This window comes from Apium graveolens, chromosome 11 (genome assembly GCF_009905375.1).
Source record: "Apium graveolens cultivar Ventura chromosome 11, ASM990537v1, whole genome shotgun sequence".
Classification (NCBI taxonomy): domain Eukaryota; kingdom Viridiplantae; phylum Streptophyta; class Magnoliopsida; order Apiales; family Apiaceae; genus Apium; species Apium graveolens.
The window spans coordinates 15,191,747-15,263,835 of NC_133657.1; the positions used below are offsets into that span (position 1 = coordinate 15,191,747).

Sequence of the window (72,089 nt, forward strand, 5' to 3'; positions counted from 1 at the left end):
TGAATGGGCTGTTCCACAAAAGGTTGTTCAGTCAGAACAGGTGTTTCCACTCGATCTGTAGTAGTTTGTGCTTCTTGAACTTCATCAAGTTCAATTTTGCTCCCACTGTTTCCTTCAAGGATAAACTCCTTTTCCAAGAAGGTAGCATGTCTGGAGACAAACACCCGATGATCGGTGTAAAAGTAATACCCTAAAGTCTCTTTAGGATATCCCACAAAACTACAATTTACGGATCGATATTCCAGCTTATCTGGGTCAACTTTCTTGACATAAGCTGGACATCCCCAAATCTTAACGTGTTTAAGACTCGGTTTCCTTTCTTTCCATATCTCATACGAAGTTTGAGGAACAGATTTTGGAAGGCACCTTATTCAATAAATATGCTGAGGTTTCCAATGCATAACCCCATAGGAATACTGGAAGATTTGCATAGCTCATCATGGACCGAACTATGTCTAACAAAGTTCGATTTCTCCTTTCAGATACTAATCTGGAGAAGTCCACTGGGAGACTATACCATTTACTTTGAGATAATCTAGAAACACTCCATTAAAGTATTCACCACCTCGATCTGATCGAAGAGTTATAATACTATGTTTGGTTGTTTCTCCACTTCATACTTATATTCTTTGAACTTTTCAAAGGCCTCAGACTTGTGTTTCATCAAACACATATCCGAATCCAGATCTATCGTAATGAAGTATGAAAATCCACCCATGGCTTGCGTAGACATTGGTCCACATACAACTGTGTGTACCATTCCTAGCAAATCTGCAGCCCTCTCTCCATGTCCACTAAATGGAGACTGCAGTGCCACTATAAAGTGAGATTTTCATCATCCCTTTTCTTTTATTAGTTTGTTCAATCTGAAGTAAATTATGTCACATATATACAGACCATTATTTAAAGTACCACGTCCATAAAGAATATTATCTCTAAGAATAGAACATTCATTATTCTCAATAATAAATGAAAAATCCACCCAAGTCTAACATGGGAATAATATTCCTCACAATCGAGGGAACAAAATAACAATTATTTCAAACAATAGTCTTGCCCGTAGGCCTATGTAAATGAAACGATTCTACATCTACAGCAACAACTCTTGCTCCATTTCCATCAGTAGAATCACCTCCTCTTCCTCAAGAGTCCTACTTCTCCTTGGTCCCTGCAATAAATTGCAGATATGAGAACCACAGGCGGTATCTAATACCCAAGTAGAAATGACATATTCACTTCTATCATGAACATACCTGAATTAGAAGCGGTAGTCTCACTACCCTTCTTCTTCTTCAATTCTGCAAGGTAAACCTTGCAGTTCCTCTTCCAGTGCCCCACCTTGTTACAGTGAAAGCAAACAACTTTGCTCTTGGGGTCTTCAGCTTTTGGTGGAACCGGCATTTTCTCACCTACTTTCTTCTTCTTGGAAGAGTTCCTCTTCCTTTTCTTAGGATTGGAACCTTCACCAATTAAAAGAACAGAACTCTTCTTAGGGGGGAAATTCGATTCCGCAGTCTTCAACATGTTGTGGAGTTCAGGTAGGCTGACATCCAACTTATTCATGTGAAAGTTCACAACAAACTGCGAGAACGAACTCGGAAGCGATTACAAGACCAGGTCTTGGCTCAGCTCCCCATCCATGACAAAACCAAGTTGTCCAAGACGTTCAATCAAATTGATCATCTTAAGTACATGGTCATTCACAGATGATCCCTCATACATCCTACAACCGAACAGCTCCTTCGATATCTCATATTGAGCTGTCCTCCCCGCCACATCATACAACTCTTGTAGATGCATGAGGATAGTGTGAGCATCCATATGCTCATGTTGCTTCTGTAGCTCAATGTTCATGGAAGCTAGCATGATGCATTGAGCAACATTTGCATCATCTATCCACTTACGATACACAACATGTTCATCATTATGTGCTTCACTAGCAGGTTCAGTAGGCTTAGGTGAGTCAATCACGTATTCCAGCTTCTCAATCCTGAGAACAATTCTCAAGTTTCGAAGCCAGTCAGTATAATTAGGACCAGTCAATTTGTGAGCATCTAGCATGCTCCTGAGTGATAGTGCAGACGACATAACGTACAAAGTAAATCTGTAAATGATAAACACATAACAACACTTAGCAAATATTCGATTTCATTTCAAAACACTATATGAATCGGGTCTTTATTCATAAGTGGCTCCCACTAGTTTTCCTAATTTATTCAACCCCCTACATGAAAAATTAAGCATTCATAATGCTAGTGGGAATAGGGATCCTACATTCCATTACACGACCCCGGCTGTAGCACGAACCTCCATGTAATGTTCAATAGGCAGACAACTCTTGTCAATTACATCTCATGTTATTCCCTAATCAAACTTTAGCCTCTTGAATAATTGAGTCTCGGCTGTAGCACGACAAACTCAATATTCTAAGTCAAGTCTAACCCAACATTCCGTACAGTTGAATCAGTCCCCAAAGGCCCACGGCTGTAGCACGTACCGACCTTTAGATTCTTATTCAATGTACACATCTCTATGTAATAGACAAGTATTTCTTATTTCGAAATCAAAGCCCTCGGCTGTAGCACGAACCAATAATGATTCAAAAATAAGAACTACTTTCTACCATGTTGGAAGGCAATGACCGACACAAGCCCGTTGTATCATTGGCCAATTACTACGTGATATTATTTAATTTTAGAGGGATTATATTACGTTACAATCATAATCATATTATAAATAAATTATTCCTTTTAAATTAAATATTTCAAATCAATAATCAATAATCAGATGATTCCCAGATCGGGTGGAGCATTGTCAAGAGGCGTCACTTAATAACCCTTTCTTACAGATAGAAATCTGTTGTTGACAGAATCATCCTTTCTCTCAATATTGAAAATTCATATTCAATTACGTGTTTCATAAACACAAGAATCTCATGATCGTATTCATAATATTTATATTAAGGTCATGAAACAATTTCACAATACTAAATTGTCTAACAAACGCCTTATGTTAATTAAGTTCACCTAAATCTATCATCGCATGATAAACTAAGCATATATCACATATATAAGCATGAATAAACGTAAAGGTAGGCATGTTAAATCATGTAGCATATTGGTCTAAGCATTATACATCTTTATATATCACATGAGGCATTTAAAAGCAATTAAAACAGTCAAAAATAGCTTTAAAACACTTCTGTTAGCTATAAACAGTTCGAAATAATTTCAGAAAATATCATATAATATACCATTAGATGCGTCTCGAAAAGACGAATCCAACGGCACCAAGCACGCCTCATTCTGAGCAGCCACGCGCCCTCACGCGCCCCGAGAAGTAAATCCACACGCCAACACGCGCACACGCGCTGTCAGGCGCGTGTCTGACATCCGCCCACGCACCCCACGTGCCCCACGCGCTTCACGCGCCCTAAACCCTAAGCTGACATCAGCATTAAGCTGACCATTGACCCGCACGTGTCTGACACGCGCCGCGCGTGACACACGAGCGCGTGTGCCCCACACGCGCACGTCAGACGCGCGCTCCTCCCCTCTGTTTCGGCTGTTGCCGCTGCCGTACATGTTTTTGCACAGAATAACGTGCTGCCATACTCTGACTTTAACGAACAGCGAGCCTCCCACCATCTTTAATTAACAGCAAACAGAAATATATATATATATACTATATATACATATATTTAATTACGAAATTTAATTGAAACAACTTCAAAAATTCATAACAATTAATCCATACATCATAAAATTATGAAAAATATACCCAGACGATCTACAACACTTGTAGAACCCAGATCTACAGTCAAAATAATTCTGAGAAATGATTTCTAATCAGTCATAATTAATCTATGATATAACTTGTAAAAATCATAATTAATTCATACAAGCACATAAAATTCTGAAATTTTTATCACAGATCTATACATACAACCTATGCTCTGATACCATTGTAGGATTTTATCTATCACGGAAGCATGGTAAAACAATTTTACACATATAAAATCCATATAATATGCATACAGATCGTAAATAAAATCGAGGGATCGATTTCTAACCTTTAAAAGCGATACAAAACAACGAGCGGAGATCCTTAGCAGCTGTTCCTCAAGTGTGAAGCACTCCACCGGTATCCACCAAGAAAACGATGTAATGAAGGAGGAGGAGTTGGAGAGAATTAGGGTTTTGTAAATCTTTTGGGTTGAGGCAAAAATAGGGTTTATAATGGTATATTTATAGGCAAAATTTTCAGCTGAAAATTTCCCATAAAATATTATTATTATTAACCCTTTATTATTCTCACTAATAATTAAAACACATTTTAATTATTAATTCTTTTTCTAAATACTTTAGAAATAATTCTCTCTCTTGATTTAATTTCCAAAAATTAAATTCTTAATTCATAATATTAAGAACTTTTCTTAATTAATTTATAATCAATTAAATCTCATTTAATCAATTACTAAATTTGCCAATTAATTATTTATTTCATAAATAAATAATTATCAGCCATTATTAATTAATTCCTCCACCATTAAATCATTTTCTTTTATGGTGTGACCCTGTAGGTTCAATATTAAGCCGGTAGTAGAAATAAATAATAATAAAACTATTTTATCATTATTTATATAAATTCTCTAATTCATTAAATATGATTAATTGATCATATTTATTCTACATCGTGAGGGATACTTCTCAGCATATCGCGACTATCCGGATAATACGAATTCACTGCTTAGAATACCAAGAACCTATTCAGTGAATAGTTACCGTACAATTAATTCCTTCTACCCAGCAATGTCACGATTAAATACAAGGCATGGAACTTGTATCAAGCCTATCTTATTTGATCACTTGCTTTCCCATTCACTATGCTTAGTTCTATTTAATATAAATTAGAAACTCCTTTCTAATTTCATTCACTTTGGCCAGAGATTCCCGAACTAGCATAAGTGGATCAGGATTGAACATTCTCTTCCTTCACTAGAAGGGGTAGAGCCTTTATTGATCATACACTATCTTCGTGTACAAATTCCTATACCCAGTAGAGCCCTTATAATTGTCCCTGAAGACTAAGAACTAAACCAAAGCATAGTTCAGTGTACACAAGATGACTATGATGACCTCAAGTCTAAGGATACTTGTACAACTATCACTATGTGAACAACTGCTGACACGTGAGTGAACTCCATCAGTTGTTCAGCTGTGTGAGTCATGTTCAGTGAACTTATTCTATAATAAGCACCTACATACTAGCTATAGTGTCACCACACAAATGTCTATGAGAACAGACATCCTTCATAATGAAGCAAGCATAGTATGTACCGATCTTTGCGGATTATTGATTACCAGTTAGTAATCCTACGACCAGGAACTATTTAAGTTTAGAGTTATCATCTTTTAGGTCTCATTATTATGATCTCATCACAATCCATAAAAAGCTTTACTCTAAACTGTGGTACATCTTATTTAAACACTTAAAATAGATAGAGCCCGCAATAAAAACAAAATAAGTCTTTTATTAATATCAATGAAATCAAAACATATTGCATAAAAGTTATTCCTAAATCCTCATACATGATTGGACATAGGACATATCTCTTTCAGAAGTTATAATAATTACGACTGATATCTTATACCTATCTGATACTCTGGCACATCTGAGACAAAGCTGCCAGGGATTCTCCCCGTGACTACAAGTGACTAAGTCCCACACCGGCTTACTGGTTATCTGTTGTGACATTTAAAAGAAAGTAAGAGTGGGCAATAATGCTCAGCCATAATAATGTACAATATGAAAAGACTGTATGAGAAATTCAAGTATAATTCCATATACGATAAATATGTTTATTTAAAACAGTTTTCCTTGGTGATTCACACCTTCTTTCGAAAAAAATTCTTTTATTATCCTTCAAATACCTTAATGGTAAACCCAGCACCTAGGCTTGGGTTACGGTATTGCATCTTAATTCCAATTAGAAGAATAGGATATTCACGGAGCCACCGCATACGATGATCAGTCGTAATACGTAAAATAGTAACCTTTTCTACTAGTAGAAGGACGACACCTTCGTATCCAGGTTATCACCCTTATCGCATTCGGGCTACGTGTCTCATTTTGGGTATACACATACTTCACAAGTTCCTGAGTACACAGAGTATCTTCGCCTGCAGTACCTTTGGTTGTCTCGCTAGTACACATAGTACTAGAGTCTACCCCTCTATTGTCCTTTAAAAGAATCCTATCATATCTCGGGAACTCGAACCATATCGAAGTTCCCCAAGCGTTTTGCTTGTTGATAGAAATAACTTATCTTATTAGTATATATATATATGTACTTCCGAAATTTTCGGAGGAAGTACTAAGGTGGTGAGTTGACCGTTGTCAACAGATAATTAAATAAGGTGGAGTTTCTTTTGAAACTATATTCAAAATATTTAAAATAAGTCGTGATAATATTCTCCGATGATCTGAAATTATTCGAATGATTTTCTTAAAATCAGAAAGTATTTTAAATCAGGTTTTATGATTTTTAAATCATATTAAATTATTTAATCAATAATTAATAATTAAATAATAATTATTAAATAATTAAACTTCGAATGATTATATTTTAAAAGTATATTTGAAATAATGCTCCTCAACTAATTTATGTTTAGATAATTAAAGTAATCTTTATTAATTAATCGAGTTTGAAATAAATAATTATTGGAGAATAATTCTCCTATTTTAAATAAATAAATGAATTAATAACCATCATCCGGGTAATTAAATATAGTTGAGGGAATACGATTTTTGGAAATCGTTTTAATAAAAGTTCGAGGTATTTAATGTTTTGCAAATGGACGTCGAGTCCCTTGGAATACAACTACTACAGACTTTAATCGTCCTAAGACATCACCAGAATGATTCCCGCATTTTCATTATAAACTCCGACCAACTCTCGGTCTTAATATTATACATCACGCTCGTGGCGGCGTTAAACATTCTACGACATATACATATCGTATTACTATCGCTATTATATGCGAAAACTCAAATATTTGGTATCATGGCAAGCATGGCATTTATGCAAATGATAATAAAATAATCTTTTCACAACACAACAGTATATGGAGTTGGGTTCGTAAACTTTCCTGGGTATTTCGAGGTGGAGGATGCTCTAGGGTCTGCTCGAAAATCTATAATCATAAACACAAACCGTTTCTTTAGGTCTCGTTCTAATTTACGACGACTCGTACTCATATGCTACTTATTATTCATTTTCTCACTTTTTTACCCTTATTAATTCTGTAATTACTTATTCATGTCACGGTCGCTTCCTTTTCTAAGTACCTTATGTCCGTTTATATTTTTATCGTCGACTCCGCTTACGAATTCTAACGGCCTTCTAATCGCGCGGTCTTCGTTCCGATATTTTTATAAATTTAAAAAATCATTATTTTCACTTGAAATTTTTGTAGCAATTAAGGAACTATATTTAATACTCTCTGTAAAAAATTCATGATTTATGAACATTTTTAAGTCAATCATTTTTATTTCCAAAGTTTGGAATTTGTAGGAGTTTTTGTCGCATAAATCACTTTTAGTAAAATGGTCATAACTTTTGATACGTAAATCGGAATCAAGCGATTCAAGCGCCTAAACGATCCTTATGATCCGAGTTTCGTTTATGCCTTAAATCTCTTATACTACCACCACCAATCATCAAATCATCATCACCTCACTAACTCCTCTCAAGAACATCATGTTCTTGAGGCAACAATCATCAACCTTAAATCTACTTAACTAAACATCAAGATTACAACAAATCATTCACCAAAACTATATTTACAACTATGTTCCAAACGATTCTTGAACTTAAACCTTAAATAAATATGGGTCAAAGATTTATACCTTTCTTGAAAGCTTGAGATGTGTTCTAGATGATGGTAAAGTCTTGGGAGTGCTTGGTAGGGTTTTTGGAACCTAAATAAACCATTAAAATCAAGAAACCAAAGAAAAGTTACTATTCATACTATTTATTCTTATCTTTCTTGAATTTATTTCACCCATCAAATATTGATAAAATGAGCTTAAAAATTTATCTTACCTTAGTTTAGGATGTATGAAGCTTAGGAATTAATGAGGGATTTTTTCCATGACTAGAAGAGAGGTTTTTGAATTTGATTTCTTCCCCTTTTTGTGTTTGGCCGAATGGAATGGTTTGGGAGGAAAAGAGAGATTTTGTGTTGTGTTCCTTGAATGCTTCTTGCATAAGATTGTATTTGATTTGTATATCTCCTAGTATATTTCCTAGAACTAGAGTATGTTGGCATATCCTTGAACAAATATTGCTAGCTTCCTAGATTACAAGTTAATCTACTTTGTTTTAGGATTTAGCTCATTATTTCTTAGCTTTAGGTTATCATTCCTATATAGCTTAGGTTACTATTTAATAAAGTAACCATGGTTAATTTTCTACCATAGTTGGTTAGCGTGATACATTTATTTATTCATTTACGTGTTTGTTCGGTTGCTTAATCGTTTTCGTAATAACTTCTCGTAGACGGTTCGTGGCGTAAATCCTTTCGTATTTATTCTTTATGTTTTGAAGTATCGTTCTCGGATATAAATTCATAGGGTTTTTAAATTCGTACTTATATTGTGATTCCCGTAATTCTCGATTGTTCGTAAATACGGTCTTTTTTCAAAGTTCGTTTTCTTCGAAAACTAATAGTGTTTACATACACTCATTTGGTACGTATAATCATATTATCAACTCCGAAACTCAATTTCTCATGCACAACATAGTGTGGGATAAAAAGTTTTCCCCTTCTGTCAGGGTTATTATTTATTAAGCGTTTTTATAAAGTCTCAAAAATTTGAGTTGTTACAATAGTCACTTGCATCGCACATCATCTCAAAAGGTTCATCCCAATTAGGTGCAGTTATGACCGGTGCCATGATCAAACTCTTCTTTAAGATCTCAAAAGCAGCTAGGCACCCGTCATCAAACTTAAAAGGGATATCTTTTTCTAGAAGATTGCACAAGGGTTTAGAGATTTTTGATAAGTCCTTGATGAATCGCTTGTAGAACCCGCATGACCAAGAAAGATGCGGACTCCCTTAATAGAAATTGGTGGAAAAAGGTTTTCAATGACCCCCACCTTGGCTTTGTCCACCTCAAGGCCTTTACAAGAGACCTTGTGCCCGAGAATAATGTCCTGTCGCACCATAAAATGACATTTCTCCCAGTTGAGAACCAGATTGGTCTCAACACACCTTTTAAGAACTGCGCCAAGATTTTACAAGCATTCGTCAAAAGAATCACCAAACACAAAGAAATCTTCCATGAACACCTCCACATTCTAACCAATCATGTCAGAGAAGATAGCCACCATGCATCTCTGAAATGTGGCAGGTGCACCACATAACCCAAAAAAAACTCTTCTGAAGGTAAAAGTTCCAAACAGACAAGTGAAAGTAGTCTTTTCCTGATCCTCTGAAGCAATGAAAATCTGATTATTACCCGAATAGCCATCCAAACGACAATAGTACTCATACCCAGCCAACCTGTCAAGCATCTGATCAATAAAAGAAAGAGGGAAGTGATCCTTCCTCGTGGCCTTGTTCAGCTTCCTCTAATTCATGCAAATTCTCCACCCCGTGACAGTTCGAGTAGGAATGAGCTCATTCTTATCATTAGCAACAACGATGATACCTCCTTTCTTCGGCACACACTGCACTGGACTCACCCAAGAACTGTCAGAAATGGGATAGATGATCCCTGCATCTAGCCATTTGAGGATTTCTTTTTTTACAGCTTTTTTCATGATCGGATTAAGCCTTCTATGTTGCTCAACAGTAGGCTTGCTACCTTTCTCTAGCAGAATTTTATGCATACAATAAGAAGGGTTGATTCCCTTGATATCTGCTATAGTCCATCCAATTGCCGACTTGAAATCTCTCAGAATTCTTAAGAGCTTTTCCTCATCACTACCTGAAAGGTCAGATGCAATAATAATAGGCAAATTAGATGCATCACCTAAAAAAACATACCTTAAATGTTGAGGCAATGGTCTAAGCTCAAATATGGGAGCTTCATCAATAGATGGCTTGAGGCACTTTGGAGATTTGTTCAACTCTTCTAATCCAATAGATTCAAAAAGCATATCTAGCCTTCGCTTCCAAGGAGAAACATTCAAATACTGCAACTGTTCATCACCATCATCATCTTCACTATCTGAATTCCCCAACAAGGCCTTCTCTAAGGCATCAGACCTTAGCATTTGATCAAGTTCTGAAGTAACCACAGAATCGACCAACTCCACTTTTAAGCACTCCTCATTTTCAGTCGGGAATTTCATGGCATTAAAAATATTGAACATCACATCCGGATCCAGCACTCGCATAGTAAGCTCACCCTTCTGCACATTAATCGAGATTCGGCCAGTAGCCAAGAATGGTCTTCCCAAGATTATGGGAATCTTCTTATCCTCCTCGAAATCAAGAATTATAAAATCAGAAGGAAAAATGAGCTTATCCACCTTGACCAAGACATCCTCCACAATGCCTCGTGGATATGTAATAGATTGATCGACCAACTACAAGGTCATATAAGTAGGCTTTGGATCAGGTAAGTCCAATTTCTTGAAGATTGACATGGGCATCAGATTGATGCTAGCTCCCAGGTCACATAAGCATTTGTCAAATGACACTTTGCCAATGGTACAAGGAATAGTGAAGCTTCCAGGCTCTTTAAGCTTTGAAGGCAACTTCTGTTGCAGCACAACACTGCATGCTTCCGTAAGAGCAACTATCTCTAAGTCATCAAGCTTTACTTTCCGAGAGAGAATACCTTTCATAAACTTCGCATAACTAGGCATTTGTTCAAGAGCTTCAGCGAAAGGTATATTGATATGAAGTTTCTTGAACACCTCCAAAAACTTCTCAAACTGCTTATCCAGCTTTTTCTTCTGCATCCTCTTAGGAAAAGGAGGTGGAGGATATATTTGTTTCTCCCCTGTATTACCCTTAGGAGGAGTGTGTTCCACAGTAGTCTTCCTTGGTTCCACTTCTGCTTCTTTTTGTACTTCTTCTTCAGCCACAGCTTCTTCTTCCCAAACTCGAGATTTTTCGGGATTTGCAACCTTTCCAGACCTGTAATTGCCTTAACCTGCTCCTTAGCTTCCCACTTTCCTGGAACTTTAGTGTCACTAGGGAGTGTACCAGGTTGACGATTTTGCAAGGCTTTGGCAATTTGCCCAATTTGATTTTCCAAGGTCTTGATAGAAACTGCTTGGCTCTTGCACATGAGCCTCAACTCCTCCAATTCAGATTTTTCATTAAATTATTGTATTTGGAGTTGTTGTCTTGGTGCATATTGCGGTTGCTGAAAACCATGAGGGTTGTATTGCTTTGCTGTATACTGCTGATACGGCTGTTGAACCGTATTCTGAGTATTATTCCAGCTGAAATTAGGATGATTGCGATTGTTGGGATGATAGGTGGATGGAACTGGTTGCTGCGACCTCTGAAAGTTGCTCACGAACTGAGCTGATTCACTAGAAATAGCACACTGCTCCGTTTCATGGGCACCAGCATAAAGCTCACAGAAACTAGTGATCTGATTAACTCTATAATTAGCCAAAGAATCTACCTTCATCGTCAAAGCCTTAAGCTGAGCAGCTATAGCAGTAGCTGCATCTACCTCTAGAATTCATGCTACCTTGCCCTGAGGTAGTCTCTGAGTTGGGTTCTGGTATTCATTGGCAGCCATCAACTCGATCAATTCATAAGCTTCATCATAGTTTTTAGACCATAAGGCTCCTCCTGATGCTGCATCAAGCATGGGTCTAGAAGTAGCACCCAATCAATTATAAAAGTAGTTCATGATCATCCAGTCAGGCATCCTATGGTGAGGACACTTTCTAAGCATCTCTTTGTAGAGATCTCAAGCCTCACATAAAGATTCTCCAGATTGCTGAGCAAATTGAGTAAGTGCATTTCTGATTGCAGCAGTCTTCGCCATAGGAAAGAATTTAGTTAGTAACTTTTGAGCAAGATCCTCCCATTTGGTGATAGACCCTGGTGGTAGAGAATGTAACCAGCACTTAGCTTTATCTCGCAGAGAGAATGGGAAAAGACTCAACTTAATAGCATCTTCATAAACTCCATTGAACTTGAAAGTGTCGCATATCTCAATGAAATCTCTGATGTGCATGTTGGGGTATTCTGTCAGAGAACCCCCAAATTGAACTGAGTTATGTATCATCTGAATCATGCTAGACTTGATCTCAAAGGTGTTAGCCGAGATGGCTGGTCGGACGATGCTAGACTGAATATCATTAATCTTCGGTTGAGAGTAATCCATCAAAGCCTTCGTATTCGCTTCTGGTTCTCCCATTGCAATAAGAGCTTCTTCTTCAACTTTCTCCTCGACAAGAACTTCTTCAAAAACTTCCTTAGCTACTACAACTTCTTCCACAACTTGATCAAGTATTCTCTTACGAGACTGAGAACGCGTATGCATACACGCACACTGGAGTACCTAAAACACGACAAGGAAATAAGTAAGTAACAATGTCCGAGTCAATGAACTTTAACGACCATTGATGACAAACACATTAACTAAAAATTAACACTGAGTCCCCGACAGCAGCGCCAAAAACTTGTTAGGATGAAAACACGCGCTAATATTCGTGCAAGTATACGCGATTACAAGTAATATAGAATTATTTCTAATCCTTTCCCATAGAGACTGGTTTAGGTTAATTTCAATCAATGCACTTATGCAACAATGGTATGGTTATTATTCAATTCTAAGATGATTAACAAATTGAGATTGTTTATAACTACGATTAACTAAGAGATTATACTAAGTACATTAACTAAGAGATCGAAAGGGGTTATTAACTATATGACACAAATATGAGATTCTAACTTCAATACTACTTCATGCAATAGCCTTTTTTCTCTCAACCTTAGCATGCAATGGTGATGACACTAATCAGATAACACGAAACTAGTTAACGCCAACTTTCGTTGTACGAATACCCTACTACCAGACATCCAAAAAAAGATAGAAGCGGAATAGACATCGATTATATTGAGACCTTATATGTCTATAGAATTTGAAAATAAAACGGTTTAATGCACAAGTTATCTATCATGATTACATAGGGCAAGTAAGATGGTTAAAATTACCTACGAATCATGCATAACAAATACATGAACCTATACTAGCATGACAAGTTCTAAACCCCTATATTCACTTTCACTTAAATAGAGATTAACACGCTATCTTATAAGTTCGTGATGCTCATAAGATGAATAATCACAACCAATACTAGGTTATCATACAATCACCACACACTAAGGTATCGAAACAAACTAATTGAAGAAATTTATAAGTAAATCCGCTAGAACCCCACGATAACGATTAGCCCATAATCGGACTCATCGTCAACGTGGGTTCTGATGAAAGCATGGTATAATAAATGTAGTCTTTATAATGAATAAATAATAAACCAAGTACGTAACAAGAGTATAGGTTCAATAAACAAGAAATGAGCATCCAAGATTACAACTTAGCAAAGAATCACAATAATAAACTAGGTCTTCTTTGCCTTCATTGAATTGTGTTATAGGTCTTCTCGTCGATCTCTCCTTAAGCTCTGTTATGTCTCCTTCTTCAAAAACAATCTTAAGCTGTCATTATATAGAATCCCATGCAGATTAGAAGCCCAGAAATCAGAATTATAAGAGAATCAGGATTCTTTCATCCCGACCTGGCACGACCGCGCGTTTCATCAGCGCGGGCGCGCTGACCTTCTGTACTTCTGGTGCGGCCGCGCGCTAGCCCAGCGCGGTCGCGCCGTCCTTCTGGAAAAACTTCTAATTTTGCTTCTCTTTAATTGCTGATTCTTGGCGGTCTTTGCACAAACGATCTTCATGACACCTTCCTAACACCATTTTAGCATCAAAGCAATGCTAAATCACCTGGATCCCTCAAATATGTCTGAAATGCAAAAACACTACAAAAACACATATAAAACACAAATAACTTGTGTACAAACATCAATTCAAGCCTTTATAGGACGTTCTAAGTGGACATAAATGTCACTTAACAACCGTAATTGAATGAACCGGGATTGTCTTTTGCAAAGAAAATATGACTATCCAGAGATATTCATTGGTTTTCAAGAATATGTGAAGAATTAGTTCAGTGGAAAAATCTAAGTTATATATTCTAATAATGCATTGAAATTCACTAATAGAGAGTGTGCCAAACACTTCACAAAAGGTAAAATACATCAAACCTCGTGCCCTTACACACCCCAGCAAAAAGCTAGGGTGGAAAGGAAGCACATGCAAGTATTGGAAGTGGCCAAAGCACCACCATTTCAGTCTGGGTTGTCTCTTTCATTTTTGGGTTACTGCATTTCAACAACAATGCACATCGTAAATCGCTTCCCAAATGCAATATTGGGGTTCAAAACTCCATATGAAAAATTCTTCAAAGAACAAGTGGATTATAACAAGTTGAAGATCTTTAATGTTTAGTGTTTACTTACAACTTCAACAATGGAAGTGACAAATTCACTTCAAGAGGCATACCAGGTGCATTCATTGGTTACCCAAGCAATACAAATGGATATAGAATACTGGATATGTCCAATATGCAAGTATTTGTGTCCCGTCATATCGTGTTTCATGAACACGTGTTTCCTCTCAATGCCAACACAAATAAACCATACATGAAGCCATTACCTACTTCACTGCCTTTGACTGACAATTAGAAATATGATAATGAGCTTGTGGGTGAAGAGGTGATTGCACTGGGTGAATTCCAAGATCCTCGTATGGAAAGTGATACGATCACAGAGTTGGAACATACTCATGAAAGTAAAACTAAAGATACAGTGGGCGAAAATGCAGTTGAGTCAAATGAAAATCCTGAAATGGAGCAATCAATTATCAGAAGGTCAAATAGAACTTGAAAGCCACTAGTTTGGATGATTTATTTTGTCACACCACACTCTAGTTCAACAATGACAATAGCTATAGTCACTTCTCAAGAAGTTCATCTTGGTCTTAGCTATTTCCTAGCTATCATAATGCCACAAATGAATCTTGTATCCTTCAGTCAAACAGTTAAACACTCACACTAGATTGAAACTATTAACTTATAGCTAGAGGCACTTGGGAAAAGTCATACTTGGGAGGTGACAACACTACCTCCAAATAGGAAGATAATTGGATGCAAGTAGATTTTTAAAACAAATTTCAAGGCAGATGGTTCGGTAAGTAAGTATAAAGCAAGGTTAGTAATTCTTGTCTACAAACCAAAATATGGAATCAACTATGTCGAAACCTTCACACCGGTAGCTAAGATGATAATTGTGAGGGCAATGTTGGTAGTGGACGCAATGAAGGACTGGAACGTGCATCAACTAGATGTATCCAATGTGTTCTTAAATGGAGATTTAAATGAGAATGTTTACATGGTGATGCCACAGGGATACAATAGGGTTGATGTCAAATTTTGACTACTGGCCGCATATCTAGGAAGGCCAAAGTGTATACATTGGCGTGCAAGTTAAATAAGTCTATTTATGGACTCTGTTAAACTTTGATACAATGGCACTATAAATTGTCAGTCACTCTAGTGGCCATTTTATTTCGACCCTCCAAATCAGATTCTAGCCTCGACTTAAAGGTTACACATGATTCCATCACCTTGTGCTAATTTACTGAGACGACATACTGATTTCTGGAAATAACTGCAACTCTATAAGTGGGACCTCAAGTAAGAACTAGATAAACACTTCAGTATGAAAGAGCTGGGTCTAGTAAACTATTTCTTAGGTCTAGAGATACACAAGAGCAGTGCAGGCTTCTTTGTGTCACAAAAGAAGTATGTCATGGACTTGATAAAAGAGTTTGGAATGTCAACAGCAGCCCCACTAAAGTTATCCATGGATTCACATCTATCATTGACTCCAGATAAAAGAGATCTACTTAAAGACCAATGACTACTTGGGAAGCTCATTTATTTGACTATCACTAAGCCAAATATGTCATTTTATGTGCATAATTTGGCTCAGTGTATGCAAAACCCAAGAACAACTCACATGCAAGCAGCTAAACGGGTCCTACATTATCTCTTCGACAATGCTGGACAAGGGATTTTGCTCGCATCGTAATCAGTTGCCCAACTCACATTATATTATGATAGTGAGTGGGCTAGCTGTCTACTACCAGAACATCTACCATAGTATATTGTGTTCTCTTGGGTTCATCTCCCATCTCCTGGAAGAAGAAAAAACAATCAGTGGTAGCACACTCAATAGCCGAAACTGAATATCGAGCAATAACTCTCGCACGATGTGAAGTTACATATTTGTCATCACTATTGAAGGACATGGGACTATTAGATCTTCCACCAATGATCCTCAAGAGTGAAAATCAAGTTGCACTTTATATGGTAACCAATCCGATGCTTCATGAGGGCAAGAAGCATATTGAGATCGACTGCCACTTCATAACGGACAAGATCCTTGAAGGAGCCATCATCACTGTTCAAGTTCCATCCTATTCGCAGCTTGCAGACGTTCTCACGAAACCTCTCTCGGTGAAGCAGCACAATGCCCTTATTCGCAAGATTGGAGCCTCGACAAATACCTCCACTCCACTCCACTTGAGGGAAGTAATGAAGTTATGAAATGCACCAACTATTTTCTCAACTTGAACAATGCTAGTCACAATACACTGCAATTGGCTGGCTCTTGTTATTTCTATTTTCTAGTTAGACTTATGCTGAATGGTCATGGTATGTGATTAAAAATAGTCATGCATAATAATTTTAGGCTTGAAAGCGAAGTTTAATATTTTCTTGTTAGTTTGTTGTATTGCTGAATTGTAACAGATATAAGGACAGCTGATACAAGGGTGGTCCTTAGAATTAAAAACCACCTTATTATCAGTATTGGGTTTTATTGTATTCTCTAATTTGAATCTCATCTACACATCTATCTTTGCATAAACCTTATCTTATTTTTAGTTTGTGATCGTGGTCGTTTTGTTATAATGGGCTTGCTTAGAAGAATACAGAAGAATGAAGAAGAATTGGAGAAGTTAATGGCGTTGCAAGAGAAAGAGAAGAAGATGAGTTGTTGAAGATCAAGAATTAGACCATGGTTTTGCTCTAATTTAGTTGTTGTATTTGTAATTGTTGTTATTTGCTTTGGTGTAAGTGGAACCGAGATGTAATGTAGCTCTGTTTGATTGTTGTTGTTCAATATTATGTACTAGATTTGATTATGATGTAATGAAAATATTGTTAATTTCATGGGTTTTGTCATTGCTTAGGAGATTAAACATAGTTAAAACCTAGTTAAGCATTACATTGATAAAACACATAGAAATGCATGATCTAAAATACAAGAAAAATAAGAACTAAAACACAAGAAAAAAAAAGAATAGAAGAACATTGATAAATTAGTAAAACTCTAGTTCAACTAGAGTGTTTAGATGAGACCTGCATCAATTATGTAGTTGATAAAAGAGGAGGCCTCGTCAAATTAGTTGAAGTCGTATCACCACCAACCTGAGAGTGTGCAAGAGCAGTGCCTGCTTGATTAGCATTGTTGGACACACGCACAACAACACATGAGTCCCAAGCCTCACTTTTTAAGTTGTTGATCATAACAACCAGATCATCCAATCAAAAATCAGGGTCAGGATCATTGACATGGTTCACAGCCTGCTCACAGTCACTTTTAATGAAAACAGACTTGACATTCCTTTTTTTCACATGCTATATTTTGTCCATAGAAGATAGACCATAACTCTGCAATCACAGGCACCAGCAACCCCATCATACCAGCATGCCGCCTGACCCAATGTCCTCTATTGTTCCTCAAAATGCATGACACAAACACCTTCTCTTTGACCCTGTTGGTGACACTGCGTAGCTGCATGAACAGTTACGTGAAAGTATAATTGTTTATTGACAGTCAGTGTTCGAAGTAATAAAGTTGAGGCAAGCTTAACAATTTAATCAAGGCTATAATACAAAGACCTGAATCGGGGTTAGTCGTCTGTGAACCAGACCAGTTGCACTAGGCGTCAACAGCCCGTGAAAGGAATCTGGGTATTATTTATAGAAGAATTGTTAAGTTGAAGAACGTACTTGGATTGAACGTTTATCTGTTAAAGTATGAGAAGAGGTGCGTAGGGTATACAGCTCAACAGCTCAGGGGACTGGCGAAGCTCAAAGTTTAATTGGTAAATTAAATAAATTTATTTAGTGAACTTTAATATAATTTATTTAATAAACTTAAAATGATTCATCTTATAAACTTTAAATAAGTTTATTTTATAAATCTAAATTAGTTTATTTATATAAGTTATATTTAAGTTTATTTTATAAATTAATTTAATTACAATTTAAACTTAAAAAGAAAAAGAAAAAAAGAGTAAAAGAAAATACAAAAAGAAAAAGAAAACAAAAAGAAAAACAAAAAAGAAAACAAAAAGAAAACAAAAGGAAAAAAAACAAAACAAAAAAAAGGAAAAAGAAAGAAAACTAATAAAAGGAATTCAGAGGGGACATAAGGTCGCCACAGGTGAATGTTGTGCTTTAGTTAAGTACTAAGTACATACATGTACTTATAGTGAGTCGCCACAGGAAACAACCCCATCCCCAAATCGCCACAGAACAAGGAGTGAACCTGTCGCCACAGTCACACATTTTATTGTATAAAGTCTACACAATTTGCAGCAGAAAAGAAGAGCCATTCATTTTTTCTGTTCATCTTGTCTCCCAAGAGAGTAGTGAAAATGGCAGCAAAGATTTACAGAGAAGCTCAAGTTTTGTGTATATCCGTTTAAGTTCTCACTGGAGTAACGTTATAATGCTCGATTTAATTCTTGTATAATCTTAGGAGCATTATAATCGTTACCTGGTAATTAAATTTTTAGACAAACAAAAGCTAGATTATTGTATAGGATTTGATTTGTAAATCTTTGTAGAAGTTAGGAACCTTGTTGTTCTTAGATTGTGGCTGGTTAATTTATTTACCGGAGTGTAGCAACACCCCTCGCGGATTTATATACGAATATATATTTCCCCAAATATCTTGTGTTCCTTATTTTTATCGTTCCAAATACTATTCCTCTCAAGAACACGAAACCACTAACCGAGCACTAAATATTTTATCCGCTAAAGATTCGAAATAATTTTTAATTTAGTGATTATCGTATTCAACCCCCTTCTACGATAATTCGGGACCTAACAATTGATATCAGAGCACACTGATTGATACATAAATCAGGATTTTTAAATAAATTTATTTTATTAATTTTATTTTACATAAATTTATTTTCTAAATTTGATTTAGTAAATTTATTTTATAAATTTAATTTAAATGGGTTTATTATTTAAACTTGTATAAGTTTATTTTATGAACTTAATTTAAATAAATTTATTTTATAAATTTGACTTAAATAAATTTATTATTAAATTTTAGTAAATAAAATTAGTAATATAAATTAAATTTTCGGATACAACTTCAGTTTAACTGCCTGCCAGTTTTCTGTTCACAGGTTGTTGTTAATCAGGCAATTGATAATTCAAAACAAAAGGAAGTTTTGGCAGCAACTGGAACACGCGTATGTGGACAGAGTGTATTCCACGCGTGAATTGTTTGAACGAGCAATTGGCACCTCAGGAGATGCACGCGCGGGATATAAAAATTCCAGCCTCTGTTTGAGGTACACGCGCGGGTCTTGAACACGCGTGGCAGTTGTTCGATGACTGGGAAAACACACGCGCCTGGCAATTTGGAAATCATGTGCCTTTGCTGCGACCTCACGAGTCACCTAGTGGAGTAGTCGCCATACAACTCTGCACCCTAAGTCGCCATAGCTTCTATGTGGCGATTTATATTCATATTCTAGTCGTCACAGATTATAATTCCAAGTAAAAGTCGGCGTACAGAAGTATCCCCTGTAGAAAACTGGGTCATTTAAATATTATTTTGTTGTCTCTAATTTGTTTTTTCTGATTTATTTATTTTTTCTATAAAATTTAAATTTCTTTAATTTAATTTTTTTCTTAGATAATAATTTACGTTTTATTTAATTTTTAAGAAAATTCGAAATTTTGAAAATTAGATTTTACGTAAATATTTATATTTGATTAATTTATTTTCTAAGAAAATTAAAAATACTGAAAATTTAAATTTTTTCTAAATATTAAATTAAGGGTACTCAAGGTATTGGTAGACTCAGGATTCCTCCGGGCTTTTAAAGTGGATTTTAATCTTTCGAAGAAAACGAAGACCATGTACTATTCAGACGGAAAATTCCCGTATACGGAAATTGAAGATAATGGTTTTCTTACTTTGATGGAAATAATTTCAAGACTTACAGACGAAAATTATGGAACTTCCTCAAAGGCTTACTCCATATGATACCACTGGGTTTTCAGAAGTAGGAATTGAATGAAATTTTTACGGGTACAATTTTTCTCGTAGATTTTAAGACAATTCTATGATTTCAAATTATACAGTCACACAGTGGTTTGTACCAATACTACATTTATCCGGGAATCACAGAGATCATACAGGCAGGAATTGTGGAGGTCAGAGAGAATAGCGGGGACATACAAATATCTCAGTTACATTCATTAAAGTTGGAACCTCGGGACAAAATGTAAGAGTTACTGATAGCTGAATCAGTGGAAGAAGCTCAGGTAGAAGTACTTGAGGGACTGGACGTCAGGACAGTGTTCCACATGTCAGGGAAGTTTGGTCACATTGGATTCAGATAGAATACAGAAGCTATATCCAAGGATCAAGCCTATCTATTCCAAAGAAAGACTTTTACAGATTCAGTTCAAGAGGTGATTACAAGACTGAGATTGGGACAGATACAAGATTTGATAGCTACAGTTATGACAAGACATATGTGTCAAGTAACTATCAGGGGTTTTGCTACAACAGGACAAGAACCTTGACAAACAAGGATGAGTAGGGATTCAGTTGAAGAGTTGAGACAAAGGTGGAATTTTTCTTAGGGAAGCAGCCAGTCAAAACTTATATGCACGGGAAAGAGTTGGAATGGATCAGATGACGAGAAGGAAGATCATGAATATCTTGCTTTCATAGCAATCTCTGAAGATGGTCCAACTCACATATCTCAGGTTTCAATTTCTTGAACCACTGCAATATCTTGTTCTCAATATTCAATGCATGATAAGATCTTAATGTTTAAATGTTTAACACTCGTACAAGCATGATAGCATCACATATAGATAATGCTGAACTAGTTCACTAGATTATTTTTCTGGTAACTAGGACTGATGTTTAACTTGTGCATGTTACATTAGATGATCTTAAATATGTGTTTTAATATTTGTTATACATGACTAATTGCTTTAGTGAGATATATATTTTCCAGCATATAAGACCTTTTTTTATGCTTATCATATGTACCCTATTACAATAAGATTTATTCATTTGATCTGAATTGTTTGTTAAGATGTATGACTTTATAATTGGATTAAGATAGCTAGATGAGATTCTTCAACATGATTGGACTAGATAGAATTAGTGATTTATTTGTTAATTCTATTTGTTCCATATCAAACCTGTCTTGCATAATTCTTATGTGTAAAGTTTCTGAATGAAAGTATTCTTAATACAATGCTTGCCTATTTCAATGTCATGAATGCATCTCTTAATACTTGCATTAATTGTAGAAAAAGCATGTTTAGAATTACAACAGGGCAAAGACTGCTAGACCTCCTTATGTAAGGTTGGAACCATTTTCCCTTAGCATAGAGACAAATCTTTCAAGGGTATTAAAATGGAGAAAATGGTCAGTCAAAGATAATAATTAGCATGATAAGGTTGCAGCTGTTGTTATCTCTGTTTATAATAAAATCTCTAATCCAACTGGATCCAAACTGATAAGTTGGGTACCAAGAACTATTAATCTATTTGTGAGTGCAGGACATAACAGGTCAATTGATTCTTATGTATACTTGGTAATTCACACTCAAGGCATATGATCAAAGAAAGAGCCTCACAATCAAATGTGGTTGACAAAAGCTATTCCGTCAATAATCTTTGGAGATGACAGCAAAGGTTTTCATTACAGGACAAGCTATGCAGAAAAGGGATGTCATCATGGACTCAACAATTGCTATCACTGATAACAACTAATCATTGGAGTCACTGATAACAATTGAAGCAACTTCCTTACTGAAAAATCAAGGCACAAATCCTCTTATCAGACAGTTCTGCATCAAAGGACAAAATGTCAATTCAAAGAAGGATTAGTGTCTCATCTGAAGCAGGAAGGTTGAGAAGCTTGCTCTTGTTAGAGTAAGGAAAGAATATACTCGTGGCTAGACTGAAATCTCAGGAAAGGTGAAGTCAATGATTTCTACTATAAAGCTTCATCTGACAGAAGTTTAGCTATGACATTAGAAGCTCTCACCCTTGAACATCAACTCAAGGAACTCTTTTGTGAAAAAGGGGTTAGTGAGAGGACTACCTCATCTGAAATTCAGAAGATGATAAATGTGAGGCATGTCAAGAAGAGAAGTCAAAGACAACATCACATCAAAGTAAAGATATACCTTAGTGATGGTGGTTGACTACTCTTATGAAACAAAGTTGTTGTTCGTGCGTTCTTAAGACAAGACATCACAGATGGTGATTGATCACATCAAAGAAGATCAAGCTGGAAGCAACTGTAAAAGAAATGATCTTGTGGTCAGATAATGGGACTGAATTCAAGAAGCAATTCTGATTAATATCTGTAACATCAAGAATATTTTAAGACATATTCAGCACTAGAAGCTCCGTGTCAGAATGTAGTGGTATAAAGGAAGAACCGAAACCTGATTAAAGCTACAAGGGAAATATCAAGCTAATCAAGAATTTCTAAATACCAAAGGGCTGAAGCAGTCAATACAGTTTACTTCAAGTAAGATCAAGCCTTGATCAGGATGTATACATGAAGACCACTAATGAGTTAATGGCCAACAGAAGCAAACACTGGATAACCTGAAAGTGTTTGGAGAGAATATTCTACAGAAGCAAACAATGAATTATTTTTAGTTGTTTGAAAATCTTGGCATTTGCAGCTAAGACTTGTAAGGATATTCTTCATGGCTACTCAGTGGAGTTTACAACCTACAAGGCATTTGTGGTCGATCAATAGAAGATGATTGAAAGTCTAAGTGCACAGTTCAACAACTCCATGCTCCAAGCTATTAAAAGAGAAATTTATGGTATTGATGATTTATATCCAAGCAGTGGAATGGCAGTGTATAACACAACTCATTATTTCAATGAAGCCAGTCAGCAAGGGTAAGGATTTTCAGAAAATCCCAGCAACAGCTTAGGGGGAGCAATAGAAGGATCAACTAGTCAGAAACTACACCACATTAAATATCAGATGATACTAAAGAACATATCTGCTGAGACAAAGGGTTTGATGTCAATATTATTCCCAGAGTCTAGTTCTCAAGTGATCCAGATGGTGGAGTAATGATTAGCAGGGATACTGAGTGCGAATGATTATTTCTCTAGTTTTCTATCTGAAGAAGAAATTAAGAAAGGTACAAAAGCTCTGATAGATCCGGATTGATTGGGTGATTGCAAAAATAAGATGAACTCAATCAGTCAGCAAGCAGATTGTAGGGAAGCTGGTATCCAAACCAAGTGACAATATTATAATTGGTACAAGGATAACCAGAAGTCAAGCTGGATGACAATGACATTGTTACGAGGGACAAGGCCAAACTGGATGCTAGGTTATTATCAGCAAGCAGTATCTGACAGAAAGCACCAGTGACGAGACTTGAGGATATTACGACATATCAGGCACCTGATGCACATTTCACTTAGAATTGGACTCTAGTAGATGTGTACAAGTGCACTCCTGGTTGGTGAGTCAAAAGAGGAAGTCAATGCAAAATAGTTCATGGACTTTGCAGTAGTAGATCAATTGAACTCTGTATATCTCTTCTTCACAAGCTCACTTCAGGTTGGTATGAACTAGTATACTACTCAAGCAATCGTCAAGGACATGGTATCACACTCTAACTGAAGTTACAGTTTAATATGAACTAGTAGAGTTGTCATATTAATAATTCTCTTATCACTAGGCACAAACTTATTGTTTTATATATGTAGTGATATAATGATAATGTTATATGTTGGTCTACTAACAAAAACTTGTGCAAGATTATTTGCTAAGTAATTGCAGAGTAGGTATAGAGGAGCATGTTGGAAATGTTACAATTCTTTTTGGAATTACTTCAAGCAAGCCATTAAGATAATTCTTTTAAGAGTTCAAGCAAGCTAAAAGAACAATTCTTTTAGGAGCACAAGTAAACCAAAAGAATGATGGCAATACAAGTAAGTTAAGGAACTTTTGAAGATGCAAAATTTGGAAGATTCTGAACATGCCAAGACTACTTACCAACAGAAACCACTAAAGCTTGATTAGTGCAACTCAGGTATAATGACAAGCTATAGAGGTATGACGAGCACACTCTTTTACTCAAATGCTAATAGACAACATGTAATATTCTCAAGTTGCCAAAGTGCAAGGTTCTATGTAGATCCTAGAGAATCCAATCTTATAGCTATTAACAAGATTATTAGATATCGTAAAGGACTACCAACTCTTGGAGTAAAGTACCCTAAAGATATTATGCTTAACATGTTTGGCTATATAGATATAGATTACGCAGGTTGAAAGAAAGACAAGAGAAGCATCTCTAAAGCTGTCAACTCAAGTGACAGGAGAAGCATCTCAGGAAGCTGTCAACTTCGTGGAAGAAGATTGATTTCTTGTTTTGATAAGAAACAACCTCAAGTCCAACAACTCTGTGGAACACTCTATGACGAGGCACTTTCACACCATGTATCATTTATTTAGAGAGCATGTCTTTTAGTCAAAGAGTTACTGACAAAAATATTTATGAAATCACTTGATAAAGTTAATTTTTCAAGACTGGTTTGTACGTGTGGGATATCATTCATTGCACATACTTGGAAATCCCATCTGTAAGGAATTCTTAATATAAGTTCACAAGTATTAAATCTTCAATATTTAAAGGACTTGTGAATTTATCAGTAATCCAGTACCTCGTACTTAATGCTACTATCTTGATTATCATGATTACAATGTCATATACATTTGTGGCAGTTAAGTATTATAGCATTAAGTTTGAATATTATTTTAATTGATTTAGATTATGATTGTAGACAATTCCATTCCATATTAGTTTCATAATTTAAATTATATTAAAATAATATGCAGCATAGTTATTTGTATCTTATACGAATAATTGTGATACTTTTAGTATTAGTGATATTATTTAGAATTTTTGTTCTAAGTAATCAATGCTTATTTCTAAAAATCACTTATATTGAAAGTTGAAGTATTTTCTAAGTCATGTGTATAAAACTCTCAAAATTTATATGCTTAGAAAGTATTTCTAAAATTACTAATTATCCAAAGAGTGATTGCCATGTATATAAGTCATATATCCTATTGGTGCTTACTCAAGGATAATTATAAATATTTAAGTGCTAGTATCTAACTCATAGATATTTAGTATTTATTTATTTAATATTTATTTTGGGTTGTTTGGATTATTGAATTTGAAGCAATTGAATGATTTTATTTGCTCCATAATTCAAACTAATTTAAAATAAATAAGCAGCATGATTGATTATAACTAAATCTGTCAACAATTGATATCTAGTATATTGATTGTAACTTATGTGTTATAAGTTAATTATGGGATTTTGGTTTTAGTGAATTTAACAATGCTTATATCTCAAGAATTCACTGAAATCAGAATATGATTGTAGCATGATTAGTTGTGTGCTAATTCTTAACTTATATTAGTTAATAATATTTAGTTAAGAGCTTAACTATGAACTAATTGTGAAGTATTAGTATTTGTGACATTACTTAGAACTCCTCTAAGTAATCAATGCTTAACTTCAGTCACGTATACTAATATAAAAAGTGTAAAAATATCTCTTGAAGTACAACTATGGTCAATGAGGATTTTGCTTTATTAGAAGTAACCATATGTTGTGCACCTAGAATAATTTTTATACTTATTTGCAAATTCCTAAACTATTTGATAATAGATGTCATACTGATCAAAGTATATGGAACTTAAAGTATTTTTCTAAGATTGCAAACAAATCAATGTTAGTTAATATTCCTTTATTTATCGAACCAATATTGTTTGAGATACTACAGTTGTTAGGAGTTAACAATTGTATGATATATGAAATTGAATACTAATGTCTTTTTTATAGATAATTGGTATTTAATTCATTGATATCTTATTTTAATATTTAAAATAGGATGCAACATAATTATTGGTATCCAAAGTACTTGACAAGTATCATACAATTCAAGGGTCTCTCACGATGTACATGCCGATAATTATGTTATACTTGTAAGTTATAACCAATTGAACTTTTGCACTGAAAATTACAGTATATATACAAATTGCTCAGCTTTATTATAGGACACCGACAATCCTGGTAGAACAAGGACGATATGTACGAGACGTCAATAGGTAGATTAAAAAGTCAGAAGAACAAAAAAAGCTGTTTATAAATTATAGAAAGATGCTGACATCTAAATGCATGAAAGGTCGTCGAATTGAGGGGCTTCTTTTCTGGGTTGAAAAATCTCAGAAACAAGCGCAGGAGGACAATTTCTCAACTATATGTATATAGTAAAGGGTTGTAAACAAGTTCAACCACAAGAAGCATTGGGCGGAATTTTTTCAATGCCTTGACGGTGGAGCTCCACTACTACACTATCAGTAGACGGTGGTTTCAGTCCCAGAGGAAGTGGCAGCCATGGCTTCGTTAATACATCTTCCAGAGCTGCATCTATGCTCTCTTTTGACTGCAAATTAACATATACTAGTAATTAATAATCGGTGATTAATCAATTATACAGAAGTACGTAGGCAGCAACAAATTAACTTGATCGGTACTCCCTCCCCCCACGTTAATAGTCTTTTGTGACAGAAATTTTATTCCCATAACATATGTCTATTTCCAACTTCCTCTATACATGTGACATGAAATAAAATGAATTCTAACAGCGAAATTTGATAGAGACTACACAGTGAAATTAGTTGAGCAAAGTACTGGCCCAGCACTATACTGGTTTTGATACATGAATGCGTGTCCCTAGAAATGATTGTGTATTTACTAATGTTACTTATCGTAAATCATTGTTCTTGTCGATCAATCATGCAAACCAAGTACATTTACGAAAAGTCACTTGAGATTTTTGTTAATACTTCTGACAAATTATTATCAACGAGAGCTAGATTGATGAAATAATGATAATATAAATAGTTACATACCGGATGAAAGTCAATGGGAGGGTGGGGGCAAGCTTGAGGATTACTGGGAACAGCTGCGGTGGCATCTGCTTTGTACATGGCATGGTGTCGAAGTCCCGGGACCGCTGGTGGAGCACCAAAGTTCTGCGAGATGATAAATAATCCATATACATTATTTAGTTGGGAGCCAAAAAGTATATGAAAGTGCTGCAATTACTATTCATGTTTTGTTTTTATAGATGTATCCAAACTCAGTCCACATGCACTTGAATGAACAATGCTGCTAAAGAAAAAAGATAACACTGTACATGAAAATATATGTTTAGTTGTAACACTGTATTTGTTTGGTTGTAGATATAGCATGAATGCATGAGGAGTTACCGTTGGTGTCGGAGGTGGTGGCTGAAAGCAAGGTGCTCCACGTGGCATAGAATTTGGAAGCTGTGAAAATTGGCAAGAACAAGCATTCGTAGTTAGAAACTGCAGGTCAGTTGACTTGAGTAATATATAGCCGATTAAGGCTTATTTCCCACCAAATTAATTTTTACGAAAAATCATTGTATTACCTGTTTAAGGTGGGAAGATGGGGGTGCAGCTGGTGCTGACGGCCATAAAATTTGTGGCCGTGAATTAGGGGGGAAATTGTGTTTAGGCCAAATATGCCTTTGGTCCATGGAGGGATGACCCCATACGTGCAGTGGTCTGAAGTGAGGCATGGGTGCTGCTGGCGGGAACCCTATGGTGGGTGTAAACCAGTTGGGACTGCTAATCATCTCTCTCTTGCTACCTCCCAAGGCAATACCACCGCCATATATCTGTCGTCTTTGGCTCCAGCTTGCTGCCTCAGCCTCTCGTGCTAGCAAATGTTTCCGATGAGATCGATATTTCTGCAGTAACATATAATTCACTGTTTATTAATTTCTCAAATATGGACCTCTAACACGAACTAGTCTACTTAAACATAATAAATTCTGTTTTATACACCTCTATATCATGTAATTCATACCCTAATCAAGACTACTTATATAAGTAGGCAGTTAACTGAAAATAGTTTCTAATGCGTGTCAAAACAAATTTTTTTACAGTGTTGAACAATTGTTCTCACATACAAAACTTTGTATGCTCTTGATAAAGTACGAGCTAATGTATTATCTATGTGATTAACCATATGTATATACTACCCAAGTATTATTAAGACCAGTTCTTGCATCCGATATATGGATAAAGCACAACAAGAAAGATTAAGTGTAGATATAATCCATGTAGTAATGATTAATGAATCATATCCGTAACAACAGTTTGAGCTCACGAACACAAATTTAATTAGCAAAATACGTGTATTCTACCAGATTTCCCATTCATGCTAAGCAAAACACTGAAAGAAAAGTAGTGAGTAGATAAAACTAGGCAGGTAATAATATGAACCTGAAGATGGCTGGCAATGTTATGTCGAGTGAGACAATCAATTCCCATAAGCTCTAAGATTCTTGAAGGGACTGCCTTATCCACCCCTAACTGTTCCACTACCTGCACAAATCTTCTGTGCAGTTCTGGTGTCCAATCAACCTGCACAACATGTATTAAATTATTAACCTATGCAACATTATAATTTACTTACAAATGGAGTATATGAACACACATGCAATTCATTAGTAGTTAATTACGTACCTTGACTTTCCTCTTGCCTTGCTGAGTCTTGGATGATTTTTTCCCTTTATCTGCAGCTCTCTTAGCAGAAGAAGACTTACTACTATCTCTCTTACTCAAGATTTCTTCTCCTTGATTCAAACTTGAAGTCCCCGAACCAGAATCCGAAACTTTGTTACTCACATGAATGTTTTCACTTGAACCAGATGCTGTATAATAATTTACAGTACTCTCCGATTCTTCGCCTCCACTCACAGAAAAATCACCGAGAATGTCTGCGTCCATTTCCAAATCAGGAAGCACATCCACTTCATTTTCCATGCCCACGAATAGGTCATCAAAATCAATACTGTCCAGCAAATTATCGCTGGAGAAATCAGGGAAGTCGTTGATGTCGCCGCCTCCTCCGATGAAAAAGCTACTATCAATCTTGTCTCCAAGCCTTTCATCTTTAGTGTTCCTCAAACGAGCCACACTAAGCATAGTCTAAATGGATCCCTTAAATTATCAACAACTACTAAGGCCAATTCTTGGGCTTGTATATATTTGGTGCAACCTTATGTGTTTTATAGCATGTAAAGAAATTATAAAATCAAAGTTTTCCGGTGAAGTTCTGAGGGAGATGAGGGCAATATTACAGTGCTAGTTAATTTATGGGGGGGGGGGGAGATTATATACAGACATAGAAATTATATGGAATGTGGTGAGTTTGGATGTCCACCACAACTTGAGTTTGAAGGCACGTAGATTTTGTATGAATGTGTTTTGTTTGTGCTGGCTCCATGACTCTCTTATTACACTTTGTAAAAAAATACTAAATTAATGTGTGTGGATGCGCTTTTTTTAGTAGTTCAATATGCCTCCCCGTGCTAGCTGGGTATTTTATATTTCTGTTCAGGATTTACCAAGTTGATGTCAGAGACTTGGATTGATACTTCAAATTTTAAACAAGAATTTCATAAGCACGACCCGGTGGTGGACATAACAAAAAAAATATATAATCTATATTTTGCACTCCGTCAATATATCTGATCAAAATTATATTCTAATGAACGAAGAATGACCAGGATTACTACATTGTATTCGTTTCAGCATAATTTTAACTTCAAATCGGGAAGGAAACCTATCTAGAGTTTCGAAACATTTGACTTGGACTATGGTTGTAAATGAGTCAAATTATTCGTGAGCTACTTGAGCTCGAATTGTAAAAAAATTGAGTTTGGTTTTGAAAATAATTGAGACGAGCTCGAACTTTTTGAATTTTTAATCGAGACGAGCTCGAGTTTCAAATTACCCTGCTCTTAAGGTTTACGAGCCTTATTGAACCTATATTATTTTTAATTTTTTTGTTATACATATATTTTTATATAAGTATTTAATATTTTTTATATACTATTTATTTATTATTGAATCGAACTCGAGCCGAACTCAAGCCGAACCGATCATATTTTGAATTTTTGTTAATATTTAGTAAAATAATTCTAGTTTTCAAACCGAACTCGAGTCTACTGAACTTTTTACGAGCCGGATTTCAAACTTGAGATTATAGGCTTGATCGAGTTCGAGCTCAAAATCGAACTATTTTAATCGAGTTCGAGTCGAGCCAGACAATATTCGACTCGGTTCTATTCTATTACACCCCTAACTTCGACTATAATTTATAAAATTAAAATTATATTGGGCCTAAATTTACGGAGGGCGGAAACTATCTTATACTACTTGTGGCGGAGCCCCTATATTTGCAGGTGTATCTTTGGTCCGGGAAGTTCTTACTATGGCAATATTTAATCCGCTCAATTGCACTGAAAAAATCATCCTTAACTGAATTGCATATTACAGATAACCGTAAAATACGTGTGATCATGGATACAATTTTAAGTGACCGTTAATTTACGATTTAGTTACAGATTCATTATTTTAAAAATTGTAAAAATTAAATTGCAACCGCAAATTACATAAATTAATATATTTTTAAAATATTTGAAATATACGTATAAATAAAATTACTCACGTATTGAAACTTGAACTTGTCCCAATATAAATTAAATCAGGAAAATTACCTTGATTCACGTGATTTGCAGACTATTTTATGAACCTGTATGATTTACCTAGTGCGCAAACGAAGGGTAGCGGTTGCGAGTTAACTACAATAAAAAAAATCAGAAAAATTTTGCATTAACTTTTAGATTTCAATATTACTTTTTCTTTTCTAATATGTCCCTAAACTATTGAATTTATTTGTCATTTAAGCTTATTGAATTTTCAGGCTTATTGGATTTCTTTTGTAACACCTTATAATTTTGCATTTGCAAGATTTAATATTTTTTGAAGTTAGTTTATTTAACTATTTGAGCGACTGAACCGCAAAAGCAACTGCAACCAACCACAATTACGTGGATGGATTAAATTGATTTTTTTATACTAACAATTGGGTTACAGATGGAATTATTGAAAAATTACAAATTACGGTTTGGTTTGGTCTGATTTTTATCATACAATCGAATCAAACCGTACCGTGTATATCCCTAGTTCTTACACATAAGTTCGATTACATTTCCTGAATCAAACAATCGAACGTATCAATATATCTGTAGATATAGCGGAGTTCGTAAAATTATTTGAGATGATTTTGTTTTCTATCCGAATTTCAGAGTATATATATTTGTAGACAGTTGTTCATTGACTGGGTTTTTTTGCATAAGTATATATTTAAGCGCCGTGACTTTATATAAAATTTTCAGATATTAGTTACTAATTTCAATAAAAATGGAATTGATGTGAATGCGAGGGGTTATTAATATTTATTATTCAATCATCAATAAAAAGAGCTCATTTATATGGGAGTTAGTGAGTATTTTCTAAATTTAGAATAATGTTGTACAGATTATTTAGTGGGGTTGCATGTTGTGTGAGTTTGAAAAGTAAAATAGTGTACCGAAAATCACAATCACTAATTAAGAGGCACAATAGAAAAATTGAGTGGTGTGGAATCTGGAAATGGATGAATTAAAAAAGGAAACAAAATAAATCAATTTCTAATGGGTCACTCTCTCTTTGTCTCTGTCCTAACGTGTAAGTTGCGTCCCTTTCCAATCCTTCTCTCTCTGTCAATTCCATGCCCACTTCTCTGTGTTCAGCTTCTGCATTTCAATTCTATCTTAACCCAATTATTAATTACCTTCATTATGAAAGACTGTCAGGAAGGAGACTCGATAAGTGTCTCTTTACAAGTTAGTTTTAAAAGAACATATTATTTACACGTTGTTCCCCAATTTTAAAAAGGGACCAAAATAAGTGGGGATAAATAAAATAATTTCATTTTCATTAATAATTGTACGTTCGAGTTTTTAAAATAAAAGAAAGTCTGTTATGATAAATACAAATTTCGGATATTAATTTTATTATGAAATTTTCACTCAAAAAATGAGATAAAAGTATTTTAACTTCTACTTTCTTTGTTTTCAAAAACTCGGGAGTAATGTGTTAGTTATCTGCTCTTGAAATCAAAATAAACGGGTTTTCGAATGATAAAATATTAATGATGTAAGATATGATTATGATAGTCAAACCTTCTATCATGTGTTTCCGCATAATTGGCACATATAATTTGAAAAATGTTATTTTCAGTGTAAAATTTTTATTTTCAGAGCAAACAAAAATAAAAATATCAAATTGACCTTGCATTCACAATAAAAAAACTCTTATAAACATTAAGGCAAGGATAATTTAATAATTCTTGCTCTTTGGTTCCGTAAACAAAAAAGTTTCTATAAATAACAATTCCCTATAATTTTATTAAGTTCCGGATTTATCCCCCGGAGACGTTTCCTATAGTTCTGGCTGACAAATTATTATTGTTGGAGAGGTGAACACACTCCACACTCAATAAAAGGGGCCGTCCGTCGGAGAATTCTACGCCACGTTAACGCGAAACCATGCATTGTACAAACCCTGTTTCCGGGAACCTATTGAAAATGCCATTAATTATGAATTGTAGTGATAAACATCAATGAATTACCATAAACCAGTGGGAAGTGTTAACCTAGTGGTCATATCAGTGACAGTGCATGCACTATGCACGTAAGAACAGACATGCATTTGTTAAACGGCAGCAGCAACATGAATAATTAGTACTCCCTCGGTGCCAACCATTTCTTTACATTTTTCTTTTTGAGATGTCTAATTTAATTCTTTACATTTCAAAACTTACCTAAAATAGTCAGCGGGTCCCACCACTTTCTCAATTTTCCTTTCTTTTCACACTATTTTTACTCCACTATCTCCATTTTATACATTAAAAATCAATGGATCCCACCAATTCATCCACTTTTTCTTCTCTTTTTCACTATTTTATACATATTTCTAACCTCCGTGCCCAAACCAAACGTAAAGAATTGGCCGGGACGGAGGGAATAGTATATTTTGGTTGTGGTTTCTTTTCTTCCAGCATTCAGCTCGAGTGACCCCTGATTCCTAATTAAGGTGGATTAGAGTGCCAACAAATCAGTAATCTTTTACTCATTTCCTTATTGATTACGCAGGACGTCTAGTCTCCCCAATTTTAGCAAAAATATTTGTCCTGGTCACAAGGGAGTGTTTGAAAACGTTTTTCCGGTTATCAGAAAATTATGTACATGTGACATGCTTATAATGAATCATCGAGACCTCACTTTCATGTCAATATATTACAATACAAGCACTAAAATAAAAATAAACCCTTACGATTGATACGACATTATCGTAACCAATTATTTTTTCGGTAGTCTCATTGATTTCGTTAATACTCTTTGTAATATTTGTTGGTTGTAAGTCATATTGTATCTGGAGATAACGCCAGAATAATCACTATTTCAGATTTAAAATACCGAAATGTTATAGCAAAATTTCAGATCCAGAATATCAAAATGTTGTAGCAAAAAGTAATTCTTGTTGATTCCTTAGTGTAAACATTAGCTATTAAGTTGATTATTTTTGGCGGGTGTAAACATTTAATCAATAACTTGTACATAATTTAATTAAAAAAGCATAATTAGAAAAGATATGAAAACGGTTTTGAGCGTTAATTATCATAAGAGGGGTGCACCGGGGACTTGTGTTGTCCGTGGGTGTCAATTATTATAATCCAACCCCTTCACTATCCTAACTTGACCATGTCCAGGGTGGGAGGCCAGGTCCCCTCTTAGAAATCCAAAATATTACGCTCACCTCCATTCTCAATTATTGTTCCAACTTTAATTATTTCAAATTTAAACTTGTCCAAATTTTAGTTTTTGTGATTTTCATACCTATTATTTGATTTTTTTTCTTATAAATTATATAGATTATTTATTAATTTTAGGTAGAGCCGACAATTTCGTACACGACACAAAAATAACGGGTTTGGTTTGACATGATTGGTACACGAACACGAAAGTACACGAACACGAAAGTACACAGATGAATTTTAGTATCGGTTTTGGGTTTACACTTTGGTACACGACACGAAACGAAAGTACACGAAATAAATAAATATTTAAATAAATTTATCAAAATTATATGAATACTTATATCTTATAATAATATTTTACATATAATATTACAAAAATTAGATACAAAATAAATTCAAATTTAAATTTTATAAGACTTGAGTCTTAGTGACTTATTGACTTAAAACTCGACTAGCAAAAATTTAATATTTAAATATATAATTTATTTATTTTTATTTTTATTATTAATTTTAAATTACACGAAACACGACACGAAACATACACGAAAACAAGATACACGAACACGAAACGAAACGAATCCTTAACAGTTCGGGTTTGAATTAGAGATTCATGACACGAAACACGAAAGAACATGACACGAAAGTACACGGGAGGAACGAATTGACGGCTTTAATTTTAGGTAACAACATCTATGAGCACTGAGGGTCCACAAATATACGACTGATGGGAAAATATGATATTTTAGAGTCACTGTAAATTATTTATATTAAATTAAATATGTGGAGAAGATTTATTTGTCTTTCAACAGAAATTAAGTCGTTTGTGGTGATTGTTACTTTGTCTTCTTCTTTTACAACACCGTGAAGCGTGAACCATAGTAATTTATTCTTCTTCTTTTGTATTCTGCTGTTTCTGACCCTTTTTGATTAACTTATTATAGAATAAGTGAAATTATAATAACTTTTCACAAACTGAATCATCATAGAACACTGTCTCTTCTCATCTCATCAACTCTGGAATAGCAGCAAGCCCTATAAAATATTGTACAGAAACTCTAATCTCGTCACAGTATTGATTAAATTTAATTTTTGATTTCTTTATCATTTATTTTTTTTTTGAAGAAAACATGTGGTGTATGATCAGGTAATTCTTATTTGTATGTTCTGTGTGAAAATTTTTCATCCCCGTAATTGCTTGTCAAAATGGGTCGAGAAAAGCCGAACCGAATTTATCGAGTTGAGATTCGAAGCCTATAATCCGAAAATTAGTTTGAACCGATCTAAAAATATTTCCCCCAAAATTTAACGCAAAATGCTACAAAATATTATATCTTATTATAACTGAGAACCTATCATAAGCGAATAATAAATTACCCAAACTGATATAACCTGAATTATGCGACTCAAAGAATTGAGGTTAGTTTATTCTATTATAACTAGCTGTAAAGCCCGTGCGAGACACGAACATGTTTTATTTTAGCTGTATTTTAAGTTTTAGTAGAGGTTCTAAGGTGGGGTGCAGAGTGGTGTACAGGTTAGATATGTACATGAAATGTTAGTAATCCACATTGGCAACAAGTTTTTTTTTAGTATGTAGCATGTTTTGAGTGACATCTAACGTGAGTAAAGAAAGTGTTAGATAAATCTTCTACTCCCTCTGTCCCTCCCATTTGTTTACACTTTCCTTTTTGGGATGTCCCATCCAATTGTTTACATTTCAAAACTTTCCAAAAATAGTAAAGTTTTTATAATTTTTAAATTAACTACATCCACTATTTTCCTCCACTATAACCACTTTATACATATAATATTAATAAGTCCCACTACTTTACTCATTTTTTTAACTTTTCTCCACTACTTTATCATTTTTCTTAAACTCCGCGCCCCACCCAAATGTAAACATTTGGGAGGGACGTAGGGAGTATATTATAGTGTCCGTTGCCTGTTTTCTACAGAAACACCCATTTTGGAAGAATGCCCTTGGAGTTGCTTATAATTACAAGTTTTACCAGCTGCATGTGTCAAGTACAGCAGCCATCCAATTTGTCTTCTGCACATGTTGCAGTATGTTTACCTGCTCCAGTTGAAGTATATGAGTACAACGTACTACCATCAATCGTAATAGTCCATGTACACAGCATGCTTGCTGCCTTGAATGTGCCCCAGTTCACATGCTTGTTGCCTTGAATGTGCCCCAGTTCGTGAAATATCAGATGGATAAAGGATTTACCCAGCAGTTCCAGCAGTTCACATTCTCTGAACTCGGTTATCCGTAATTCCAAAAGCTGATTTTTCATTCCTTGGGCAGTGCATAAATAGATTGTATAATCTTCAGATATACTCCAGCAAGCATTTATCTGTCAATTCCAAAATTTTAACTTAATGTATAGACAATGTATATAGTAAATAAATTAGTAGTAGTAGAAAAAGTAGATTTGTAGAGATCTTTTAAAAAATACAAACATTCAAATTTTGAATTTTTGGATAACCCAGTCTGTGTTTTCCACAACCATTTCTTCACCCCCCTTCTTCCGGCTTCCAAAAGTTTGTCCCAGTCTTCATTTGTTCATGGTAAGAGTTATGTGTATTTTCCAGATTTCTGTCCATTGTATTTTAAAATAAGCTTTTCATAAAAGCTTCTCAACTATGTATGTCAATTTGTTTTTTATTCTAGGATGATGGTTTTGGTAAACCATGGCACTTATTTTCTTCCGAGGATATGCTCAAAGGTTTTGCAAATTTTATTATGGTTTACATTAAGAACTTTGTGGTTCCTCTATTTTTGTATTTGTTCAATTCTTTGCACATTGTTAAAACTGTTTTATATGTCTTCATTGTGTTGGTAGGCAACAAACCCAAAAAACCAAGAAAACCAAGACGTCTTCTTAATGCTAACAAGGAGAACATGAGCAACACTGTTAATGGGTCACCTTCCACTTCACCTCTTTCTGCACAATCTATTTTATGTACGAACCTCTCCATAAAAAAGTTTATTTTTTGCTATGGTTTATGTTGAAATTGATTAATTTTATTTGATGCAGTAAATACCCCTGGAAGTTATGCCAATAATAGTATATCGACTGCTATTCATAATGGATCTACTAGATCAATGTTTTCATGTAAGTAGTATATGTTATCCACCTTTTTTCGTAATACCCCATATTTATTATTTTGGTCTTAACTGAAACCTGATTTTTCCATCACTTTTGCACATCATTTGAAACAAAGCCCCATTGTCTGATATAACAAATCAGAGAAGTTCAACTTTGCCCAGAAAACAGCGTAGGAAATTACAATCCCCTGTTGCTGTTGATGACTCACAGAGCAGTTTTTTTGAAGACAGGCTTAACCAAACAGTATTTCCTAATGTTGATAATGTTGATGCGTTTGATGACCAGCTAGGTACCTATGCATGTTGTTAGTGATTTAAATATTTCAGCTATACTAATTTCTTTTATATATTAACGTTAACGGTGCACTCTTTTTTAGAGACTTCAATTATAGAAGATGATCGGATACACGATGGGTCCGATGACTCTAATGGTATACCCGCAAGTCACTTCCATTTAACGAAACACTTTTTTCGTATTTAACATCGTCAACCGATTTACTTTTCATTTATTGTGTACTAGATGAGTTTTGTGTTGAAGAGCCGTGGGGTGAAGATTATGACATTGATAGTGATAAAGGTATGTATTTTTTACACTTCCTCTTAAATAATGTGGATTAATGTCTATGATATTATACCATTTGTTGAACTTATTTTATTTTTAATCCTTCCTTCAGATGACACAAACACTGCGATTCCACATTTTGGTACACGAAGACGTTTGCGAAGTGTTTATCCTGATGAATATTGCACACTTGGTTCTCCCACTGCCATTTGTGGCAAATGCAATGCACGAATGTGGAAAGAGGAAAGAGTAAAAAAAAATATTAGCAAGGGAACTCCTATTTTTTCCATTTGCTGCAAGAGAGGAGAAGTAAAACTACCACCTACACCTGCAACTCCGCCGTATCTGCAGATTATCTACAATGATCCATTGAAATCAATTGCATTTCTGAGGAATATAGGAATCTACAATGCTATGTTTTCTTTCACTTCAGCTGGTGGTAATGTAGATCATTCTATCAATAATGGTCGGGGACCATATATTTATAGGCTAAACGGACAGAATCACCATGTTTTCGGATCATTAATTCCTGATGATGGTGAAACTCCAAAATTCTGCCAACTTTACATTTATGACACTGCTAATGAAATGAACAATAGATTGTGTTGGGTTAATTCCAGTGATAAGACCCAAGTTCATGCTGAAGTTGTTGAAGGGTTGCTGCAAATGCTTGACCAGACTAATGAGTTATGCAAAGAATTTCGTATGGCTCGCGATCGATTTGAAAACAATGACTTGGTTGATTTGAAAGTTGAGCTTAAAGTTTGTAGATCCCAGAGCGGTCGCGAAAACCACATATCTGCCTCTGATGATGTTGCTGGTGTCATGGTAGGAAGCAGTGATAATACAACATGTGACCGTGACATTATTATTGAGCCAAAGATGGGCAGGTTGCGACGTGTTTCTTATGTGCATCCTAAATTTATGGCACTACAATATCCTATTCTTTTTCCCAATGGTGAGGATGGTTACCATGATAAAATTCCATTTACAAGTGCAGATCCTAACAACTTAAAAGATCACGACATGATTTCAATGAAAAACTACTATTCTTACAGATTTCAAGTTAGAGATCATGAAGGTATTGTTCATTTCCAAATTGTAAACAATTTTTTTATGTTACCCTTTCATAGAATCTTACATTTATCCTATGACAAATCTAATGTACCTGGAGGGCTCAAGACTAATATATACCACTTTGATGTTATAGGTATGACTCCTAGATTGGGTGGCCGTTTATACCGGCAATACATAGTGGATGCGTTTTCTGCAATTGAGCAGACAAGGTTGTGGTGGTTTCGAATAAACCAAACAATTCTGAGGAACGAATTGTATAGCCACATTTGCGACTCTGTCCGGTCAGGAGATTCAAGCACATCAAATGTAGGTAAAGGTGTGATTTTGCCTTCTGGATTTGTAGGTTCTAAACGTTACATGCAACAGAACTTTCAAGATGCCCTCGCGGTTTGTCGTCATTTTGGTCATCCCGACATATTTCTGACTATGACGACAAACCCTTTATGGGATGAAATCCAAAGATGGAATTCCTTCCAGGTTGTCACTATAGCAACTCCCTTGACATTATCTCTAGAGTATTCCGTCTCAAGTTGGATCAGTTGACGCATGATATCAAGGAGAAATCGTATTTTGGTAAATGTATTGGAAGTGAGTTTTAGTAGCCCCTCTATTTTCTTGAATTACATGTTGTTCCTGTTATCCAATTATTAATGCGGACTGATTGTTTATGTAACAGTTATGTACGTCGTTGAATTCCAAAAGCGTGGCCTCCCTCACATACATATGTTGATTTAGATTGATGCTGCCTCTAACGTTTACCTGAAGAAAAATGTTGACAAGTTTGTTTCAGCTGAGATCCCCGATCCCATTAAAGATCCTGTTGGTTATGAATCTGTCAAAATGTTTATGATGCATGGCCCTTGTGGATTGCAGAACCTCAAATCCCCATGCATGAAAGGCTTCAAATATACTCGCTTCTTCCCCAAAAAGTAACCTATTTTCTATCCTATTTACTTTACCACCTGTGTGGACATAATAATGTGAAATCAATTTTTTGCTAACAATATTTGTATTATTCATTTCACTGTACTAACCACACTCTGATCTTACCAGATATTGTCCACGTACCACTTTTGATGAAAGTGGTTTCCCAATTTACAAGCGGCGTAGGCAAAACATCACCATAAAAAAAGGGAAAGCTGAATTAGATAACCAGTGGGTTGTGCCTTATAACCATGATCTGTTGGTGAAATATCAATGTCACATGAACATTGAGATTTGTTGTCATGCTCGTAGTATTAAGTATTTGTTGAAATACTGTTTGAAGGGGCATGACACTTCTACTGTTAAAATCACAGGTAAGAAGCGTAGGAGCTCTCATGAAAGAGTGGATGAGCCTATAGACGAAATCAATGCCTATTTTGATGGACGGTATGTATGTGGTGCGGAAGCTGCTTACCGTATTTTTGGGTTCCCTATACATCACCGAACTCTGTCAGTTGAGCGATTACCATTCCATCTTCCAGACCAGAAGAACTGTATATTCCGTGCAGATGGATCATTACAGGAAGTAGCTGAGAAAGAGAAACAACGCCTTAGCAAGCTTGCGGGCTTCTTTGTATTAAACAAAACTGATAGTAATGCGAGGAAATTTACCTATGATGAAATACCTCAACATTATGTATGGAATGACATAGCAAGAAGTTGGAAAAAAAGGCAACGGGGTCTTCAAATTGGTCGACTGTCTTACTGTCATCACAGCAGTGGCGAGGTTTGGTATTTGCGGATGTTGCTAACTAAAGTTAGAGGTCCTACTTCTTTCAAGGAATTAAGAACCGTTAATGGTGTATGTTTCAGTTCCTTTAAGGATGCATGTAAGGAGTACAGACTTCTAGACGATGACAAGGAATAGCATGAGGTCATTGAACAGTGCTCTGCTGGTGGTTTGCCACCACAGATACGTCAGTTATTTGTCCATATAATCGTCAACTGCAAGGTTACAGACCTAGGACATTTGTGGAAATGTCACTGGGGAAAAATGATTGATGATATTTTACTTAAGCGCCGCAACAAAACACATGATCCCAAGTTGGAGCTTACTGAAATGCAACTCCAGTTTTATGCTCTAGCAGGTATATGACCAGTACAAACTAAACTAAAATATTCAAGTACAAATTAGTAATGTCTGAATAATTTTTTTTTCCTTTTAAATATTTTTCAAGGTACAGTATCATAGAATTTGATGTTAACTTTTCCCTCTCATTTGTTAATCACAGATTGATGATTTGTTTCGCTCTATTGGTAAGTCCTTGAAGCATTTTGGCCAACCTCCATCCTCCTATTTGAACCATGGATTGAATAACCTTATAATTGAGGAAACATCTTACAATATGGCAGAAATGGAAGAACAGTGCAAGGCATTGTTGTCAAACTGTAACGAAGAACAACTCGATGTGTATACTCAGATTTTGGATTCTATTCAGAGCGGTATTGGGGGTCTTTATTTTGTCTACGGCAGCGGTGGTTGTGGGAAGACCTATTTATGGAGGACACTAATATGCAAGTTGAGATCTCAAGGGGATATAGTCCTCCCTGTTGCCTCTTCTGGCATTGCAGCTACTTTACTACTAGGTGGTCGTACTGCCCATTCGAGGTTTAAAATACCAATAGTGCTTGATGAGTTATCTCTTTGTGGCATTAGTCACAATTCTGACATTGTTGCCCTTATAAGAGCAACTAAATTTATAATATGGGACGAGGCTCCCATGCAGCACAGATATGCTTTCGAATGCCTTGACTGTACGTTACGTGATTTAATGAAGTCAGTTGATGCTACAAGTTCCAGTTTACCTTTTGGTGGAATAACTGTACTTCTCGGTGGTGACTTCAGGCATATACTACCAGTTATCACATATGGAGAAAGGGGTGATATTGTTGCTGCATCTATTACACGTTCTAGGTTATGGTCTACATGCCATATCTTCCTTCTTAAGTGAAATATGAGGCTAAATAAGGGTAATAGTATTACTGAAATTCAGGAATTGTCCAATTTTGCTCAATGGGTTCTGGACATTGGTGATGGTAAAGTTAGTCCCCCACTTGAAGAAATTCCTTATTGTGGTGAGGATGACATTTTAATCCCACTGCAGTTTTGTGACATTAAATCTGAGAACTCCGTAGATAACATGATACATGCAACTTATCCGGACTTTATTAATAAATGCAAAGATCCCAAGTATCTCAGTGAAAGGGCAATCTTAACACCTACCAACCAGACAGTTGGTCACTTGAACTCCCTGATTGTTGAGAAGCTCCCTGGTGAATCTTTTTCTTACTTAAGCATTGACACTGCTGAAGAGTTTGGAGGTACGGCTGATGATTTGAACAATGCCTTCCCCACTGAATATCTTAATTCCATCAAAATTTCCGGTCTGCCACCCCATGATTTAAAACTCAAGGTTGGTGTAGTTGTAATGTTAATGTGAAATCTTAACGAAACTCTAGGTCTCTGCAACGACACTAAAATGATTGTTACCAAATGCTTGAAATTTTGTGTTGAATGTGATGTAATCTGTGGAGCTTTTGTTGGTACGCGACATTTTATCCCACACATGGAATTAGCCCCAAGTGAAACTAGGATGCCTTTTAAACTGGTTCGTAAGCAAATGCATTTGCAAATATGTTACGCCATGACGATCAACAAAGCACAGGGTCAATCTTTGGAGACTGTAGGCTTATACTTGCTGAAGTCCTGCTTCACCCATGGGCAGTTCTATATCGCCATTAGCAGAGTTACATCACCGGGTGGTTTAAAGATTTTTGTTGACGATGAAGCAGGACAGCCTACTAATATAACTCAGAATGTTGTCTACAAAGAAATATTCTATTCCCTACCAAAACCTTAGAGTGCCTTGCATTCCATTTAGTTCTACATTAGACAGTATGCCTTGTAATCTATGGTGGTACCATATGTACGCGTAGGCAGGGGCGGACCTGCATATGGGCTAGGGTGGGTTGTAGCCCTGGTGAACTTTTTATTTCTTAAAATATTACTACTGAACTGGTCAGCAAAATTTGATTCAGCCCTGGTTAATAGAATTCCCCCACCCAACTAAGAAGAAAGTTACCTGGTCAGATATTTTAGTATTTTTGGAAACTTCAAAACTGAAACAATGCATCTTATTAATTAAAATAATAACTGTTTCACGCAGAAAATACCACTAGATGTGGTAATTGTTAAGTTCAACTTCCACCTAACTAATTTTATTTGCAAAATTTTATACTCTACATAAAAAAAGTATCTTTAGTTTTGAGGATTACAAATTTAAAATAATTTTTTTATTAATTTTATTAAATATTAATTTTCTTTTTCTGATAGTAATAACATAGTAGTTAATTTTATTTAAGTTATTTTTGGTTTTACAATATATAATATTATACTAAAAATAATTAAAATATTTTATTATTTTCCTTCACCTGATAAAATATTTCTCTTTCATTTTAGATTTAAAATGGCTTTTAATAGTGTGATTATTATTTTCAATACCAATCAATAAGAAACAGGTTTATTTGGTTTAAATTAAATAAATGAAAGCTGCATAGGTGGGTTCGTTAGTTAAATAAATAAAACTGAAATATTACAAAGTTTACATTAAATATACGTGTTTAAGATTAAAAATCCAACTATTTGATCATAAAAATATGAAATGACTGAAAGTAATTATATCTCAAGGTATGAGAATAAAATAACCTTTATTTATTTAAAATCTTCATTTCTTAGTTTAAATTTTTAGCTCGGGTGAATTAAGAAACCTGGGTCGCCCCTGCGCGTAGGTTTATTTGCAGACCACAATCTTCAACTTATGTAATGACTTTTATGAAGATATTCGTACTTTTGTGGATCCACATTTCTTTAGTTGCACGTATGTTTTTTTATGCAGAATTAATAAAGCTAAGAGCCTTAACTTATATTACCTCTATTTTTCTAACTGAAAAACTATAATTATTGAGTATTTGAATATAATTATTTGTTTTTGGATTCATAATTAAACATATATTTTAATATTTCCACAAATATACTCAAAATGTGTTAGGGATACCAAAATGTTGTTCAAAATCATTACCAGTTTGTCATGGTAATGTGTTAGTACTGTTTGACAACGGCAACAATGTGTTAGTACTGTTTATTCCGTCACAATTATTTCTTCTTTTTTTGTTTATTTGGTTAATTCATTTCCTGAAACATTTTAAAATAAATTCAAAATTATCATTAGGATGCCTACCTTTATATTCGAAGACGTTATAGTTTTTAATAAATGAATACGTACATATATATTTTTTACATATAAAATAATAAATAGAATAACATTTCCAAGTTATCATTACAGGCCTTTCCTCATTATTCGAGTTATCTATACTTTTAAAAGATATTTTTCATCCCAAAAATATCAACATATAGAATAAAAAATAAAAGAATAGTTATTCTATTGACCTTTGCATCCTGTCCTTTTTATAAGAAATTAATATCAATTAAATCATTCAGCTTCATTATACTAAATCTTGATGAAATTAAAACTATTTGTCACCTAAATAAAAATATGGCTAACTTTCAACAATTTTGCCTTTTTTAAATATGTTCATTATGATATAGAAGATATTTAATAATCTTAATATGTTCGTATTAAATTTGTAATGTAATTTACCACAAACAAAAACACAATGGAAATTTTGCTACTAATTTCTGAACACATAAGTAACTCTAATCTTAATAAAGGCATGCAAATTAAGATTTAATATTTCCTTATAAATTAGTCCAATAATAATTTCTGCAATTACCAAAATTTTTACATTCGTCTTAGATTTGATATCGCCATGCCTTATTAGTGTGTTACCGAGCTTAATTTTCTTTTAAGCCTTAATATTCTCCTTTGTTAATATAAGTTTACAAATTATAAAATATGACTTTCACTTACTTAATATATTTTCATTAACATTTCCTAAAGCTTTATAGAGCAATATTACCAAATCATTTTAAGTAAAATTTTATCAATGAACGAAATATCACGTCATATATTAAGATAAATTTGTATAAACTATTAAAAATAAACCAAGGCCTCATAAAATATGAAGAACTAAATTACCGAATAAACTTTCATAAAAGTCTTTACGAACAAATACTATATGATAAAAGTATCATTGTAGAAAGGGAACTTCTATTCGTGTCACAAAAATTTAAAATATTACTCTTACCATTTTTTTAAAGGATACAAATCATCCCCTATCATTACACGTCGTCTCTCCATTATATTTTTTTAATTTTGTTGAAAATTAAAGAAATGAATATAGAACTCACCATCAATCTTCTTTTATCTTAATGTACTGGCTTTATTATCATAAACTATCCTTTCCTTCAAAAAAAATTAATTATTAATAATAACTACCAGTTTGACAAACAAATAATTTTTCTCTATTGAATTACTTAACGACCAAAATAATAACATATGTACCTTCAGAAGTACATGTAATATACTTCCAGGTAAATAACCAAATAACGGGAAAAAGTCCGCGTAACAGTTCATTCATCGTTGTCAAATTTAGGAATACACTAACGTAACAACAAGAATATAAAGTCAAAAGAATTAAGTCCCCATTTGTTGAATTATTGTAAAATGTATGAAACCTATAAAGTGCGGCATATATAATGTATGTATCAGATTCACTGTCATTGTAAATATTTATACATTACTCTTAAATCAATTTTTCTTATAATTTTCCTTCATTAACATAAAGTCAATTTTTTCAAATCCATTTAATAGACTAAATATATAAGGGAATCATCATAAAATAAACTTATTATATTTCAAATTTTGTAACTATACCAAATATATCTTAATTTATTAACGATAGTTAGTATATCAAAAATTCGATATTCAACGTCACACAAATATAAAAAAAACAACAGAGAACTTAATCTTTTATTGCAAATTTAACAATTTCACAATTTTCTTTCTCACATTATTACGGACATTTAATTTCCTTATTATTAAAAGGGGTAATTGCTGTAACATTATAGTAATTCTTGAAATCTTAAATTTCTAACCAATAAGTTTAGTTGAATAACTTTCCCGCCTAAAACCTTCACGCAGCAAGAAGGACTGTCCAACTGGAGTCCATATCATATTGCTACATCTTACATCAATTTTATAAAAAATCCTTGCTACAATATATAACCCATAGCTTATACTCTGACAAAACAACTACGCCTTTTTCAAGATAAAGAGACATATCCACCAGCAATGTCTAATATACTCCAGTTTTTGCAGGTGTCACCGCAGTTCGACTAAGTAACCCAAAAATATTAATCGGTGAACAATAAAAGGACTAGCTGTTTACACCTTATGCAAGTGAACTAAAGTTGTACTTTTTATTCTTAGCTTCCTTCCACTGTAAACTTTATGTACTAACCTTACTGCTTAAATCTTTATACAAGATTCATCTTATTAATTCACTTCAAACAACCAGATATTCATTACTGCATTTACTCCTACTGCACAACAAGTAACACACTTTCTAACCCCATAAGATCTGCAAATTTATTTCTCTTCCTGCTTACATTTATGAAGGCAAATTGTAACCTTATTAATTATTTTTTCCATGTGCAGATCTATTTATTATGGATTTACAGAAGTACGCCGCCTTAGAGGATATTGACACAACATGTTCGGACTGGACTTGCAGAGTAAGAGCGCAGGCAGTTTGGAAAGGTATTAACAGAGAAACGCAACAATTCTGGGGAGTCAATATCATATTTCTTGATGATTCAGTATGTATGCCTGAAAAAACTCTAATATTTAGCTTATTTTACACATCCATATATGTCGTCACACCATAATCCTTAGTAATATTTACTCATAAATTAACAAAACAATAGAATTCACGCTTTCATAAACGCAAAGTACCTTGACAATGTAACAACAAATCTAGAGGAAGGTGAAATTTATGAGTTGTCATCTTTCAAAGTTAAGGAATATGCTGGCAATGAAACATACCGTGCAGTTAAAATGTCTAAGCATATTTATTTCAACGAAAACACCAAATGCGTCAAGGCAAGTGGAGATGGTCTACCAGTGGAAAAATATGCATTTGATTTCTGCGCATATCCTGAAATTGCATAAGGAGCCAAGGACAATCGTTTCTTAATTGGTAACAGTTGTTCTAAAACCAAATATTATTACATTGTATTCATATTATGTCTTCATATATAACAATTTCTACATACAGGCAAGTCTTAATTACTAACTTCAAATGTGTACATGATGTGTTGAACCACTAATTTGTTTAAATGTGACGGGTATTGTGAAAAACACAAGGTCTGTAGTCAGCACGGTAAAGAACAATGTTGAAACTAGGAGATTCATGTTTGAATTAACGGATGGCAGGTAATATAAATTTTGGCACTACACCTGCAAACTGTTAACAACTACTAAGATAATAAATTTTTTATTTAACATTTCATCATTTCAAAGCAGATATACAATCCCAGTTACTCTGTTCAACGATTTTGGAGATTCCTGTGAAATGGAATTTGAAAAAAAGAGCGACGAAATAGTTGTAATGATAATAGCTTCTGCTAAGATAAGCTTATATGATGGTACTTGCAGGCCTTAAGTTCTTTTTGCTATTACTGATATTACATCGACTTTTTGTAATAGTGCACCATCAATTGATCTTTTCTCTAAAAAAACAGGTACCATTAATTTGACAAACTACCCGGCTACAAGAGTATATATCAATCCAGAACATTTCTGCGTCGCAGAGTTGAGAAATACGTAAGATGCTTCTGCTAATGATTTCTGCATGATAAAAAATATTTTTTCATTCAACTATTACATTGTCAAAATAAATGAAACAGTTTCAAAGGAAGACCAAGCTAGATATATCCAGTGATGAGGAAGAGAAGTTGTTTGATGAGCCTAAAATAATAACAATTGGACAACTGACCAAGCTAGGAACTGAGTGGATTAAGGTTATTGAAACTGAATACACCTTTTACTCAGAAAGATTGTACAGGTGAACCTACTAATTTTTGTTTCAAATTACGCAGAAAAAAGTTACAATTGAGATCACAGTGAAGAGGGTTGATGAAAAAGCCTCATGGTACTTTGCACGTTGCGGAAGATGCGATGTTCAAATACACAATGTAGATGGTGATTACAAATGTGGCAAATGCAACTGTGTCATCCCACATCCAGACAAACGGTACCGATCTTGCATAAACCTTTGCAAATTTATGAAACAGTATATGATGAGCAATTTTATCAATTTGAAACTTATTTGATTTGGCATAATACGTTTGTTTATTTATAAATTTTACTAACAACTGCTTTGGCAAATTACAGGTTCCGCGTCTTTACAATATGCTCTAATGGTAAGTCATCTGTTGGTATAGTTTTTCCGGACTCAGAGATTAGGAAGCTGCTTGAAATTTCGGTTTTTGACATTCAAGGTGAATACTTGGAAGTAAGTATTCTTAATTATAAGTTAACAATTTCAGTAGGACTAATTAAGATTTCAGCCTAATAAAATCTATATTTTCCTACATGTTACAATATAGGAACCAGCTGCAGAACCCTTCCATGAGGTATTAAAACAGCTCCAGCACAAACACTACACAATTAAAATCTTACTGAATGAGGAGAACATCAAGAACATGTCCGTTGTGTATGAAGCTGTGGAAGTTATTAGTGTAACAGAAATTACAGCAAATCACTCACCTGGGAAAGAAAAGGAAAATGAAGAAACGGACATGTCAATTTTAGACGTAATGTTCTATTTCAATTTAGTCCCACTACATGGCAAATTTTTTAAATCCTGCAGTATTCTAAACCTTTAAAAAGAAAACATTTTACTTTCAGAAAATTGGCTCCCCTACTACTGCTGGGAAAACTCCCCAAACGGCAAAATCTACAACCAAGATAACAAGAGCAAGAAAGACTTCAGAGACCTTGCCATTTGACCAACAAGAAAAAGCACCTCCAAAACTTTTCAAAAACATCAAAATTGAGAAGGTGATAGAGGTTGAAACATAAAGTATATGGCCCATGATTTTTATTCTACTTTCTTACTTGAAATTTTTGATTGTAGCCCTGATGTTATATTACAAGGTGCAAGCAGCTGTGGGAAGATTCAGCACTATTGCGTACTTTTTGATGCTTCCAAATTAAATGCAATACTTTGTTACTCAGTACATTTTGTGCCCTTTTAGGAAACTTATGATAATTTGTAATATAATGAGTACTATTCGCTATATAGTAAAATCTGGTTTGCAGTTAAGTATTATAACTAAGAATATTGAGCTGATTTACCAAGGACAAGAACAATAATAAATTCAAGGTGTGGTTAGGTCAGCTAATACAACTGATATATTTATTCCAATATGGCATATCACCTCATAACTTCTAACACTCATCTGTCAACTTCTGTCATCCATTAAAGCACTAAGTTCCTAAAACACAACCAGCTTCCACAAATACTAACAAAATGTCAACCAATACTAATAGATTCGATGATTTGGCTTCTATAAACGAAAGTAGAAGAGACAGGAAGATCAAAGTTAAAGTTGTTCATTCCTGGAGAGGCAGTACAAAATAAGGGCAACCTTTCAGCAACTTCAATCTGCTACTCATAGACAAACAGGTGAAGAACATATTTTCTAACAAAGCAAAAAATTTGAACACTTACGCTGTTTTTATTTCTAAGAAAAGAACTTAATAATCTTACAGGAAACGAAGATCCAAGCATTTGTACCAACCAAATGCAATGACCAGTTGCAGGATAAGCTTGCTTTGGGAACTACATGCAGTATAACATATTTTGATGTGGAAAAATACAAAGAAGATGAAAAGTTCAGAACCGTCTTCAATGAATACAGACTAATTTTCGGAGAAGACACCAAGGTTAAGCTTTTGGATGAGAAAGATTCGAAATTACCAGATGACACATTTGATTTCTATGACCATGCTGATTTACGGGGATTAGCTAATGTGAATACATACTTGACAGGTAATTCATTTCTTCATTATATAATTTCTTCTTTAACAGTCCTTGGTTTGTTTGAAATGAACATCTATCTTCTTTTTTTGGCTACTAGATGTTGTTGGAATCATTTGTAATCGATCATCAATAAAGCTGTCACAGGTTGTTAACCGATTACAGCAACAACAAACACAGTTGAAGTTTCAAATCACTGATGGGAGGCTACAAAGCTATCCTAAAACTAGCAGTTACCATATTTTTCCTATGGACTATTCAAATCGCATAAAATAACCAATTATTTTTTCATGAAAGGTCGCATATCAATGTAACTTTCTGGGACAACATGGCCAAGAAATTGTTTGAAGAACTTCAGAAAACTTTGGATGAACCAGTAATAGTTATATTTGCCTCTGCAAAGATTGGTCTTTGGAAAGGTTTGAAGTTCAAATGTTATATGCAACAGTTATATTATGAATGCATCATTATATGTTAGCTTTTAAGATGCACTTTAAACTGCTTTGGTGAATACTAACCACAACCAATTCAACTGGTTGAAGATGAAGTTGATTTGTCCCATGTAGCTGCAACGCATTTCTACTTGAACCATAAACACCATAGCATGAAAAAAATTAGAAAAAGGTAATTCTTTCATAACAGTTGCTAAAGTAAATGAAAGGAAACTGTGCCTAAAAACCATACAATTTACAAGCAGATTGCAGGATCCAATTTTTTCACAGGAAATAACAACGGGGATAAAGCAGAAACAAATCAAGCAGCTCGACATCGCCCAAATCAAACAGCTACAACCACAGTCAATGGAGGTTCTATGTTGATGTCAATATGTTAATTTGAAACGAATAACTAATTGCCATTAACGTAGTTTTATTTTATTATGCAGCTTGAAGTAATTTCACATGTTGTCATTAAGTACGTTGACGACAAAGCCGCCTGGTTCTTCAGACTGTGCACCAATTGCAAGAACGAGGTTGTACACGAAACTAGAAACTACATCTGCAAACTCTGTAAACGGATTATTCCACATCCGGAAAAAAGGTAGACGATTTTAGTCAACTGCAAAGACAGCTTCGACCCATGACGCTACATCAATAACATTATTATATGTCACAGGTTTAGAGTGTCAATTGTTGCAGCTGATAGCACCGGCGGTATGGAATTCTGAAGGACAGACAAGTCGGAGCTATAATCGGGAAAAGAGCACAGGAAATTTACGACCAGGTATTCCAACTATAAAAAAACTACAGCACATTCGTAAATATTGCAATAGGTCTGCTCAATAATCACAACATTACTTATCTTCATTGTAGCAAAGAACTAAATCAACTTTCCCACTGGAATTGAAAAACCTTCAATCAAAAGAAATAATAGTTCAGATTACTATCAACAAAGATAACATGTTGAGCAAAGGGTCAAGTTACACACCTAATAGCATCTGCTTGGGGTTCGGACATATTCAAAATGCTAAGGAAACAAGCAAAGAAGAGCTCAAAGCCAAAGACAACACAGAGGTATGCTTCACATCTTCTGAATATACAAAGTTAGTAAATAAAAATATAACATTTTTTTTAAATCCATCTTTCTTTTTGGTATTTTTTACAGACTTCAACATCAACTTATCACCTTGATGGCATGTCCCAACTTAATGTAGATTCAGAATCAATTTGACATTTTGATTTGAAGGACGAGGCATGAAGGAAATTATCCAACTGCATGCTTTGGTGTAATGGGCCACAAATGTATACATGATGTTTTCCACATTTCTATATTACTGAAAGGCCCAGACTGTAAAACTTTAAATTCAAGGATTTAATTGTGACTAAACAATTTATTGATTATGTTAATTTTTGTATTAATTAAAAATCTTTGAACGCCCAGCACCGCGGGCACCCCTACTAGTATTAATTAAGAGAGCAACAGTTTTTCAGTGCTTAAATTTTGTCCGAAGTTGAAAATGCAAACAAAATAAAGCAAGCAAGTTATTGGTCTTGACCAATGAAGCATCTGATTGGAAGAAGGCAAGCCTAGGCGATTCTTTGTTTCTTCTTCCTTTGGAGGTTGACATTGCTTGATGTGGCTTCAGGTTGAGCTAACGTGTAGTGAGTGCCAGCAGGAGTGACATTAGTTTCCTGGATTTAAGAGAGCTTGGAGACAGTGTAGTACTCATGTTCAGGGGTATTTTTGCTGGTTATCTTCACTTCAAAGAGGCATTTTTTCCCGATCAAGTTATTAAATACCGGAGGTATCTCCGGAGTGAGGTTATCCTGGTGTAGTGTGATTTGTTTAGTTTTCTGTTGGGTGTTTTTAAGTAAGATGTATGAGGTATGAGGTGGTGAAGTGTACCTTCCCAATTTCGGCCACGAGTTTCTCTATAGGCACTCCAATCAGGCGTTCAACCTTCTTGTTAAACAGGGTTAAAGTTGTCTTTCCGGAGAGATCTTTGTGGCGCCCTCCAAACCCGGGTCAGAAGTTTGGGGTCCACACACACACCTTAATTATAACCTGCTTATAACAATAATAAAGATAATAATAATATATGCAGTGACCCTACTTACCAACCACCACGGACCGCAATAGGTTAAAGTATGCACACAAGCCAAACACACTAATATATTACAAACCGTTCAAATCCCAACTATTTCAAACTCAAACTAAGTATTAAACATTATTACAAACTTTTACAAACTTAAATTATCCCAAAAGAAGCCTACTAGCTCAGCTTTCTCAACCTGAACCCCTAGCTCTCGCGCTGGACTGGGGATCCTTGCTACCAACTGGTTCATTTTTAACTGGAAAGAATATAAACAACATCGCACAAATGAGCTAACTAGCTCAGCAAGTCACAATGATAAAACTGAGAATAATGATCATCAGGTGAATATGATTATGATATCAAGTGAACAATGGATTATGATTTAGAATTGGATATTATACTTTTAATTTAAAAACCAAGGTTAGGCTGCTGATCAGTCACGCACTAACCCCGAGCAAGGCATACAACATTGCTCTAACTACTGGATCCAAGGCACACATTGGCCTAACTTGACCATTATATGGTCTGACCACGAATCTGGTCCACAATTTTATAAAAACCAATCCAATTCTAACATAATAACAGAATATGCAATAATAAACAATAACCGAAATTATTAACAACAATAAATGTTTAACAATGAAAGGGTTTCAATCCTTGTAAGGATCAATAAGGCAATTTAAAAGCTTGGATGCTGGGTAATGAAAGAATTTGATAACAAAGGAATCAACATTTCAGGGTTTCAAAGATTTAGGCTTTCAAAGCATAGGATACAAGGATTGAATGTACAAGTAATTCAGTTCAGTGTTTGGGATTTTGTTTACATGTATTTGTGGAGTAATATCGTATACTTGAGATTTGTGTTTAGGTATACAACAATCAATGGTCTAGAAAGAATAAGGTTTATGGCTCAAGAACAATAACTGGAATCAAAGTTTAGGTTTCAGTGCTTCAAAGCACTTGCAATATCAATCTGACTATCAAATACTACAATATCTCGAGAAAGTTCAGAACACTTTCCTGATATTAGCTTACTACACTGCACTCGTTTCCAATCACAAGCGTCTTACTCTTCAACTATCTGTTTCCCTTTCCTACGTCTTGCCTCTTCTGCTCACATATCATAAGCATCTATCAATAATTTACTCATGGAATTCTATTCAACACATACTTCTATCTACCTGTTATTCCCAGTGGACTAATAATGAGATTTACAGAAGGGGGGTTGAATGTAAATCTCAAAACTTTTTCAAGTTTTGAGCAGTTTCTAAGGCTAAGTGTTTGAGTGATCAAATGTGTGTGAATTGCTTGAAGCTGATGCAGACAGATATATATTCAAACACAAATGTAATGAACACAAAGAACTTTAAAAAAACTTTTCTGGTGGATTTGTTGTTCCACCAGAGATGTGTTATTTCAGAAAATCTGTGATTCAAAGAATTAAATCACAGCTGCTTCCTAGTACAAACTAGATGATTTTCTCTTTTGATATTTCTAAACAGCTCAAGGAAAATTCATATCTAATTACTAGTTGCTACTTGGTTTATATATCACCAAGTTTACAAGTGAAGACAAACTGTAAAATACAATTAAAAAGATTCTTCACATGTTTCTTCTTCATTTCTCTATCCAATGCAATCTAGAGTAATCTGTAAATCTTTGAATACTTCCTTGTTTGCATCAGAATGGAAATGCTGCATTTTCTTGATTCCTCCTAGAGGTTTCCACATTCCAGTATGTCTCTGTCAATCCATGTGCCTCTGTCAGCTTGTGAATTGTCACTATCAACTGCTAATGAACTAAGCATCCGTTGAAGCTTTCATCCATTGATGCCTTATCCGTTGAGGTTTTATCCGTTGAAGCTTTATCCGTTGATGCATTATCAGTTGAAGTCTTTATCCGACTTATCCGTTGATGGATATTATCCGTTGAAGCATTTATCCGTTGATGGATATTATCCGTTGAAGCATTTATCCGTTGATGGATATTATCCGTTGAAGCATTGTTTCTTATCCGTTGAAGGTCTTCAATATCCGTTGACACTTCTTCACTTATACAAAATTACAAGGCATGAAATATTTACAATTAGCCCTCCTATTTGTACATCCATTAGTAGTCAACATGACTGATTATTTCCTAACAACATCTAAGAATTACAGCTTGATACCAGAGAGTGAAATGTGCTACAATACTAAACTTATTGCTAAGTAAAGCTACTCCTTCAACGGATAGCCAAGATGGTCTTATCCGTTGAGGCTACAAATACTAGATTTCTACTTAAGTGTTTTGCTTAACTTATTATCAAACTAATACACATATTCCTAACAATCTCCCCCTATTTATGTCTACTAGAACTGTAGGCATAAATTTGGGTTTAGCTTGATGATAACAAAACACTTAACAAATATATAAACTGTAACAAAGTAGAAATTCAAAAGTGCTACAAAAATATATATGCTGAGATGGAATTGAAGAATTACATTGTTTCCAAGGGTGCTCCTTTAGCCTGAGCAAATTACTTTCTTTTCCTTTGATCCCTGGTTTTCTTTCCTAGCCTCCTGTCATTCTCCTCTATTTGAAGTTGAAGTTGTCTGTAGAATTCAGCTTCATCTTCTTCGTTGATATCTAACTTAGATTGCATATCCTTGAGAGTTTCATTACTGGCAATCTTTAGCTGATCTTCAATTCTGAAAAATCTTCTGACTCCTTTGTTGTCTCTGAACTCCATCAACCAATGAGGTGATTTGTGAATTGTAATTCCTCTTTCTTGAATGAGTAAAGTTCTAGGCAAGGCATTTGGCTCCCTCCAAGTTTTCCTTATGTTGGCAATCTTATTGAGAATCTCAGTCTTGGCAGTCCTGGTAAAGCCAGAATCCTTCTGTATGGCTGAGTAGACTCTAATCAAGGTAGAGTAGCCTTCATTCAGAATTCTGTGAAGAGGCCATGTTCTTTCCCCAGCTCCTTTGTATTTGAACACTAGTCTCTCAGGTAGCTGTCTGTAGGCAGCTATTCCCCTTACATCCTCCAGCTCATCCAGATAGAGTTTAATGTTTGAAAATTCTTTTATGTCACAGATGTCAACATAATCATCTTTAGAGGTTTGAGGTTTAGGCTTAGGCTTCTGTGTGAATTTGATTGAGGCTTTAGAGGGTGTTGATTTGATTCTTCTTTTCTGCTTCTTTGATGGTGGAGAAGAGGTTAGGAAGGTGGGAAATTTGATGGTGTCCCAATCAATTGGTTCCTCCTTGGGAATGATTGTTTCACCATGAATATTCATGAAGGGGTCAGGTACAATTGGTTCAGGAATAGAGGGTAGTGGTTTGGATATTGATTGGGTTTCTTCAGTCTTATCTACCTTCTTTCTCTTTGCATTGGCCTTCTTTCTTTTCCCGTTCTGCCATTCTGCCATTCTTCCTTACTTCTTTCCTCCATCTCAGTACCAACCATGTCCCCCATAGCTTCATCTTCACCTTTTTCTTCAATTTCTTTTTGTTCTTCAGCCTGACTTGACTTTAGCTGTTTTTCAAGCCTTGCTTGTGCTCTTTTGTCAGCCTTTAGCTGTTTGGCTTCTTCCTTCAACCTTTTGGTTTCTTCCCTCTTGGCTATTGAGAATTTGGGATGTCCTTGCATCACACATATGCTCTTTCCCTCTCTGAAGATAATAGCCATGTTTCTCCTTACAGCCTCATCCATGGTCTCTTTGAGATATGCAATACTTCTACTTAAAAGCTTGTCCTCATCAGCTTTTGGAAGAGGAAAATCCACCTCTTTTAGAGGATTCTTTGTAGAGTCCTTATTGGATCTGTTGTTGGGCTTGAGAACCATAGGTTGCAGATCTTTGGAAGAAGTTTCTCCATCCTTATGCCTCCCTACTGGCTTGAGTTCCATAATAATTGATTCCACTTTTGTGCTATGCTTCACAGATTGTGATTAAGAAGTTGTAGAACCAAATATTAGTTGCATCTTTTCATCAATCTTCTTCCTTTGCTCTTTGACTTGCAATTCAGCTGCTGCTATCTGGATTAGATCAATTCCATCTAGCTTTCCTTTGACTTGAATAGTTGGAGAAGTTGTGATGACAGGAACTAGCACTTGAGAAATCTGAACTGTTGTAGATGACTCTCCTTCCCCTTCCCTTTTATTCTCCCCCTTTTTGTTATCATCAAGGGTAGGGGTCAAGCCTTGTGCTTGTGCCAGCTGCATGAGTAGATTTGTTTGAGTTTGTTGATTCTGAAGAATGGTGACCATAAAGTCTTCAATGATTTGAACCCTATCTTCCAATCTCGCCAGCCTCTTTTCAGCATCAGATGCTTTTCTCAGTCTCCCCAACAAATCTTGTATAGTACCATAGGGTATAAGTGAATCCAATTTCTCAGCATTGTAGGATTTCAGATCAGCAATGTCCAGCTTGAGCTCATCCACACTTAGATTTTGCTGGTAATGCTGCAACTGCAAGAGATGCAGAGAGTCCAGATGAGCTTAAAGAATTGCCTTGGTACCAGCATCCTGAGTCTCCTAAAGGGCCTGCTGAATTGTCATGACTTGTCTGACCAAAGTGACACCAAACTCTCCTGGTGTTGATGGTTTTGCCCATGCCCATGCAGGAAGATCAGGAACAGAACTTGGGCCTGCTACTCCCCCTAAGTTCATGCTCTCATTCAAAGAATTAGAGTCATCATCATTAGAATTTACTCCAAATTCTTCAGATGGCTCACCAGCTTGAGAAGGCAGCCTGTTGACAGCAGCTTTGTCTCTGAGAAGAGATTCTGAAGTGTGTACAATGTGTAGTGTCTGTTCTGCCTCCACATTGCCCTGTGCAGCCAATAATTGATAGGCTGAAACAGGGTGAGTAAAAGTGTCAGCATCCAAGGAAATGTTATCAATGACAGCTTTGTAATGTTGCTGAAATTGTCTTTCCTTATCTGCATCATCCACTTTCATTAACTCACTAGCAATGGCTGGATTCACCCTTATAGCTTCTGTACCTGCCTTTCTCTCAATTTCTCTCTGTTCTTGCATCAGGGGCTCCCCCTGGCTCACACACACCCTCACACCCTCACCTTCACCTTCTAAGGTGGCACTCCTCTCACTCACTTTTGCCATGCTGGAAGAAATAGCATGCATTTGGTGACTCTCAACCTCTCCTTTTGCCTGGGAGCAACCCAGCCTCTCACTCAAAAGATCACTCCCTTCCCTCAAACCTAAAAGTGATTGTACAGTTGCCATGTCCTCTACAGTTGGAATTGTTTCTGTTAAGTGTGTAGAGACCATCAACGGATAGGGAGTATCCGTTGAAGTAGAAACTGATGGTATCAACGAATAACTGCTGTTAAGCTTATCCGTTGAAGAACAACCACTTGTCAACGGATGAGAGATATCCATTGAGGAAGGAAAAGATGTAGATATAGAAAGTGACATAATTGTTGAATCTGTGTGGATTGATTTTAAGTGAGGTAAAACAGATTCTTCAACTACATCTGAAAGAATTGGCTGATGATCCAACAAATCATCTAAAAGATGATGATCATCAGGTTTTGAGTGGGGCTCCTCCCTGAGTTTTAATGAGGGAGAATCAGGAATTGATGTGAATATCATATCCACATCCAGAGAGGGTGTTGGAGAGTTTGATGAATGGTGTGTTTCTATATTGAGAGAATGGGGCTGTGATTCCACATTTGCTGGAATCACATCAAGCTTTTTTTGAGAAGGCACAGATACTGGTGGATGTATCTGTGCTGTGTGTGTCCCTTGTGTGGAAACTAGGGTTTTGGCCTTCTTCTTCCTTGAAAAGGCTTTAAATGGTGAATGTGTGGCTTCAGTGTCCCTCCCTCTTTTGTTCTGTGTCCCTGGTTGGGGACTATTTTCAATAGTTACATCCTTTTGGGAGGATGCAACTAGGGATGTGCTGGACTCCTTTTGAACCACCACAGTCTTTTGAGAGACTGTGGCTTGGCTGGTTTGGGTACCACTCACCTCTCCTACCTTATCCTGGGGGGCTTTTTGATGTTCACCCCTCCCCTCACCACTCACACCCTGTTCACTCCCTTCAGGGTTTATGGTAGTTGTTACAACTGTTGTCTTTTGAGAAACAACAGAGGTAGGTTTCTTTGACTTGACTTTGGAAACTTTAGATTTGGTGGCTTTGGTAGGAGCCTGTTTGGACAAAGACACAGGTTCCATAGCCACACTAGAAGGCAAAGAAACAGTGGGGTCGGAAGTAGTAGGAGTTATAGAAGTATTTACCTCACTTACCTGTGGTGCATTCATGATTGGCAAGTATACCAATGGCACCTGGCTGTTGAGGTTCATTCTCAAAAGGTCTGCAAGGACCCTTTTCTCTTGTGCCCAACATTTGAGTTTATTATTCTCATTGGATATAACCAAACCTTCAGCAACATGGTTAGCCAATAACATAAAGAATCTAGCATAGTAGATGTTATGTGGTCTATTAGCTTTGTTACCTAATCTGGAACCTAATTCTAGCATAACACAATTGCTAAAATTAAAGTACCTATCAGAAACTAGCATATTGAGCATATTAACAAGAGATGAAGTGATAGCATCAAAATTGCTAATCTTCCCAGAGAAAACCTTAATAAAGGCATCTCCAAGAAAACTCCATTCTTTCCTAAGGCCTTTCCTTCTAATACTACCTAAACTTGCAGAATCAAAAGCATAGCCTATGGAATCTAGCATAGCAGAGACATCTTTATCAGTGTGTGGTGTCATGGAATTATTCTCAGGCAACTTAAAGCAAGATTGTAAATCATCACAATTAATGCAATAGTCCTTACCTTTGAGAGAGAAGGCAATAGTCATATCTGTGGAGTTGAACTCTGCAGTTGTCCAAATCTCCTCAATCACCTCACAGTAGATGGTTGGGGCTTCCAGCATTACATAGCTTAGTTTGCAGTTTTTGATGAAGTCCATCATCTTGTGATAATCAGAATGGGCTTCATTCTTTTCAACCAAGGCTATAAAATTATTCTTTTCATAAACAAATCCTGTTTGAGACATAATTTTGACTACTGGTACCATTGTTGTGAGTAGAGGTTGCAGAGAAAAACTTGAAAATTTAGAGAGAAAGAGAATAAGAATTGCAAGAAAGCGTAAAGTGAGAATAAGAGTTCAATTGGGCTTTTATACTTTCTTGAATTAAAACGTAAATAAAATGATTAAATGATACTTTTAAGTAAGTTACAGCCGTTCAAGAACAAAGAAAACTGTAGAAATTCTGAAAACTACCTTAAATATAATTACATACAACACTGTATATCTGTATCAACGGTTGAGTAAAAGAATCAACGGCTGTGACTCACTTATAGTAACTGACGCGACACTTCAACGGATAAGGGAAATAGTTATCCGTTGATGAACAACGCCATTTTATCCGTTGAAGGATAAAATTACCAGAAATGTATTTGTCTTTCAACGGATAATGAATATCCGTTGATAGAACAATTTTGGCTTTCAACGGATAGAGAATATCCGTTGATAGGATAAGTCTTAATTAAAGCCAACTTTGTTCTTGCAGCAAATTTCATTTCAGGCTTCAAGACAGATTATATAGATGACATAGATTATGAATAATTAAGCATACCTAACTCACTTACTAATCTTGTGAATGTTGATTCATCAAGTGGCTTGGTAAATATGTCTGCAATCTGCTTTTCACTTGGAACAAAATGAAGTTCCACTGTACCTTTCATCACATGTTCCCTAATGAAGTGGTACTTGATATCAATGTGCTTGGTTCTTGAGTGCTGCACTGGATTTTCAGTAATGACAATGGCACTTGTGTTGTCACAGAATATTGGAATTTTGTCAACAGTCAGACCATAGTCAAATAGTTGATTCCTCATCCATGGTATCTGTGCACAGCAACTACCAGCAGCAATGTACTCAGCTTCAGCTGTTGATGTGGAAACAGAATTCTGCTTCTTGCTGAACCATGATACAAGCTTGTTCCCTAGAAATTGACAGGTGCCTGTTGTGCTTTTCCTGTCTATTTTGCAACCTGCATAATCTACATCTGAGTAGCCAATTAGATCAAAACCAGACTCTCTAGGGTACCAAATTCCTAGATTTGGAGTCCCCTTGAGATATCTGAAAATTCTTTTAATAGCCACTAAGTGAGATTCTTTAGGGTCAGCTTGAAATCTAGCACAGAGACATGTAGAAAACATTATATCAGGTCTACTAGCAGTTAAATATAAAAGTGAGCCAACCATGCCTCTATAACTTGTAATATCCACAGACTTTTCAGCCTTGTTTAATTCAAGCTTAGTGGCAGTGGCCATGGGAGTTTTTGCAGGTGAACAATCCATTAAGTCAAACTTCTTTAAAAGATCATAAATATATTTAGTTTGACTAATGAAAATTCCACCACTAACTTGTTTAACTTGTAAACCAAGAAAGTAAGTTAGCTCTCCCATCATGCTCATTTCATATTTACTTTGCATTAATTTAGCAAACTTTTTACAAAGCTTATCATCTGTAGATCCAAATATAATATCATCTACATAAATTTGTACAAGTATCTTAGAGCCATTAACATTTCTAAAAAATAGAGTTTTGTCAACAGTACCTCTTGTGAAATGATTATCTAGAAGGAACTTTGACAAAGTCTCATACCAGGCTCTAGGTGCTTGCTTTAGTCCATAGAGTGTTTTCAACAGATAATACACATGGTCTGCAAAATTTTGATCTTCAAAACCTGGAGGTTGGCTTACATAAACTTCTTCCTCCAATTCCCCATTTAGAAATGCACTCTTGACATCCATCTGATAGACTTTGAAATTGGCATTAGCTGCATAGGCTAGAAAGATTCTGATGGCTTCAAGTCTGGCAACTGGAGCAAATGTTTCATCAAAATCTATTCCCTCTTGTTGAGAATAGCCTTTAGCAACCAATCTGGCTTTATTCCTTATGACACTGCCATTTTCATCCATCTTGTTTCTGAATACCCATTTTATGTCAATAGAACTCTTGTTCTTTGGCTTGGGTACCAGCTTCCATACTTTGTTCCTCTCAAATTGGTTTAGCTCCTCTTGCATTGCTAAAATCCAATCTGGATCTAATAGAGCTTCTTCCACTCTCTTAGGTTCCTCCTGTGATAGAAAGCTACTATACAGACATTCATCTTGAGTAGCCCTTCTAGTTTGTACTTTTGATGTAGCATCACCAATGATCAGTTCAAAAGGGTGATTCTTGGTCCATTTCCTTTGAGGTGGTAGATTAGCCCTAGATGAGGTTGCCTCAGTATTGTCATGATGTGAGATAGAATGTTGATTTGTTGAAATTCCCCCTGAGTTGCTGATCCTTTGAAAGGAATTGGGAGCTCTATCAACTGATGAAGTGAATTGATTATCCGTTGACAGACTGAGATCAACGGATGCTTCATTATGAACTTCAACGGATGATGCACTTTGTCTTTCAACGGATGCTGCAATGCTTCTTTCAACGGAAGCTGAATTATGACTTTCAACGGATGCAGCATTCTGTGCATTATCCAAAGGCAGATTCTGAATTCTTCTTGAGATGCCTTCTTCATCATTCTCACTTTCACTATCATCACAGTATATCTCAATGTTTTTAAATTTGAGTCCTTCATGATGTCCCTCATCTGTTAGTCCATCAATCTTTTTATCATCAAACACAACATGTATAGATTCCATGACAATGTTGGTTCTTAGATTGTAGACCCTATATGATTTTCCAGCAGAATAACCAACAAATATTCCTTCATCAGCCTTTGCATCAAACTTCCCTTTGTGATCAGATTGATTCCTTAAGATGTAGCATTTGCAACCAAAGACATGTAGAAAGTTTAAAGTTGGTTTTCTTCTCTTGAATAATTGATAGGGAGTCATGCATTTTGCCTGATTGATTAGAGAAATATTCTGAGTGTAACATGCATAGTTGACAGCCTCAGCCCAAAAATAAGTTGGGAGTTTTGACTCTTCAAGCATTGTCCTTGCAGCTTCAATTAGTGATCTGTTCTTCCTTTCCACCACACCATTTTGTTGTGGAGTTCTTGGAGCAGAGAACTCATGCATGATCCCACTTTCTTCACAGAACAACTTCATGGTTGAATTCTTGAACTCAGTTCCATTGTCACTCCTAATATTCCTTACTTTGAAATCAGGATGATTGTTGACTTGCTTGATATGATTGATGATGATTTCACTAGCTTCATCCTTTGATTTAAGAAAATAAACCCATGAAAACTTTGAGAAATCATCTACAATCACTAGGCAGTATCTTTTCCTTGAAATTGACAATACATTGACTGGTCCAAAAAGATCCATGTGTAGAAGTTGTAATGGTTCATCAATTGCAGATTCAAGCTTCTTACTGAATGATACTTTCTTTTGCTTTCCTTTCTGACAAGCATCACACAGCCCATCCCTTGTGAATTCCACTAGAGGCATTCCTCTAACTAAGTCCTTTTTTACTAGATCATTCATTATCTTAAAATTCAAATGGGACAGCTTCTTGTGCCATAGCCAACTTTCAACTGGACTTGCTTTGCTGAGAAGACAAGTTATGGATTCTGCATCTGTAGAGTTGAAATCAGCTAAGTACACATTCCCTTTTCTAACTCCAGTTAGAACCACTTTATTGTCCTTTTTACTTGTGACAATACAGGCTTCAGAATTGAAGGAAACAGTATTCCCTCTGTCACATAGTTGACTGATGCTCAATAAATTATGTTTGAGACCATCAACCAATGCAACTTCATCAATGATGACATTTTCTTTTAAAATAAAGCCATATCCCATAGTGAATCCTTTGCTGTCATCTCCAAAGGTTATGCTAGGGCCAGCTCTTTCCTTAAACTCTGTGAGCAGGGTGAAATCTCCTTTTTGTTTTTCTTCCAGGCATCCTCACAGAATGATTCAATTCCCTGAACCTTTGCAATCTGAACACTAACATCCCTAGATGTTTTCCAGGCCTTGATTACCTCTTGCTCACTTTCTAACTGTGTAGAAAGAATTTCTACTTTCTTAACAGCTTCTGCTAGTTCACTCTCAACAGTCAAGCATTTAAGTTTCATCTTTTCAAGCTCAATTACCTGATCCTCTAACACAGCATTCCTATCACTTAAAAACACATTATTCTCCTTGATCCTAGTGTTTTCTTTTGCTAGTGATTTAAGGGAAACACGCAAATGATATAATTTATTGGTCATATCATTTATGGCTTCATTGCATTCATGTTTAGAAAGCTGAGAGAGATCAGTAGTAATTACCTGGTTGCTTGATGAACTAGTTTCATTTTCATCAGAATTAGCCATCAGGGCTAGGTTGACATATTCCACATCATCATCTTCATTTACCCCATCTGCTGCCCAATCATCTTGAGTGAGAAAAGCTCTTTCCTTTTGTTTGAGCAAATCAAAATACTTCTTTTTGTAATCAACTTGCTCAAATTTCTTTTTCTCAGAATTTGGCTTCCTACACTCACTTGCAAAGTGTCCACTAATGCCACAGTTGTAACATTTGAACTTTGATTTGTCCACCATGTTTTTGTTTGGCTTAGTGAATTTATGTTTTTCCTGAACTTCATTTTTGCAAACCTCCTGGACAGAAAGGCCAAATGTTCTTCAATATCATCAGATTCATCCTGACTGGAATTGTCTTCATCCTCAGCAACTTGCTCTTTACCCTTGCTTGATTCTGATTTGCTTATACCAATTTTGAGACTTGGCATTGTCTTCTCCTCATTCCTGGCTTCCATCTTATCACTGTCAGCTACAAGAGCAACTGTTCCTCCTTTTCTCTTTCCCTTTTCCAACAGCTCATCCTGCTCTATTTCAAGTTCATAAGTCTTCAGAATTCCATATAATCTTTCAAGTGTGAAGTTCTTATAATCTTGAGAATTTCTCAAAGAGACAGTCATGGGCTTCCACTCCTTTGGCAGAGACCTAAGAAATTTTAAGTTGGAATCCTTGATTTGGTACACTCTACCATACAGCTTCAATCCATTCAACAGTTTTTAAAACCTGTTGAAGGTATCATTTAGTGATTCACCTTCTTCAAAGTGAAAATATTCATACTGTTGAATAAGAAGCTGCATCTTGTTTTCTCTGACCTGCTCAGTACCTTCACAGATGATTTGTACAGTATCCCAAACTTCCTTTGCAGTTTGGCTATTGATGACATTGTCAAACATATCTTGATCTAAGCCATTAAACAAAATGTGCATGGCTCTCTTATCCTTGCGGATTTCTTCCATGTCTTCAATAGTCCATTCTGCTTTTGGCTTGGGAATGGACTGTCCAACAGCAACTGTTGCAGTAGCAGCTGTGGCTACTTTGTGAGGGATGTGAGGACCATTTTCAATACAGTTGATGTAGCTTTCATCTTGAGAAAGAAGATGTAAATGCATCTTCACTTTCCAGTGATGATAATTATCTTTTTCCAGGACTGGGATCTTTACACCAATATCCTTCCTATTCATGATGTTAGCAGGAGGATTCTTCTGTGCACTCATGATGTTAGCAGAATAGATCTTTAAACTCTTTGTATGTTAAGAGCTTGCTCTGATACCAATTGTTATTCCCAGTGGACTAACAATGAGATTTACAGAAGGGGGGTTGAATGTAAATCTCAAAACTTTTTCAAGTTTTGAGCAGTTTCTAAGGCTAAGTGTTTGAGTGATCAAATGTGTGTGAATTGCTTGAAGCTGATGCAGATAGATATATATTCAAACACAAATATAATGAACACAAAGAACTTTAAAAAAACTTTTCTGGTGGATTTGTTGTTCCACCAGAGATGTGTTATTTCAGAAAATCTGTGATTCAAAGAATTAAATCACAGCTGCTTCCTAGTACAAACTAGATGATTTTCTCTTTTGATATTTCTAAACAGCTCAAGGAAAATTCATATCTAATTACTAGCTGCTACTTGGTTTATATATCACCAAGTTTACAAGTGAAGACAAACTGTAAAATACAATTGAAAAGATTTTTCACATGTTTCTTCTTCATTTCTCTATCCAATGCAATCTAGAGTAATCTGTAAATCTTTGAATACTTCCTTGTTTGCATCAGAATGGAAATGCTGCATTTTCTTGATTCCTCCTAGAGGCTTCCACATTCCAGTATGTCTCTGTCAATCCATGTGCCTCTGTCAGCTTGTGAATTGTCACTATCAACTTCTAATGAACTAAGCATCCGTTGAAGCTTTCATCCGTTGATGCCTTATCCGTTGAGGCTTTATCCATTGAAGCTTTATCCGTTGATGCATTATCAGTTGAAGTCTTTATCCATTGAAGCACTTATCCGTTGATGGATATTATCCGTTGAAGCATTTATCCGTTGATGGATATTATCCGTTGAAGCATTTATCCGTTGATGGATATTATCCGTTGAAGCATTGTTTCTTATCCGTTGAAGGTCTTCAATATCCGTTGACACTTCTTCACTTATACAAAATTACAAGGCATGAAATATTTACAATTAGCCCTCCTATTTGTACATCCATTAGTAGTCAACATGACTGATTATTTCCTAACAACATCTAAGAATTACAGCTTGATACCAGAGAGTGAAATGTGCTACAATACTGAACTTATTGCTAAGTAAAGCTACTCCTTCAACGGATAGCCAAGATGGTCTTATCCGTTGAGGCTACAAACACTAGATTTCTACTTAAGTGTTTTGCTTAACTTATCATCAAACTAATACACATATTCCTAACAATCTCCCCCTATTTATGTCTACTAGAACTGTAGGCATAAATTTGGGTTTAGCTTGATGATAACAAAACACTTAACAAATATATAAACTGTAACAAAGTAGAAATTCAAAAGTGCTACAAAAATGTATATGCTGAGATGGAATTGAAGAATTACATTGTTTCCAAGGGTGCTCCTTTAGCCTGAGCAAATTACTTTCTTTTCCTTTGATCCCTGGTTTTCTTTCCTAGCCTCCTGTCATTCTCCTCTATTTGAAGTTGAAGTTGTCTGTAGAATTCAGCTTCATCTTCTTCATTGATATCTAACTTAGATTGCATATCCTTGAGAGTTTCATTACTGGCAATCTTTAGCTGATCTTCAATTCTGAAAAATCTTCTGACTCCTTTGTTGTCTCTGAACTCCATCAACCAATGAGGTGATTTGTGAATTGTAATTCCTCTTTCTTGAATGAGTAAAGTTCTAGGCAAGGCATTTGGCTCCCTCCAAGTTTTCCTTATGTTGGCAATCTTGTTGAGAATCTCAGTCTTGGCAGTCCTGGTAAAGCCAGAATCCTTCTGTATGGCTGAGTAGACTCTAATCAAGGTAGAGTAGCCTTCATTCAGAATTCTGTGAAGAGGCCATGTTCTTTCCCCAGCTCCTTTGTATTTGAACACTAGTCTCTCAGGTAGCTGTCTGTAGGCAGCTATTCCCCTTACATCCTCCAGCTCATCCAGATAGAGTTCAATGTTTGAAAATTCTTTTATGTCACAGATGTGAACATAATCATCTTTAGAGGTTTGAGGTTTAGGCTTAGGCTTCTGTGTGAATTTGATTGAGGCTTTAGAGGGTGTTGATTTGATTCTTCTTTTCTGCTTCTTTGATGGTGGAGAAGAGGTTAGGAAGGTGGGCAATTTGATGGTGTCCCAATCAATTGGTTCCTCCTTGGGAATGATTGTTTCACCATGAATATTCATGAAGGGGTCAGGTACAATTGGTTCAGGAATAGAGGGTAGTGGTTTGGATATTGATTGGGTTTCTTCATTCTTATCTACCTTCTTTCTCTTTGCATTGACCTTCTTTCTTTTCCCTTTCTGCCATTCTTCCTTACTTCTTTCCTCCATCTCAGTACCAACCATGTCCCCCATAGCTTCATCTTCACCTTTGTCTTCAATTTCTTTTGGCCGGAATCACATCTACAGACCTCGTTGGTTCATGTCCCCCATCCTCCAGATCACATCTACACAACACCAGGAACACAACCATGCAATCAATTCATCCTAACAATCCCTGAGTTGGCCGTGAAATTTTCCAGTTTCCGGCGAACATCGGAAAACTTCAAAACACAACTCCCTTCTCTACAGACCTCGTTGGTTCATGAAACTTATACGACTAGATTGCAAATTTTTACAGAGAACACAACCCACTATAACACAACATCAACCTATCACAGAATAAGAAACCCCCAAATTTCAATTAAGAACATTCATACGGGTTATAAACCCTAATTTTAAAATTCGAAAATCAAACTCAAATTTGAACATGTTATTGAACTCCAAATCAGACGTATGACATATGAAAATCATCAGGAAAACAAGCTCTACAACATGCAATCATCAAATCATACAAACAATCATCCGAACAAAAATTCATATTTTTAATAAAATAAATTCGAAAATAAATAAATTTTTAGAAAAATAACCTTGATTTCTGCAGGTGTATGGATTACAGAATCTCGTAGAGCTCTTCAAGACCTTCAGATTGGTTACTCGAGCTTTCCAAACCGAATTCAATAACACCTCCAAATGCTTGTTTGATTCTTAAAACAATTCTAGGAAATTAGGGTTTTTCTCTGAAAATTATATAATTATCTGTCTGCAAATGATTTTGAAATAAAATATGGTAAAAGGCTATTTATAATTACGGAAAATTAGTATCCCGTTGGATCATTCCGGATATAAAACGGTACGTTTATTTGTAAAAACTGATCCAAACGGTATCGGTTTTCGGGATAATTATCCAAATCAGTACAATTTGTACTGCGGTCTTGGTCTCAGCGCCTGGTTACACGTATTACGAAGTGATAATTGTGATAGTTTAATAAAAAGCTCCCGTTTATCGAAAATACGGGTTTTATTGATTTACCGAAACGAATATTGTATCGAAAATGTTGCGCCGGGACCCGCGCAGGACAAACCGTACACCGGATCGAAAAAGTCGAAACATGGAATATGTTCGGAATATTACAATTAGGTTAGGAAGGAGTTCTCGAAAGAGTTTCGGGTTCCAAAAACGTAACAACGGTTGACGTCGGTTGGTTCCCGTTTTTATAAAATAGATTTTAATTACCCGGAAAAAGATTTTAGAAATTTCATATGATTCTTATAAATCCATAAACCAACATAAAAATAATTAGGAAGATATGACAATTATCTATATTTTATTTTCGACATATAAAAATTAAAATACTCAATTAATATTATTTTTGAATATTCAAGTACAGATAACACTTAACAATTAGCTCACAGAATAGATACTGAACACACATAATAATTATATAATAGCAAAAATAATTACACGATATATCCCGGATATTACCATCTTGGACGCTCACATTCAACCTGTAACTGTATTTATTGTTGTGTTAGATTATTGTGTGATTAGTTTGTATGTAAATGAGGTGTATGTGTAAAAGATATCTGAACGACTTACCTCTGCCTGTATGATTCTATGGCTTTTTCGCACAATCTGCACCAGAGGATGTCAGCATTGATCTGAACTCCACAGGGCATTTGGGGCAGCAGTTTTAGTACCAGCTATCATGCCTTGAAATGTCTATTATTGTTCCCTCGCAAAGCAGCCGGATAGTCTATATACCAAGCTTTTAGTTGCAAATAGCGTGTATTGACTTATGAAAGTATGTTGTCGTGGTTAGTTTATTACCTCTTCCCCCGTCGGTGTAGGAGTCTCTAGAATTTGGCGGATTGTCATCTCTTTTTTGTTCTCTGTTGTGGGTAGCATCAGACGGGGGGTTGTCGGTGGGGGCAGGGATTCCTCGGTGTGGCCAGTAGCTGCTATTATGGCTGACTTGAGGCCCTTCAGCGGTGCATAGTCAATGGTACAGTAGGTAGTTGTCCCGTCTTCGCTCGAGAGAACAACTGTTGAACAGAGTTGTCATTGTTGTGATGTATGTGTAGCCAACTAAATCGGAGTGTAGGAAAATTTTAGCTAACCTGAGGAGTATTTTTTTGCGAGGATGCCAGTGATGATTACAAAAGCGGCTTTGCCATCTGCATTTTTAAGTGACGACCGAAATTGTGCGGCCTTCTCCTCCCACAGTGTAATGATTATATTTTCTTCCCTGTTCAGCACAAGGGCCAGGGGAGTAAAAAAATATAGGGTATTGAAATTAAATCCAACATAACACGTGCCTTAAATGGATGTAAAATTTAATAGTATGTGTCAAGTTAATTTATGACGAGGAAAATTAAAATATAAGAGCTATTCTAATTGTGAAATCCAAAGTTGAATAAATGATTAAGAATTCAAGTAAAGAATATAGGAGGAAGAATGAATATTAAATAGATTGCTAAGTGTTTGTTTGGAATGTTAAACCTGTCATCAACGAGGCGGACATCAGTTTTGCGTGAGCCGTTAGAAGTAAGTTCAGAAGGTCCAATAGCTTCCACCATTCCCATAACCTCTATAGAGGAAAATATGTGGAACAAGAAATATGTAGTGCATTATGAATTAAGGTAGGTTACAAATGAGCTCACCTATGAAATTTTCCACCTTCCAGAGCAACGGGGGGACATATTCAAAGCTCTTAAGGTCGAACTTATATTTAGGGATAGTCTGTATCCTCCACAGGTTTGACAACTATTTTGTAGTAAAAGGTGAGGCTTAAATCTCTATCTACCGGCCTATATTCTTTTGCACCATGTAACACCCCCAGATCCGGGGTCGGGGATCCGGGTCGTCACGGTCTTTCTTTCCACAATATCACTTCACTTAATTAATAATAAATAACCTTATGCTGTGACCCCACACTAACACACACCACAACCCGTTATAGTCTCAGAGATGAAATTTAAATAAGTACAAGTCTTTGAATCCACAATTTAAAAGTTATTACAACCCAAAATGATTACTTGATAATTTACAGTTAATTGCCATTATTTGCCACAAGTTATAATTATACATAATTGGTTCTCAAAAGTAGATGGTCTGATCTACAATAGATCTACCTCTGCAGCTATAGCAGCTACAACATCAACGGGAAGACGCGGGACGCTTCCCACGCGCTTGCGCTGGGTCTGCTGGAGTCTGGCCATCTTTCCTAACTGTTGTTGTGTGATGAAGAAATAAAGCAAGGGTGAGCAGCAAGCCCACCAAAATAATATGTATAATGATTTACAATATATGAGCCTACTCATAATACTCATGAAAGTCTTGGTCAAAAGAAATGAACCAAGTTTGATATCTTAATGCGATGAAGTCGCAAAATATTCAGTATATATACATATATACTTTTCAAAATATTGGAAGTCCTCTTCCATGCATAATATACATAAAGTACCAGTGTATAACTGTATAAAAAAATATCGTTGCAAGGTGATCTCATATATCTAACCTTGTCTCAACGTTTTTCTGAAAATCTTTGTCATGCATAAGATGATCATTTACTAGATATAAGTTTCAAAGATGAAGTTACAAGATACCCCAATATACTTATATCTTTCCCAAATACTACTTGAACTACCACCGTTCAAGTTATAATTAGTTTTAAGAAAAACATCCCATAGATGAAACCACAAGTTAAGACTTGAATAGATTCAATCTTTGAAATATTATTGAATGAAAAAGTTATGAGATACTTTATTTAGTCCCGATATATATATATATCCACATATATATATCTCTTAAACATTTCCTGGAACCTCTGTTATGTAAAGTATGAACAGAGTTTGAAATATCCAATAAATTTTGGAAAGGAAAAGAATTTTGGCATAAACCAGATATCTTGCTGATCAGGCAAAGATACCAATAAGTAACCTTTTCTACTGTAGATGGATGAATTCCTCACCGGTCATCACCCTGGCCGCATTAGGACCTCGCGCTAGACCGTTACCCGGCCCCTCACGCGTTGATGGACTGCCACCCAGCCACTTACACATTCATAGACCGTACCCCGGCCTGTCGCTTATGCCGACTCAATTAGATGGGCTTACTTCCCGAACGTTGGGCAAGTAATCAATTCATTTATCAAAACTGCAACCACGTTGCGAATATAAAATACACCACAGAGCCGGATTCCCCAGGTTTTGAGCGAGTATTTAAATCCCCTTAAAAAGGAAGATCTTAAATATAAAAATGCGTTTTGGGATCCGCTCTGACTTTAAAAATCATTTTGAAGACTCGAAAACACTTTAAAGAGTGTTTGGAGTAAAGCTGATTTAATGAAGTAAATCAGTCCCCAGAATATTTAGAAAATGACTGAATATTATTATTTAAATAATATTCCCATAAAGAATAATCTTTTATAAAAATAATTGAAGTAGAAGTATTAAAACTTATACTTGAAACGAGTATTAAATAACCAAAGATATACTTATATGAAAGTATTATCTTTATTTGAATAATCGAAAATAAGTTTGATTATTAACACCTTATTCTTTAATAAAATAAAGAATATATTTCAGCAAATAATCGGAGGCATAGATCCTCAAATGAGTATTCAAATAATATTCATTAAATAATATAAACTGAGTCATAAGCCCTCGAATGAATATTCAAATAATATTCAATAATAATATATAAAAGAGTCATAAGCCCTCGAATGAATATTCAAATAATATT

The 72,089-nt window shown here is 35.4% G+C and overlaps 4 protein-coding genes and 1 non-coding gene across 7 annotated transcripts; 4 read left to right on the forward strand and 1 right to left on the reverse strand.

Annotated features, from left to right (window-relative positions):
• Positions 1 to 11,906: 11,906 nt before the first annotated feature.
• Positions 11,907 to 12,011, forward strand: LOC141698909 (small nucleolar RNA R71). Its single transcript, XR_012565406.1, has one exon. It is a non-coding gene; the product is annotated as a small nucleolar RNA R71 (small nucleolar RNA).
• Positions 12,012 to 26,600: 14,589 nt separating this feature from the next.
• On the reverse strand, positions 26,601 to 29,838 carry LOC141697380 (transcription activator GLK2-like). Its single transcript, XM_074501731.1, has 6 exons — positions 29,090 to 29,838; positions 28,847 to 28,987; positions 27,988 to 28,308; positions 27,803 to 27,862; positions 27,443 to 27,565; positions 26,601 to 26,973 (listed from the first exon to the last, which is right to left on the reverse strand). The coding sequence occupies exons 1-6, from the start codon at positions 29,549 to 29,551 to the stop codon at positions 26,818 to 26,820; spliced, it is 1,263 nt and encodes a 420-aa protein (XP_074357832.1). The 5' UTR covers positions 29,552 to 29,838; the 3' UTR covers positions 26,601 to 26,817.
• A 6,364-nt stretch (positions 29,839 to 36,202) lies between these two features.
• On the forward strand, positions 36,203 to 39,887 carry LOC141697880 (uncharacterized). Its single transcript, XM_074502437.1, has 10 exons — positions 36,203 to 36,845; positions 36,949 to 37,003; positions 37,121 to 37,240; positions 37,316 to 37,393; positions 37,503 to 37,676; positions 37,764 to 37,817; positions 37,907 to 37,963; positions 38,061 to 39,029; positions 39,159 to 39,613; positions 39,702 to 39,887. Exons 1-9 carry the CDS (start codon positions 36,843 to 36,845, stop codon positions 39,566 to 39,568), a joined length of 1,920 nt encoding a protein of 639 aa, XP_074358538.1. The 5' UTR covers positions 36,203 to 36,842; the 3' UTR covers positions 39,569 to 39,613; positions 39,702 to 39,887.
• A 2,077-nt stretch (positions 39,888 to 41,964) lies between these two features.
• Positions 41,965 to 42,870, forward strand: LOC141695378 (uncharacterized). Its single transcript, XM_074499626.1, has 2 exons — positions 41,965 to 42,331; positions 42,470 to 42,870. The coding sequence occupies exons 1-2, from the start codon at positions 41,965 to 41,967 to the stop codon at positions 42,868 to 42,870; spliced, it is 768 nt and encodes a 255-aa protein (XP_074355727.1).
• Positions 42,871 to 49,467: 6,597 nt separating this feature from the next.
• Positions 49,468 to 51,885, forward strand: LOC141698111 (uncharacterized). Of its 3 annotated transcripts, none has more exons than XR_012564949.1 (9): positions 49,468 to 49,660; positions 49,747 to 50,026; positions 50,312 to 50,433; positions 50,557 to 50,638; positions 50,719 to 50,820; positions 50,898 to 51,052; positions 51,128 to 51,235; positions 51,325 to 51,525; positions 51,617 to 51,884. XR_012564949.1 is itself a non-coding variant. In XM_074502722.1 (9 exons), the coding sequence occupies exons 3-7, from the start codon at positions 50,343 to 50,345 to the stop codon at positions 51,177 to 51,179; spliced, it is 489 nt and encodes a 162-aa protein (XP_074358823.1). In that variant the 5' UTR covers positions 49,468 to 49,660; positions 49,747 to 50,026; positions 50,312 to 50,342; the 3' UTR covers positions 51,180 to 51,235; positions 51,325 to 51,525; positions 51,617 to 51,883. The 3 variants fall into 3 exon arrangements, 1 of the variants encoding a protein (XP_074358823.1); XM_074502722.1 differs by having other exon boundaries at positions 50,712 to 50,820; positions 51,617 to 51,883; XR_012564948.1 differs by having other exon boundaries at positions 50,312 to 50,638; positions 51,617 to 51,885.
• Positions 51,886 to 72,089: the final 20,204 nt, after the last annotated feature.

Excerpts from the sequence above, each read along its gene's own strand:
- LOC141697380 (XM_074501731.1), bottom strand. The coding sequence starts at position 29,551 with ATGCTTAGTGTGGCTCGTTTGAGGAACACTAAAGATGAAAGGCTTGGA. Across the intron at positions 28,988-29,089 it reads AAGGCAAGAGGAAAGTCAAG|GTTGATTGGACACCAGAACT; the intron begins GTACGTAATTAA and ends CATGTTGTGCAG. Across the intron at positions 27,863-27,987 it reads CATCTTCCCACCTTAAACAG|CTTCCAAATTCTATGCCACG; the intron begins GTAATACAATGA and ends CAATTTTCACAG.
- LOC141697880 (XM_074502437.1), top strand. Across the intron at positions 37,394-37,502 it reads TACTAGATCAATGTTTTCAT|CCCCATTGTCTGATATAACA; the intron begins GTAAGTAGTATA and ends TTTGAAACAAAG. Across the intron at positions 37,818-37,906 it reads TGGGTCCGATGACTCTAATG|ATGAGTTTTGTGTTGAAGAG; the intron begins GTATACCCGCAA and ends ATTGTGTACTAG.
- LOC141695378 (XM_074499626.1), top strand. The coding sequence starts at position 41,965 with ATGAGGCTAAATAAGGGTAATAGTATTACTGAAATTCAGGAATTGTCC. Across the intron at positions 42,332-42,469 it reads CACTGCTGAAGAGTTTGGAG|GTCTCTGCAACGACACTAAA; the intron begins GTACGGCTGATG and ends ACGAAACTCTAG.
- LOC141698111 (XM_074502722.1), top strand. The coding sequence starts at position 50,343 with ATGGCCAAGAAATTGTTTGAAGAACTTCAGAAAACTTTGGATGAACCA. Across the intron at positions 50,639-50,711 it reads ATGAAAAAAATTAGAAAAAG|ATTGCAGGATCCAATTTTTT; the intron begins GTAATTCTTTCA and ends ATTTACAAGCAG. Across the intron at positions 50,821-50,897 it reads TACAACCACAGTCAATGGAG|CTTGAAGTAATTTCACATGT; the intron begins GTTCTATGTTGA and ends TTTATTATGCAG.